Below are 72,089 nucleotides of genomic sequence, written 5' to 3'. Positions count from 1 at the left end.
CTGAGAGACACAAGTCAGTGTACTGGTATCTTCCTGAGAGAGAGAGGACTGAGAGATGCCAGTTCGTGTACAGACAACTCCCTTATGAAGCTTGGCACCATCCAGGACAAAGCAGCTGGGTTGTTCGGCACCTATCCACCACCATTAATATTCAACACATCCACAATGGCAGCAGTGTGTACCATTCACAAGATCAACTGTATCACTTCACCAAGGCTCATTCGACAGCCCCTTCTCAACCCTTGACCCCTACCACATGGATGGACAGGGGCAGCTTCTGTATGGGATCACCATCACCTACAAGTTCCCCCGGTAACTCACTCACCATCCTGAGTTGGAATGACATCACTGTTCCTGCATCATCACTGAGTTAAAATGCTGCAAGTCTCTCCCTAATAGTTTCGACTGCAGCAGTTCAAAAAGACAGATCACCCCACTTTCTCAAGGGCATTTTTGCTTATGAACAATAGTCCAGCTGATGATGCCCACATTCCATGACCAAGCAGTAAAATACAGAGCAATAATCACAAATTGTCTTTCCTGGGATCGAGACAATAGTGTGTTACATTTCTGGGCAATAGGAAAGACCCCTCAGCCCATGCCATTAAAATAATCCCTTTTTGATTTCTGTCAGTTTGTGAGAGGCAGCACTGACTGACTCTGTATCCTCACCACCTTGTTACCCTCTCCAATAACACTGTACTGATATCACTAACAGCACTGAGTGTCTGTATATCACCCTCACCAGTAACACTGTCTGAACTATTAGGGCTGACCTTGTATGAGTGAATCACTCTGTCAATATCTCTGTCTTGTCCTTTCTATGTATTTACTAATGTATATATACATCCATGAATGAATTCACAACATGTGAACTTGTTTATTTCTATCTCAATCAATATATACAATATATGTGTCTTTACTTCGGCTTAATCATGATGGTGAACATTCACAATTTCAGCTTCACAGTTGAATGGCCAATCCTTGTTTATGATTTGCAGAGCTGAGCAGTGGATGAGGCCAGAGCGATCATCTACTTTTTACTGACCACCCCCTCCCCCATACCCCACAACCCCATCCCCAACCCCAACACCTATCCAGCACAGGTCAGTGGGTTGCTCACAGAACTGGCCCACTGCTGCACTCGAGTTAAACAACGGAAATGGCTTTTTAGACGGAGCCCTTATCAACAAGGAGCAGTGTTACACACACCCAAAAGTAACCTCACCCTATCAGCAATGATTGATGGAAACCACACTCTAAATGTTTCACTGACTGTGTCAGATCCACATGCAGCAAATTGTTTCTGAGCTGAGAACGTTGTCCAGCCTTGAATGTCCCCCTCCTGTGTTTTCCCTCCTGTTTTCTCCTTCACTGTTTATCCCTCAGACCTCACTCAGTAAGACCCTGTTGTGGAACCTCACCCAGGGCTCACCAAGGCCACACTGACCTTGACTGACTCAGTCACTGATGGGATTGAAGGAGTTGTTCAGTCACTGATGGGATTGAAGGAGTGTGGGGGAGTTCAGTCACTGATGGGATTGAAGGAGTGTGGGGGAGTTGTTCAGTCACTGATGGGATTGAAGGAGTGTGAGGGAGTTGTTCAGTCACTGATGGGATTGAAGGAGTGTGAGGGAGTTGTTCAGTTACTGATGGGATTGAAGGAGTGTGAGGGAGTTGTTCAGTTGCAGATGGGATTGAAGGAGTGTGGGGGAGTCGTTCAGTCACTGAAGGGATTGAAGGAGTGTAAGGGAGTTGTTCAGTCACTGATGGGATTGAAGGAGTGTGAGGGAGTTGTTCAGTCACTGATGGGATTGAAGGAGTGTGAGGGAGTTGTTCAGTCACTGATGGGATTGAAGGAGTGTGGGGGAGTTGTTCAGTCACTGATGGGATTGAAGGAGTGTGAGGGAGTTGTTCAGTCACTGATGGGATTGAAGGACTGTGAGGGAGTTCAGTCACTGATGGGATTGAAGGAGTGTGGGGGAGTTGTTCAGTCACTGATGGGTTTGACAGAGTGTGGTGGAGTGGTTCAGTGACCACTCTTTCCCAAGTATGTTTCCCAAGAGTTCATCCCTGTTGGACAGTGTCCCTGACAGTGAGACACAGTGATGGAGGTGTTCAGTAACTGCACTCACAATCCAGAATCCTGGATTCACAAATCCCACCAGTTTGAGAACTTGAAATCAATTTCACAACGTCAGCATTTAAAAGTAATCAACCGAGTCAGGAAGGAATCCAGTTGTCCTTTCCTGGTTTGCACATTGGTTCAGAGCAGGTTTTGATTGAGAGAATCAATACTACAGGGGATAGAATGGTAGGGTGGGGGATCCAGGCATAGTCTTGTTGATGGAGATGTGAGCATTGATGAAAATTCAGGAGATTTCTTCACTTGTCTTTCATATCCAGAGAGTATTCCCCAATAGATTTTCCTCAGGAGATTAAATGGTGTTGATAAACTTTTTGGATAAGGGAGTGTGTCCATAAAATGTGGAAGGAGATTAAATGGGTGGTAATCCCAGGACATTGTGGGTTGTAAATGGGCTGTGAATGACCCAGAGTTATTGGTTGTCTGATGATTCAATTGTTCTCCATCACAAGGTTAATTCACTTTGTTGTTCACCAGTTAATCACCATCCCCAATCTGAGACAAACTCTGGTTTATTGGAACATAGAATATAGAACAATACAGCGCAGAACAGGCCCTTCAGCCCTTGACGTTGCGCTGACCTGTGTACTAATCTCAGTCCATCCCCCTCCACTATCCCATCATCATCCATGTGCTTATCCAAGGATTGTTAAATCTCCCTAATGTGGCTGAGTTCACTACATTGGCAGGCAGGGCATTCCATGCCCTTCCCACTCTCTGGTTGAAGAATCTCATTTGGTGTCTTTGTTTAAAATCTTGATCAAGGTCTTCAAGTTTAGGGTGAAGATTATCTACTTTAGAGACAATTTTGTCTGATATGGAAGGTGCTAGCTATGAAGAGAGGTCGAGTAGGTTAAGATTATTTTCATTAGCAAAGTGGAGATTGAGGGGGGACTTGATTGAGGTCTACAAAATCATGAAGGGTATAGACAGGGTAGATAGAGATAAGCTTTTTCCCAGGGTGAGGGATTCAAGAACGAGAGGTCATGCGTTCAAGGTGAGAGGTGAAAAGTTTAAGGGGGATACACGCAGAAAGTACTTTCCACAGAGGGTGGTAGGAGCCTGGAACGCGTTGCCATCAGAGCTCGTAGAGGCAGACATGGTAGATTCATTTAAGATGCAACTGAACAGACACATGAGTATGTGGGGAACAGAGGGATACAGCTGCTTAGGAATCGGGCGATAGGTTTAGACTATGGATTTGGATCGGCTCAGGCTTGGAGGGCTGAAGGGCCTGTTCCTGGGCTGTGAATTATCTTTGTTCTTTGTGCTGTTTCTGTCCAAGGGATAGGTTGTTCTCCACTCATACAGGGAGATTCATTTTTGACCCTCTTTACCCTTCACATTCTCAGACCTCTTTTCAGTAAATATAAGAATGAAGAATTGGTGTCAGTCACTAAATCAGAACCTTATTTCCATATGTAAAACACAGTGCTTATTCTTTTTAGTAACTTTATTCCCTCTGGGAGGGCCCCTGTTCAGTTTCAGTGGTGCTGCCTACTCCTACAGGAAACGTTAAGAGAAGGAAATAGCCCTGAGGTTGTTGCCAAGTTTCACACATCTGACAGCTCTGAATTAAAATATCAAACCTGTTTCTCATAACACGACAGCTGCACACTGTGAGATTCTGTTCAAATACAGAGGAAAATCAGACCTGGAGGAGACCGTTCAGCCCCTCGATGTTGTTCCATTATTCACAGGTAGATCATAGCTGAGGTGTACTGACCTGTCTCAGTTCTAGATCCTTCAATGCTTCTTTCAGAAAATTGCTGTCAGTCTCAATGTTGAATTTTTCACTTGATTCTCCGGCTTCATCAGCTTCTCAGGGGAGAGAGTTTGAGATTTCCCCCACCCTTTGTGTGGAGAAATATTTAATAGCATCCCTGAATGACCTGGTTTGAATTTAAAGATCTGCACCCCCACCACCACTGGAGAAATCATTTCTCTATATTTATCCAATTGAATCTTTAATCAGCTTGAACCTCTCAATTCAATCACTCTTTAATCTCCTAAATTCCACATTTGAGGGAATATAAGTCAAATCAATGTAAATGCCACCTTGTTGTAACCCTGTTAGCTGGTATCATTCTGGTAAATCTCCACAGCTCCCTCTCCAATGTCAATCCATCCTTCCTGAGCTTCATTCCTGATATCAAGTGACATTCTCCTCGAATGATGAAACCAGAACCCTATTAAATTCCAGCATCAATTCCCTGCCTTTGTATTCCAATATTTATCATCAACTGCTGAACATTGAGAGATTCTATAAAAATGTGTTTGACAGATTAATTCAATCTCAAACGTAGCAGTTGTCTGTCACACATGAAGCAAACCTTCTGCCTTTACATTCATATCCTGCAGGATTGGTCATTCCACTTGTAGGATATTTATTTCAATGATCTGTATGATTGATGTAAATGATGAACTCTGTGTCTATGACCACAGTGCACTCTCCCTTCTCATCCCCATCCTGCAGCCTTTCACACACTTGATCACCCAGTGTCCAGTGTCCTTCTCCAGTGTCCAGCAGAGTGGGACTGTCCTCACTGGTTCCACACTTATCTGTCCAGTCATAGCCAGTGAACTTTTAATATTCTTTCAAGGGATGTGAGTGTCATAGGCAAGGGCAGCATTTATTGCCCATCCCTAATTCCTTAAAGTGAGGGCTTGCTGGACCAGTTCAGAGGGCAGTTGTGTGTCAATTATATTGCTGTGGGTTTGGAGTCACAAGGCAAAAACCTTCATACACTTGTGATGCCAAAATATATAGGCTATGGGCCAAGTGATGGAAAATGGGGTTCGAACAGAGAACATTACAGTGCAGTACATCGCAGACATTCGATGTTGCAACAAAATGTGAAACCAAACTGAAGCCCATTTAACCTACACTATTCCATTCTCATCTATATCCAATGACCATTTAAATGCCCTTAAAGTTGGCGAGTCTACTCCGATTGCAGGCAGTGTGTTCCATGCCCCTATCACTCTCTGAATAAAGAAACTATCTCTGATATCTGTCCTATATCTATTTACCCCTTGTGCGAGCCATCGCCGTCCGCCCTACCTAATCCTCTGATTATCTTATACGTCTCAATTAAGTTACCTCCCAACCTTCTTCTCTCCGATGAAAACAGCCTCAAGTCCCTCAGCCTTTCCTCATCAGACCTTCCCTCCATACCAGGCAACATTCTAGTAAATCTCCTCTGAACCCTTTCCAAACCTTCCACATCCTTCCTATAATGCGATGACCACAACTGTGCACAATACTCCAAGTGCGGCTGCACCTGAGTTTTGTCCAGCTGCAGCATGATCTCATTGTTCCAAAACTCAATACCTCCACGAATGAAAGCTAACACACCATATGCCTCCTTCACAACCCTATCAACATGGGTGGCAAGTTTCAAGGATTTATGTACATGGACACCGAGATCCCTCTGCTCATCTGCACTTCCACGAATCTTATCATGAGCCCAGTACTCTGCATTCCTGTTCCTCCTTCCATAGCGAATCACCTTACACTTTTCCGCAATAAACTCCATTTACGACCTCTCCGCCCAGCTCTCCAGCTTATCAATGTCTCTCTGTAACCTACAACATCCTTCATCACTATCCACGACTCTACTGACCTTAGTGTCACCCACAAATTTACTAACCCAACCTTCTGTGCCTCATCCAGGTCATTTATAAAAATGACAAACAGCAGTGGACCCAAAACAGATCCTTGTGGTAGACCATTAGTAACTGAACTCCAGGATGAATATTTCCCATCAACCACCACCTTCTGCCTTCTTTCAGCTCACCAATTTCTGATCTAAACCGCTTAATCACCTTCAATTCCATGCCTCTGTATTTTGTGCAATAGTCTACTGTGGGGAACCTTATCAAACGCTTTACTGAAATCCATATACACCACATCGACCGCTTTAAACTTATCTACCTGTTTGGTCACCTTCTCAAAGAACTCAATAAGGTTTGTGAGGCACAGCCTACCCTTCACAAAACTGTGTTGACTGTCCCTAATCAACTTATTCCTCTCCAGATGATTACAAACTCTGTGTCTTATAACCCTTTCCAACACTTTACCCATAACCGAAGTAAGGCTCACTGGTCTATAATTACCCACGGTTGTCTCTACTCCCCTTCTTGAACAAGGGGACAACATTTGCTATCCTCCAGTCTTCTGGCACTATTCCTGTCGACAATGATGACATAAAGATCAAAGCCAAAGGCTGGGCAATCTCCTCCCGGGCTTTCTAGAGAATCCGAGGATAAATCCCTCCCAGCACAGGGGACTTATCTATTTTTACACTTTCCAGAATTGCTAACACCTCCTCCTTGTGAACCTCAATCCCATCAAGTCTAGTAGCCTGTATCTCAGTATTGTCCTCTACAACATTGTCTTTCTCTCGTGTGAATACTGACGCAGAGTATTCATTTCACTTCCCCTGTTAGGGGTGGTGGAGTGGTGCAGCGGGAGTACACTGGGCCCATAATCCAGAGGTCGATGGATCAATACCATCCTCTGCTATTGCTCAATGTCTCCTTGAGCAGCTTTCCTTTCTAACGGTGTTCTTTTAATGCTGCTGGCTGTGAATCTTATCAGATCGAATGGATTGGTTGGGGAGACAGTTAGAAGCAATGAGGAATTTGCAACAGCAACAGTGTATGATGGATAACAGTTATAGGATGGGGGGAAACTCTCAGATACAGTCACATAGATGGGTTAACTCCAGGAAAGATAAGAGAGGTAGGCAGCTAGTGCAGGAGTCTTTTGTGGGAAAAACCCATTTCAAACAGGTATGCTGTTTTGGAAAATGTCGGGGGTGATGGATTCTCAGGGGAACGTAGCACAAACAGCCAAGTTGCTGGTATTGAGACTGGCTCGAATGCAACGAGGGGTATATCAGGTTCCAAGAGATCAATTATGTTCAGGGATTCTCTAGTTTGAGGTACAGACAGACGTTTCTGTGGCCAGCAGCACAAAAGCAGAATGGTGTGTTACTTCCCTGGTGCCAGGATCAAGGATGTCTCAGAGAGGGTGCAGAATGTTCTCGCGGGGGAGAGGGACCAGCAAGAGGTCATTGTCCACATTGGAACCAATGGCATTGGAAGAGAAAAGGTTGTGATTCTGAAGGGAGATTATGGAGAGTTAGGCAGAAATTTAAAAAGGAGGCCCTCGGGAGTAGGAATATCTGGATTACTCCTGATGCTACGAGCTAGTGAGGGCAGGAATAGGAGGATAGAGTAGATGAATTCATGGCTGAGGAGCTGGTGTATGGGGGAAGGATTCACATTTTTGGATCATTGGAATCCCTTTTGGAGTAGAAGTGACCTGTAGAAGAAGGACAGTTTGCACCTAAATTGGAAGGGGACCAATATACTGGCGGGGAGATTTGCTCGAGCTGCTCGGGAGGATTTAAATTAGTAAGGTGGGGTGGTGGGACCCAGGGAGGTAGTGAGGAAAGAGATCAATCTGAGACTGGTACAGTTGAGAACAGAAGTGACTCAACCAGTCAGAGCAGGCAGGGACAAGGTAGGACTAATAAATTAAACTGCATTTATTTCAATGCAAGGGGCCTAACAGGGAAGGCAGATGAACTCAGGGCATGGTTAGGAACATGGGACTGGGATATCATAGCAATTACAGAAACATGGCTCTGTGATGGGCAGGACTGGCAGCTTAATGTTCCAGGATACAAATGCTACAGGAAGGATAGAAAGGGAGGCGAGAGAGGAGAGGGGGTGACATTTTAGATGAGGGATAGCATTACAGCTGTGCTGAGGGAGGATATTCCCGTAAGTACATCCAGGGAAGTTATTTGAGTGGAACTGAGAAATAAGAAATGGATGATAACCTTATTGGGATTGTATTATAGACCCCCTAATAGTCAGAGGGAAATTGAGAAACAAACTTGTAAGGAGATCTGAGCTATCTGTAAGATTAATAGGGTGGTTATGGTAGGGGATTTTAACTTTCCAAACATAGACTGGGACTGCCATAGTGTCAAAGGTTTAGATGGAGAGGAATTTGTTAAGTGTGTACAAGACAATTTTCTGATTCAGTATGTGGATGTACCTACTAGAGAAGGTGCAAAACTTGACCTACTCTTGGGAAATAAGGCAGGGCAGGTGACTGAGGTGTCAGTGGGGGAGCACTTTGGAGCCAGCGACCATAATTCTATTAGATTTTAAATAATGATGGAAAAGGATAGACCAGATCTAAAAGTTGAAGTTCGAAATTGGAGAAAGACCAATTTTGACGCAAGAACTTTCGAAAGCTGAATGGAGGCAGATGTTCGCAGGTAAAGTGACGGTTGGAAAATAGGAAGCCTTCAGAAATGAGATAACGAGAATCCAGAGAAAGTATATTCCTGTTAGGGTGAAAGGAAAGGTTGGTAGATACAGGGAATGCTGGATGACGAAAGAAATTGAGGGTTTGGTTAAGAAAAAGAAGGAAGCATATGTCAGGTGTAGACAGGATAGATCGAGTGAATCCTTCGAAGAGTATAAAGAAAGTAGGAGTATATTTAAGAAGGAAATCAGGAGGGCAAAAAGGGAACATGAGATAGCTTTGGCAAATAGAATTAAGGAGAATCCAAAGAGTTTTTACGAATACATTAAAGACAAAACAGTAACGAGGGAGAGAATAGAGCCTTTCAAAGACCAGCAAGACTTGCGGCCTTTGTGTGGAGCCGCAGAAAATGGGGGAGATACTAAATGAGTGTTTTGCATCAGTATTTACTGTGGAAAAGGATATGGAAGATATAGACTATAGGGAAATAGATGGTGACATCTTGCAAAATGTCCATAACACAGAGGAGTAAGTGCTGGATGTCTTTAAACGCATAAAAGATAAAAGTCGATAAATCCCCAGGACCTGATCAGGTGTATCCTAGAACTCTGTGGGAAACTGGAGAAGTGATTGCTGGGCCTCTTGCTGAGATATTTGTATCATCGATAGTCACAGGTGAGGTGCCAGAAGACTGGAGGTTGGCTAACGTGTTGCCACTGTTTAAGAAGGGCGGTAAGGACAAGCCAGGGAACTATAGACCAGTGAGTCTGAACTCGGTGGTGGGCAAGTTGTTGGAGGGAATCCTGAGGGACAGGATGTATATGTATTTGGAAAGGCTAGGGCTGATTAGGGATAGTCAACATGACTTTGTGCATGGGAAATCATATCTCACAAACTTGAAGCTCGAGTTTCCCCATTTCATTTTCTTGTTCAAGCTGCTCCATCAGGAACTGAAGCCTTGGTAATTCAGTTGACTCACCTCTTGTATCAGTTTGCTTCTTTTCCAGTTTTAAATGCTCTGCTATTACCCCAATTATGTCGACTTTACTTGTCCCTGCTTTGAATCCTAATTTCCACGTCCTCACCAATTCTAACAGCCTGGCTTTGGTTACTTTTTGTCCATCACTCAGGGATAAAATGTCCCTCTTCAGGAACATTTCTGTAACTGCCAAAGGCATTTATCCTTTTTCCAGTTCTTATTCCCTTACTTCCACTGACATGTTTGGAGCATCAGGTATCCCACAGTGAGCCTCCTGTTTTATGTTGAGATGAGAAAAGTGCACTGTCTTTCTGATCCCACTTCTCCATGGGTCAGGAAGGATGTGGAAGCATTGGAAAAGGTGCAGAGGAGATTTCCCAGGATGTTGCCTGGTCTGGAGGGAAGGTCTTATGAGGAAAGGCTGAGAGACTTGTGTCTGTTCTCATTGGAAAGAAGGAGGTGAAGGGGGGATTTGATAGAGACATACAAGATGATCAGAGGATTAGATAGGATAGACAGCGAAAGACCTTTTCCTTGGGTGATGATGTCAGCTTGTACGAGAGGGCATAACCACTGATTAGCTCCCATATCTCTCCAAATTGTAACATCTTTCCCGTTTCCCCACCCCCCAACTGTTTTTCCTGAGTAAACTTTACCCACAGAGATGAAGTCTTTATAGCGATCAGGCACTAACTCAATAACCAGCCCCTGCCTTGGGGCTGTGCACTCTTCTGCAGCTCCTCAACTTTTCTTGGTATTTCCTTTACGACTGTCATTAATCCCACTGGCTTAGCCTCTTTCACCCACCTTTTCCCACAGTGCCTTTCTTCAATGACCAGCACTGTGATCTTATGTGTCCCACCTTCTGGCAGTGAAAACACTTTTTCCCAGTGCCTTTCTTAAACCCCAGGCACTGTAATTTTATGTATCCCAGTCCATTCCTGTGAAAACACCTTTCATCTCCTTTCCACCCCCTTGGGCTTCTTTTTTAACCTGTGTAAACTATTCCCACTGTGCTCTATTCTTTGTTTTGTAGTAAAGGCTCTCCCCTTCTCCCAATTTCTATCCTGCACAGGATGAAATTCCTTTCGGAAGCTAAATTTCACCTTGTGCACTCTTGTATTCTCATCTGCCATCTCTGCCAGTCTTCTCACTTCTTCAACTTTCTGTTCATCCTCGTGAATTCTTATCATCTCTGGAAGTGAGTTTTTAAACTCCTCAGGCAGTGTAACCTCTCTTAGTGCCTCACATATCTTATCTATTTTTAAGGTCCACACCCATCTAAAATTACTATGTTTAAATCTTTCAAATCAACACAAGTCTGACCTGGTTCCTTCTTTATGTTTCTGAACCACTGTCTATATGCTTCTGGAACCAATTCATAAGCACTCAAACTAGTCTTTTTGACATCTGCATCATATCTTGACCCCTCATCTGACAGCACTGCATACACCTCACTAACTCTGCCTATCAGCTTAGTCTGAATGAGCATTACCCACAAGTTCTCTCACCACTCCATCGGCCTCGCCAATTTTTCAAATTAAATGAAGAAGGCTTCATCATCTTTCTCATCAAAATGTGGCAATGTTTTAACATATTTGTACACATCACTACCTTCTCTCTTCATCTCCATCCTGTTAACATGACTTTCCTGTCTAATTCACAACTTTGGAAGTTCAGATTCTCTCTCCTTTGCTCTTCCTTTTTCTCTTTGCTCAGCTAAGTCCCTTCTCTCCCTTCCTTTTCCCTCTAACATGGCTCTTCATTCCTTTTCTTTATCTTCTAACTCTGTTTGCCTCAGTTTTAATTGAAGTTTTTCTAACTCTACTGCACTTGTCTGTTTCTGAGATACCCCCCAGTGCTTGACCAACTCCATTACAATGTCAGCTTTACTTTTGTCCCTGGTTACACCCAATTCTAACCTGTTTGCGAATTCTAAAAGAATGTCCTTCCTTTGTCTTTCGAAACATTCTTGGCAAATTTTCACATGAAAAGGTCCCTTTGATAGAGTGTTTTCTTAAAGGTACAGTATATGTTTTCAACTTCAGAACACATATATCCTCTCTCATACTCACACTCTCAACCTCTCTCACGCACAGTCACACACTCACTCCATATCTTTTTCACACACACTGACTCACTCTCTCTCACACACTGACTCTATATCTCACATACACACACTCTCAAACACAATCCCACACACTCTCAACACACACACTCACATACACTCAGTCTCACACGCATGTTGGCTGTTGTCTCACTAAATGCCTTAATCATCACAGCAAGACTCCCTCAATGTTGTGCCCTCCTTCCCCAACAATATAGACAAGCTCACCATTGAACAGCCTCATTGTTGGCTGTAAGGGTGAAAGCGAGTGTGTGTGTGTATGTCTGTGTATGCTCTCAGTGTTTTACACAAGCTCAACATTTTTATTTTGTGGTGGTTTCTGTATACAATGACAAAAACCCAATCGAGGGGTTCTGGGTGGTTTACTTACAGGGATGAGTTACAGGCAGAAATCTATTCGAGGGAACTATCGATTCAGTGTTAACTCTGAAACCCACAATTATTTCCAATCTCTTACTGTGCTATCAACATTTTACCCAAAGTTGTGGAAGCAACAGCACGATCATGTGATGCAGCATCACTTCCTTTGATGATGTGTGCTGTGTCTGATTAGCATATTACACTATCAGAAGTGACAAAATATTCTCCAAATCCCAAGCTCAGGTTGTTTCTGTAAATGGTGAACAACAGTGTTCCTAGCACCGTTCCTTGTAGAATATTACTTCCCAGCATTTGTCAATCTGAGTAACATCCTTTAACCACTATTCGTGGTTTGGTTTAGTTGCCAACTTGTTTTCTATTCTGTTGTTGTCCTTTGATTTACACCATTTGGTCTTTGCGATTTTATATCATCTCGCAGGCCTTTTGTAACTCCAAATGTATTACATTGAGTACATTAATCTTGTCGATACTTTCTGGGACTTCTTCAAAGAATGCAATCTGGTTGGTTAAGAGTTTCAGTATTTTATTCCTTGCTGACAGCACTTTGTGATATTTTTAGTTGACATGTTTCTGTTAGATTTCTGAAGGAGTTACAGAAATGATAAGAATACACGACAACAAATATATGTTTATAATTTCAAGCAAAGGGAACAGGCTCAGAGAATGAGCAAAAAGCTGATGTGATTAGTATTTTTAAGACTGGAGATAGATTGAAAGCTTCATAAACCTCTCAAGGAACTGCTCCCGCTTTCGAGCAGCACAATGATTGTTTATGATTAATATGTGACAGATGTCCGAAACTCAGTGATAACATCAAAATCAGTTCCTTCTCCTTCCACTTCCTCTCAGAGATCACAGTCAGGTTTAATCTGAGCAGGGGGATCTCCCAGAGGGACTTGGTTACTAAAAGGAATAAGTACATTGATACTGATATGAAAATCAAATTCTGATTTTATTCTTTGCTCCAACAAACAGGTATATATTTACTGAAAGGTGACAGACCGGCAGAACTGAAACTAATTGCAAAAGACCTCCAACATCATGGCTTTAACCTCACATCAGAATGGTTAGAGCCTGCAATGAACATTCAGATTCTTTTGTGAAACATGTCCACGAGGAAGGTATGAATAGGAAATTGGACTATTGCACAGAGAATTTTATCGTCTGTTAAGTTCAAGATTTTTAGTTTATGTAAAGAAGGCTCTCAGAAAAATGTGTCAGCACAATTAGTGTCTGACTGTACATGGACTGAGGGAACAACACAAACACACATTTATCGTGGGAGACAATACACAGATTGAGGGAACGTTAGGGAACCACGGTGATAGTATGGGAACTGTGCACTAATTGAGGACGCTATGCAGGAGCACAGTTACACAGTGGGACTTTATACAGGTTGAAAGAATGCTCCAGAAATACTTACTATGGGACTGAATGCCGAGTGAGAAAGCTGAACAGAAACACAGTTGCAAGATTGTTCAGTGAGAGCGAAGTACAAATACATGGTTACAGTGCTGACTGTGCACGGAGTAAATGAACTATGGAGAAACATTTACAATGTGGGACTGCACACAGAGTGAGGGATACTTTAGTATATCAGTAACTGCATAATTGTACACAAAGTGAGGGGCTCTACAAAAACACAGTTACAGTGTCAGACCCCAATCGGAATGTGAGAAGTCGACAGAAACACAGTTAGAAGATGGGACTATACTTTCAGGATTCATTCGAGTGTGTAGTGGATATCAAGCCCTCTACTGGAGTTAGCACAAAGTTCCAAATGTTAAAATAACTACACAGAATTTCCTATTTCATCTGATTAACAGATCCAAGTAGATAGAAAGCATGGACCAAGTTTTTGTCCTGAGCAAGAAGTCAGAAAGATTGTAGCTACAGATAAACATCTGTGTATAACACAACAAACTAAAACTCCAATCCCCTTATAAACTCCTCCTTAAACTCACAGTCAGAAAAACAGACAGGGAAAAGTAGGTTTCAGACATAGGAATACCTGTAAACATTTCAGTGGTTCCTATTAACAGGTTGTTGAGGTGATCCTTATGATTATTACACCAGTTAGAATGTTGCTTTTCAATCATATTTCTGCAAACGTTTCCACTGTTTTGCACGAGACACAAAGTGCATGGTTCACTGATAAAAGGGCTGTGACGTCTCAGTTAAAAGTCACAGCTTACAACAACCCCTGAATGAAAGAGGAACAGATTTTCATGTTTAAAATGGGTTGGAACTGGAGAGACCAGAGAATCAACTCCCATGGAGATCAAACGACTTCTCTCTGTGATGTGTTTCCACCCCAAAAGGTTCAGTTCCCAGAAAACTAATGACACAATTGTTGGTAGGCAAAAGGCTTTTGCCACCGATAACTGGTCACTAGTCCATAGACCAATACATAGAAACACAGATATGTGTGGAACTATACACAGAGTAAGGGGATTCTACAGAACATAGTTGTATTGTGGGATTGTACAGATATCGAGGAAACTGTATACAAGCATAACAGAAACCAGTGTGGTGCTTTTCACAGATTGAGGGGATGATACAGAAATACATTTTAGGTCATGACTAGCACAAAAGAAGTTTTCTGTTGCTGTGTGATGTGAATGACTTTGGTTCCAGGACCTCGCAGCTGCAGTTCCTCATAATATTGTTCCAAGTCCAACCATCTTTAAGAATGGCCTTTGCTCCATCGTTAGGAAAGAAGTGGTAATGTTTTCAGTTGATTGCACAATGTATAACAACCATTCATAACTACTCATACATTGCAGCAGTCCATCTCCTTACGGAGCAAGATCTGAACCACATTCTCTCTTGGGTCGTGAAGTAGGAAGGAACTTTCACATGAGTGCCAGGCAATGACCATTTCCAACAAAGGAGACCAGAGCTATCTCCCCCTCACATCCAATCTCATTATCATCATTGAATCCCCCACTATTAATGTCTTGGAGTTACCACTGACCAAAACCGACTGGACCATCCATCTCAATACTGTGTCTCCAAGACAAGATCAGATGATGGGAATTCCCTCACGAGGAGCTGTCATGGAAAATAGCAAATTTCTTTCCCCAAAGGTCATCAGTAAACCAGATAGATTTTCTTCTGAGGATCGACAGTGGTTACATGGTCATCATTAGGTCAGATTTTGATTCCAAATATTTCTTGGGGTTGTCTGCCATGGTATCTGGGATTATATGACCCGAAAACATTACACTGGGTTTCTGCATTGTATCAGGGGAGGTATATTGGTAATGTCACTGGGCCAGTAATCCAGAAATCCATTATTAATGTTCTCAGGATATGGGGTCCAATCCCACAGTGGGACATGGTGAAATTTGAAATGATTAAAAATCTATCATAATAATATACCAATGGCGATCATGTAACCTCTGTCCTTTGTAAAAATCAATGTGGTTCACTAATGGCCTTTCGTGATGGAAATCTGCCATCCTTGACCCCAGGGCAATTAGGAATGAGCAGTAAATGCCAGCCTAGCAAATGATGACCACATCCCACAAACAAATACAAATATAAAAATACAAGTCCGGTGTGATCACCCCCACCTCCTCCCAGTATATGTGACCCCACTATGGTGATCAGCGATTTTAATAATGGGATCAAAAACACCAGATCCAAATATTCTTTGCACAGAAAGATAAGCAGCACTGTAAATAAAACATCAGGAAGCATCAAATTAGCAAGAAATAATAGACCAAACTGTGGCAAATAAACTCCAATGTTGGCAATTGTGTGGTCATCCACTTCAGAACCAGAACGGGTAGATCTGAATACTTTCAAAACAGTGATAAGTTAGGAACACTGATGGGACAAAGACTCATAGGGATTCGTACACATAGATAATTAAAATATCATCATCGGTTACAGAAAATAACAAAACATGTTTAAAAGAATGTTAGGGTTTGCGACTAAATGCTATATTTGAGAAAGCCAGGTGGTGGAGGATAAAACTGGAGCCATATTGTGACACTTACCGCGATGCACATCCTCCCTCATCCCCATCCTCCCTCATCCTTATCCTCCCACATCTCCATCCTTCCTCATCCCCATTCTCCAACATTCCCAACCCATCTCATCCACATCCTCACTCTTCCCTGTCCTTTCTCATTCCCATCCTCCTTCATCCCCATCCTCCCACATTCCCATCCACTCTCATCCCTTTCTTCCCACATCCCCATCCTCCCTCATTCTTCTCCTCTGAGATGCCCATCGTCCGTCATCCCATTTCTCCTGTATCCCCATCCTACCCCATTCCCATCCTCCTATATCCCCATCCTCCCTCATCCCCATCCTCCCTCATCCCCATCCTCCCACATTCCCATCCTCCCACATCCCCTTCCTCCCTCATCCCCATCCTCCCTCATCCTCATCCTCCCACATGACCATCCTCCCTCATCCCCATCCTCCCACATCCCCATCCTCCCTCATCCCCATCCTCCCACATTCCCATCCTCCCACATCCCCTTCCTCCCTCATCCCCATCCTCCTACATTCCCATCCTCCCTCATCCCCATCCTCCCTCATCCCCATCCTCCCTCATCCCCATCCTCCCACATCCCCATCCTCCTACATCCCCATCCTCCCACATTCCCATTTCTCCTGTATCCCCATCCTCCCTCATCCCCATCCTCCCTCATCCCCATCCTCCCACATCCCCATCCTCCCTCATATACTTTCTGTGGAATGTGGACATTGCCAGCCTGGCCTGCATTTCTTGCCTGTCCCTAGTTGCCCCCTTGAGAAGGTGGTGGTGAGCTGTCTTCTTGAACCGCTGCAGTCCACCTGCTGTGGTTGACCCACAATGCCATTCGGGAGTGAATTCCCGGATCTTGACCCAGCGACACTGAAGAAACGGTGATGTATTTCCAAGTCAGGATGGTCAGTGACTTAGAGGGGAACTTGAAGTTGGTGGTGTTCCCACATATCGACCTGAACAGGTGATGGTCTCCATTTCGTCATTAAAACTTCCATTTTAAGATCCTAACATTCTGGGACACACTCAGATCCTGCTTCTGTGTACGCTTTTTGATACAACTGCTTTGTTGTAATTTGACTAACCTCTCTGAACTAAAAATATCCACTTTGTCCTCCACCTGTTTCTGTTTTTTTTCTCAGCCATTCAATCAAACAACGTTTCTGATAATTGAACTTTAATTTCCTTATCTTTATTCTTTGATTTCCCTCCTATTTTAACCTGTGGCTTTGTGACCTTTTTACCACAGAGTCAGGAGAATTCCCAGGATATACTGCCTGTAACATCTTACTGCCTGATTTTCCACTGGCCTTTCAACCACAATAGGTATCACTCCCACCTGTGATCCAGCTGTATCATACCTGAGGATAAACTGGATTAGAGAATCTCACCCTGTTATAAACGATCTGCATTATCTTCAAAGACATCTCATCCTCCTTTACGACCTGAGCATTTCTCTTTTCCCCAGTTTCTATCCCTCACAGATTGGAATTGATGCTCAAAGTCAAACTTTGATTTTATCAACAACCCATAATCATCAGCCATTTCAGCTGCTAATCTTGCTGCGTTAACACTCTGCCCTTCCACCAGTTCTCAAATTCAGGAAGTGTATATTTGAACTCCTCCAAGCTAATGGTCTCTCTCACATGTACTTAATGATCATACTGCTATGAAGGTTTAGATATGTACTGTCCCTTTAAGAGGGACTGGAAGCTGGCATGGGCTGAGAAAGGCACAAAGTGTGCGGAAAGAATCTAAAATGTAAAATTTGACTATGAAACCTATAGTGCAGAGGAGTTGCCATGATACAAAAACAAATTCGATTCGGTCAATTAGTTTAAATTATAGCCAGATACCAAAATTAAATCAAATTTGAATTTAGTGTTTTCATGACAACAAACCAATGAAATGATCCGATGCTTTGAGGTATAAAACCAGATACGTCGAACAGTTAAGGGGAGAACTACCAAAAAAAACCAACAACTGCAGATTGCTAGCTGCATAACAGAGGAAGATATAAAGAGAAGATTGGACAGCTGGCTGGTTTTGAAATTTGAATTTTTTTTTGTAAATCTTAATCGTGTTTTTAATCGCTCAGTATTGTAGAGTGGGGAGGTAAAGGAAACATTTAAGAAAAAGGAGTTGTAAATAGTTGTTGGCTTTAATATTTTCCATTGGACTTAAAAAGTAAATTGTTAATTTTTCCTTCAAATAGTGATCTTTGCCTCTTGAAATTTAACAGATTACGGCACAAGATGAGCTTCTCTGTTTGTCAGGTTTAAATTAGCAGGAGGGGTTTACCCCGTGTTGTAACAGTTTGGGGACTTTCGTCCAGGATTTGAACAGGTTTAGACAGATTCAGTCTGAGATTTGGACAGATTTGTAAACATTTGGAATACGAGAAAAACCCAGTCGATTTAAACATTTGCAGATTAGTGTCCCATTTCTTGAAATAAAACATAGGTGAGACAACTTGTTTAATTTCGGTGACTTGTTGTTGGTGAAATTAAAAGCGAGAGAAATGGCTCTTAAAATTGCTAAAGAGGTTCTGGGGTTTGAAAATGATTCTCAACTTTGCCAGAAAATTTAGAAGGAAAGAAAAAAGCCATACTTTTAGAATTAGCAAAGAAGTTGGATTTGGGTTTAACCAAGGACAAAAGTAAAGCTGAAATTGTAAAGGAATTACTCAAACATTTGTGTCAGAGAAACAGACAAGTGCATTAGAGGTAGAAAAAAACATGAATTACAATTGAGGAAAATGGAGATAAAAGATAAAGAAAGAGAGAGAAGGTTTTTAGCTGAGCAAAGAGAGAGAGAAGAAAGGGAGACAGAAAGAGAGAGAGAAGAGAGACAGAGGAAAAAGAAAGAGAGAGAAGGTTCTTAGCTGAGCAAAAAGTGAGAGAAGTTGCGACTGAGTCAGCAAAGTCGTTAACAGGATGGAGATTAAAAGAGAACATAGTGATATATACAAATATGTCAAAACTCTGCCACGTTTTGATGAGAAAGATGCTGAAGCCTTCTTTATTTCATTTGAAAAAGTGGCGAGACAGATGAAGTGGTCTGAGAATTTATGGGTAATGCCAGTTCAGACCAAACTGGTAGGCAGAGCTAGTGAGGTATTTGTCTCACTGTCAGATGAGGGGTCAACAGATGATGAAGAGTTCAAACAACCTATTTTAAGTTCTTATGGATTGGTACCAAAAGTGTATGGACAGCCATTCAGAAACATAAAGAAGGAACCAGGTCAGGCTTATGTTCAGTTCGTAAAACATTAAACATAGTCATTTTGATAGATGGGTGCTGACTTTCAAAAGAGAGAAGACCTATGAGGGGCTAAGAGCTAATTGTGCTGGAGGAGTTTAAAAACTCACTTCTAGAGATGGTAAGAATTCATGTGGATGAACAGACAGTTCACAAAGTGATAAGAGCAGCAGGATGAGCAGATGAAAACATCTTGGTGCAGAAGACAAACTTCAGGCCAGAATTTCACCCTGTGAGGGATAGAAGTTGGGAGAAGGGGAGATCCTACACTATGAAAGAATGAGTAGAGAACACTGGTCAGAATTTAACACAGGTTAATAGAGAAGCCCAATGTAATGTTAAAAGATTAAATGGGAATATCTCTGTAGACATTCATGTAATATATTAAAGAGTTAGACTGCAAAGCTGAAGATTCTGGAAGTGGGTTGGGGTGACATTCTGTCTCCCAGATAGCATGCAGGAATGTGGATAACTGTCCAGTGTAATTCATGCTTCATTTAGTCATTTACTACTACTCCCCCTCCTATTATCAAATTAAACTCTCATTTAATCTCTTCTGTCCTTTCATAGCCAGGTTTGCTTGCATGATTATCCCCAACACTGAGGCCAGCACACCTCCACTGTCTAAGGAAGAAGCAAAGCCAGAACCCATTTGCAGGGCCACCCTGAAGCTTGGACACATCACACCGACATTGTCTTGGGGAATCACTGAGTCAGGAAATCATCTGCATAATGATTCCCCAGGATGGGAACAATAGCATTTGCATTATCTCCGAGGATGATCTCGTCCTACCATTGGAGCTGGGGTAACATGTGACTGTGAGTGACTGGGGGTTGTCTTGAGTGGCATGTGACTGTGGGGGAGTGGCCAGAGCATCTGTAAGCATTGCCAACTGACCTGGATAAAGGGGATGTAGTTTCTTTGTTCAGGGTCTCTCTTCTGACTTGACTGCACACGCCTGGGAAGAGTATCAGAGGGGTTACCTCGCTTGTACAGGCTTTATTAAAGTTTAACTGTTTTCAGAAGTTGGTGTGAGTAAATTGCATCATGTGTGTGAAACCTCTGGAAAAGAACCGAACATATGGTGGTAGCGGTGGGATTCCAACATACACGGAGCTTCCAGGTGGACTGAATAAGCAAGTGCCTGAATGTTGGTGGTGTGAGATGGATGGGTCCACAAGGTAAACTTCACCTTGATCTCTCTCTCTCTAAACTTCACACCCAGTTGACCCCTTGTCTCCTGGGACTCGATGGTGATGGAATCTTTGAGCTACTCCTGCACTTGGACACTAACAAGTCACTTTGCACGAAGCTGGGGTTTTAAAGGGATTAGAGTCCCCAGGGTTAAATCATGGTCAGTGTTCCCAAGGTTGAATCAGGGTGAGAGTCCCCAGGGTTAAATCGGGGTGAGAGTCCCCCAGGGTTGAATCAGGGTGAGAGTCCCCAGGGTTAAATCAGGGTGAGAGTCCCCCAGGGTTGAATCAGGGTGAGAGTCCCCAGGGTTAAATCAGGGTGAGAGTCCCCGGGGTTAAATCGGGGTTAGAGTCCCCCAGGGTAAATCGGGGTGAGAGTCCCCCAGGGTTAAATCGGGGTGAGAGTCCCCCAGGGTTAAATCAGGGTGAGAGTCCCCCAGGGTTAAATCGGGGTGAGAGTCCCCCAGGGTTAAATCAGGGTGAGAGTCCCCGGGGTTAAATCGGGGTGAGAGCCCCCTAGGGTTAAATCAGGGTTAGAGTCCCCAGGGTTAAATCGGGGTGAGAGTCCCCCTGGGGTTAAATCAGGGTGAGAGTCACCAGGGTTGAATCACGGTGAGAGTCCCCAGGGTTAAATCAGGGTGAGAGACCCCCAGGGTTAAATCAAGGTTAGAGTCCCCCAGGGTTAAATCGGGGTTAGTGTCCCCAGGGTTAAATCAAGGTTAGAGTCCCCCGGGTTAAATCGGGGTGAGAGTCACCAGGGTTAAATCGGGGTTAGAGTCCCCAGGGTTAAATCGGGGTGAGAGTCCCCCTGGGGTTAAATCAGGGTGAGAGTCACCAGGGTTGAATCACGGTGAGAGTCCCCAGGGTTAAATCAGGGTGAGAGACCCCAGGGTTAAATCGGGGTTAGAGTCCCCGGGGTTAAATCAGGGTGAGAGTCCCCAGGGTTAAATCGGGGTTAGAGTCCCCAGGGTTAAGTTGGGTTTAGAGCCCCCCAAGGTTAAATCGGGATGAGAGCCCCCCAGGGTTAAATCGGGGTTAGAGTTCCCAAGGGTTAAATCGGGGTGAGAGTCCCCAGGGTTAAATCAGGGTTAGAGTCCCCCAGGGTTAAATCGGGGTTCGAGTCCCCCGGGGTTAAATCAGGGTTTGAGTCCCTCGGGTTAAATCGGGGTGAGAGTCCCCGGGGTTAAATCGGGGTTCAAGTCCCCGGGGTTAAATCGGGGTTCAAGTCCCCGGGGTTAAATTGGGGTGAGGGCCCCCTAGGGTTAAATCAAGGTTAGAGTCCCCCAGGGTTAAATCGGGGTTAGTGTCCCCAGGGTTAAATCAAGGTTAGAGTCCCCCGGGTTAAATCGGGGTGAGAGTCACCAGGGTTAAATCGGGGTTAGAGTCCCCAGGGTTAAATCGGGGTGAGAGTCCCCCTGGGGTTAAATCAGGGTGAGAGTCACCAGGGTTGAATCACGGTGAGAGTCCCCAGGGTTAAATCAGGGTGAGAGACCCCAGGGTTAAATCGGGGTTAGAGTCCCCGGGGTTAAATCAGGGTGAGAGTCCCCAGGGTTAAATCGGGGTTAGAGTCCCCAGGGTTAAGTTGGGTTTAGAGCCCCCCAAGGTTAAATCGGGATGAGAGCCCCCCAGGGTTAAATCGGGGTTAGAGTTCCCAAGGGTTAAATCGGGGTGAGAGTCCCCAGGGTTAAATCAGGGTTAGAGTCCCCCAGGGTTAAATCGGGGTTCGAGTCCCCCGGGGTTAAATCAGGGTTTGAGTCCCTCGGGTTAAATCGGGGTGAGAGTCCCCAGGGTTAAATCAGGGTGAGAGTCCCCGGGGTTAAATCGGGGTTAGAGTCCCCCAGGGTTAAATCAGGGTTAGAGTCCCCCAGGGTTAAATCGGGATGAGTGCCCCCCAGGGTTAAATCGGGGTGAGAGTTCCCAGGGTTAAATCGGGGTTAGAATCCCCGGGCTTAAATCCAGGTGAGGGCCCCCAGGGTTAAATCGGGGTTAGAGTCCCCAGGGTTAAATCGGGATTACAGTCCCCAGGGTTAAACCAGCCTTAGAGCTCCCCAGGATTAAATCGGGGTTAGAGTCCCCCAGGGTTAAATCAGGGTTAGAGTCCCCAGGGTTAAATCGGGGTGAGAGATCCCGGGGTTAAATCGGGGTTAGAGTCCCCCAGGGTTAAATCAGGGTTAGAGCTCCCCAGGGTTAAATTGAGGTGAGAGTCCCCCAGGGTTAAATCGGGGTGAGAGACCCCGGGGTTAAATCGGGGTTAGAGTTCCCCAGGATTAAATCGGTGTGAGGGCCCCCCCAGGGTTAAATTGGGGTTAGAGTTCCCCAGGGTTAAATCGGGGTGAGAGTCCCCAGGGTTAAATCAGGGTTAGAGTCCCCCATGGTTAAATCGGGGTTCGAGTCCCCCGGGGTTAAATCAGGGTTCGAGTCCCCAGGGTTAAATCAGGGTGAGAGTCCCCGGGGTTAAATCGGGGTTCAAGTCCCCGGGGTTAAATCGGGGTTCAAGTCCCCGGGGTTAAATTGGGGTGAGGGCCCCCTAGGGTTAAATCGGGGTGAGAGTCCCCCAGGGTTAAATCGGGGTGAGAGTCCCCAGGGTTAAATCAGGGTGAGGGCCCCCCAGGGTTAAATCAGGGCGAGAGTCCCCCGGGGTTAAATCAGGGTGAGAGTCCCCCGGGGTTAAATCAGGGTGAGAGTCCCCCAGGGTTAAATCAGGGTGAGTCCCCAGGGAAAGCGGGAGTTCGGAGCCCCGGGATACAGTACACCAGGTAAAGTGGAGTCACTGTGTCTGTCTCAGCACCCTGCCTTAGACCGGTTGTTCAGAGGGGAGATCCCCCACGCGAAGGTCAGGAACCTGAAGTGAGTACAGAGGCTGCCAGGACAGTTCCATAAAGGTCAGCTCGAGAAAGAAATATATACACAATAACATGGGGCAAGTGTTAGATAGGTCAGGGGCTGGAACCCCTTTGTATGGATTATAGCCGAGGTGACCCTCAGAATGAGGAAAGGCTCAGATGTTTAAATAAGAAATTGGGTAATGAAACCTGGCCACTAGGAGGGACGTGGGACAGAGAGAAATGTTTAAAGGGCGAGGAGGCAATCTGGAAGTGCAATGTGGGCACTCGGTGGGAAACTTTAATAACTGTGTGGCGAAAAGCAGCTGAGGAATTAAAAGGCAAATCTCAGCAGAGTAGGTGGGAGAACAGCACACGTCAGACAGGGATTAGATTATGTGATAACGAGGGTAACCCTAAACCTTGGGCAGTGATAAAGACACAGTGCGAGGATCATGATTGAAATGAGAGAAACCAAGAAAAGCTAAAAGGCACTAGACAGACGAACAGACCAGGGTTAAAATGCGAAACCCAGCTACTGGACGAGAGCAAAACGGAGGTACCTCCAGACATGTCTGGTCTGCTGATGTTGTTCCAAATTGGTGACACTGATGAGCAGGAGTGCCCTGCACCCCCCCCACCCCACCCCACCCCTCATATCGGCCGCTCTCCCCTCCTACCCCTACTCGCGCCGTGTCACCCCAACCAAGATCCACTGGCCCGTGACCACCACCCTCACTGTATCCTTCACTGCCGCCTGTCTCCCCACACTCTATCCCTCAGTCACAGGGAAGTTCAGATCCCCCCCAGGTCCTGACCAGAACCAGGCTCCTGAAAGCTTCGCTGACCCAGTTGCTTTCAGGCCGCGATGCAACACTAAAAAAGACAAATAGACAGGTCCTTTTCAGACGCACAGAGAACAGGTCACACCATCCTATAACCCTGTCACAGACAGTGGTAGTGAACATGACGGGCCCCATGATTACAGCCCCAACAGCAACACCTGGCCCAGAGAGGTCGCAAATCAAATGGCTAACCCTGGCCTGCCTAACCCAACCAGAACAGGCAACGCCACCCATAAACATGAACAGAGGCAGTTCCCGACCTGGACAGTCCCTAACCCAAACCCTGGCTCAGCGGGACAGACCACCAGACATTTACACCGCCTGGAAAGCCCAAGAGATGTGCTTGATTATGTCCCACACACTTCCCCCCCGCCGCGCGCCCCCCCCAAAAACCGAAAGACGAGTCCAGAGGATTTCATTGATTATATTACAGGGACAATTCAAATGTATCTAGCCACACCTCAGGACCTCTTCAGTCTGTGCTGCTTGGCTCTGGCCCCAAGCGAGGGTTCGAGATGGAAACCCCAGTTGGGGGTTACAATGATTGGGAGGCCTTTTCCAGAGGCGTTCCCCAGCTCGGGGACCAGATCCTGGTGATTGGGGGGTGCGGGGGCTCTCCAGAGAAGTCTGCAACAACACCAGGTATATATAATGAGGGTATTGGAGTGCAGCCCAAAGCAGGAGGAGGCCAGTTCAGATCGGCTTTGCTCCACATACTCCACCCATGTAGGGGACACCACTTGTCATGTAGGAAATCCCTCGCCCCAGCTTTAATGCACTACTATTACAATGTATCCCAGAGCGGGTAGCTACTGCTGTTCAAACCAATAATATGGATTGGCCGGATAACACCCGCCAACAAATGAGAAGAGCGCTCACTTATTACTGACATAGTCTGAAAGGCCCTAAACAGGCAACAGACAAGCATGAAATTATACAGCACCCTCCCCCCCCCCGCCCACCCCCTCACAAAGATTCTAATGTCCCTGTTACAGGCCCTGACTCCCTCAGGAACCACCCAATGGACCCCCACCCTTGTCCCAGGAGTGGGTCGATGGATATGACCATACACATGCTGTTCACCTGAATGGCCTCAGTGCAATGTTTCATCGTTCCCCTGACACCCCTCCACCCACTTTCCACAACTAGCACGGCTGCCCTTGACCCTGTGGTGGCTACCCCCCCCCACCCCCACCACTTCACGGACAATGACACGGCCAATACAGACCTGTTTTCACTGTGGTGTGGATGGTCATTGGTGGTGAGACTGCCCACTGTTACACCTGCGATACAGAACCCCAGACAGGGGATGAGTTTGCTCTGCTGCCCCCTTCCCAGCCCCTGATTATCCTCCTTTCAGCTCTACCCTGTCCTGTCTAAAGACCCCAAGGATGAAACGGTCGTCTGCTTGACTGTTGAGGATAAGGAAATCCCCTTCCTGATTGATACTGGTACCACTGCCTCAACATTTGAGACTTCCTGTGTGGGCTCACATACAGCTCTATACACCTGAGTGGTCTAACTGGACAGGAAAGGCAGTGTCCCCGAACAGCACCACTCATGATTCAGTTTGGGGCCCCCCGTACTGGTGTAGGCAGAAGTGTGGGGAGTAACATAAAGCTGGGTGGGATGGTGAACTGTGAAGTATAATCCAGGGAATTACAGACCAGTCAGTCTTCTGTTAGTGCTGGGTAAACGATTGGCCAGGATTTATGATTCCTTGGAAAACCACAGTTTGATTAGAGACAGTCAGTATAGCTTTGTGAGGGCCCAGGTCATGCCTCACAAGCCTGACTGATTCCTTTTGAGAATGTGACAAAACACATTGATGAAGGCAGAGCTGTGGATGTGATGCACATGGATCTTAGCAACACATTTGATAGGCTCATTCAGAAAGGAAAGAGCGTGGGATACTGGGAAATTTGGCTGTCTGGATACAGAATTGGCTGGCCGTTAGAAGACAGAGGGTGGTAGCAGATGGAAAGTATTCAGCCTGGAGCTCGGTGACCAGTGGTGTTCTGCAGGGACCTGTTCTGGGACCTCTTCTCTATGATTTTTATAAAGGGCTAGGATAAGGAAGTGGAAGGGTGGGTTAGTAGGTTTGCCGATGACATGAAGCTTGGTGGTGTTGTTGATAGTGTGGAGGGCTGTTGTAGGTTGAAATGAGACACTGACAGGATATAGAACTGGGCTGAGTGTGGCAGGTGGAGTTTAACCTGGAAAAGAGAAGTCATTCACTTTGAAAGGTTGAATTTGAATGCAGAACACAGGGTTAAAAGCAGGATTCTTGTCAGTGTGGAGGAACAGAGGGATCTTGGGGTCCATGTCCATAGATCCCTCAATGTTGCCACCCAAGTTGGTAGGGTTGTGTAGAAGGCGTATGGTGTGTTGCCTTTCATTAGCAGGGGAATTGAGTTCAAGAGCTGTGAGGTTATGCTGCAGCTCGATAGAGCCCTGGTTAGAGCACACTTGGTATATTGTGTTCAGTTATGGTCCCCTCATTACAGGAAGGATGCACAAGCTTTTGAGATGGTATGGAGGAGATGTACCAGGATGCGGCCTGGACTGGAGGGCATGTCTTATAATGAAAGGTTGAGGGAGCTAGGGATTTTCCTCATTGTAGCAAAGGATGAGAGGTGATGTGATAGAGGTGTATAAGACGATTAGAGGCATAGATAAAGTGGATAGCCAGAGGCTTTTTCCCAGGGGAATGTCTATCACAAGAGGGCATAATTTGAAGGTGATTAGAGGAAGGTTTAGGGGAGATGTTAGAGGTAGGCTCTTTACTCAGAGTGGCGGGTGCCAGCAGTGGTAGTCAAGTCAATTACATTAGGGACAGTTAAGTGACTGTTGGCTCGGCAAAAGTGAGGACTGCAGATGCTGGAGATTAGAGGGGTGCTGGAAAAGCACAGCAAGTCAGGCAGCATCCGAGGAGCAGGAACATCAACGTTTCAGGCAGGAGCCCTTCATCCCTTAGTACAAAGGAGGGTATGTAGGTCAGTCTAATCTTAGAGTAGGATAGAAGGCTGGCACAACATTGAGGGCAGAAGGGTCTGTACTCTACTATGTTAACAAACTGAAGGGGGAATAGCTGGAAAAACAAGTGAGATGGAGAAAGGTACAGCAGGATAGGGTGATGGGTGCTTGATGAAGAGAGAATGGAACGAGGCTCAAGTGGTGAAGAACTGTGTTCTCAGACCAATTGAGCCAAATGGCCTGTGCTGTAGCGTTCATGTGACACCATGAGAGATTCAATGAAGGGGACCATCAACTGAACAGGCTGCAACCCAAAGGAACCCAACACAGGAATTCACCAAGTACTTTTTACTTCAGGCCTCCTACCATCAGGGTCACCATGCTAGGAAGCAGGATGAACTCGCTGGTGCCTCAGGAGGTGGGAGGACCGAATGAAGCCCTTCCCACACACGGAGCAAGTGAACGGCCTCTCGTCTGTGTGGACTCGCTGGTGCCTCAGGAGGTAGGACGAGTCTGTAAATCCCTTCCCACACTCCGAGCAGGCGAATGGTCGCACTGCAGCGTGATAGCGCTGGTGTATCACCAGGCTTTTGGTGCTTTTAAAACACTTCCCGCAGGTCGAACAGGGGAACGGTCTCTCGTCGGTGTGGACCTGCTGGTGGGTCAGTAGTTTGGAGGACAGAACGAATCCCTTCCCGCACACAGAGCAGGTGAACGGCCTCTCGCCAGTGTGGATGCGCTGGTGGGTCAGGAGGGCGGAGGATTGAATGAACCCTTTCCCACACACTGAGCAAGTGAACGGCCTCTCCCCGGTGTGGACCCGCTGGTGGGTCAGGAGGGCGGACGACCAAGCGAATCCTTTCCCGCACACTGAGCAGGTAAACGGCTTCTCCCCAGTGTGGACCCGCTGGTGTGTTTCCCGGTTGGAAGCCTGGGCAAACTCCTTCCCACAGTCTCGGCAGGGGAACGGCCTCTCCCCCGTGTGGACCCGCTGGTGGGTCAGCAGGTTGGAGGTGCAGGCAAACTTTCTGCCACACGCGGGGCAGGCGAATGGCCTCTCGCCAACTCCCTGCAGCTGATGTCTCCTCTGCTTCGGGTTGCGTTTATCAGAACTCTGAAACCCTTGTGCATCGATGTGAAACCGCTGGTGCCTCAGGAGGGAAGATGATCGAGTGAACTCTTTCCCACAAGAGGAGCACTCAAGGAGCGGCTGAACAGAGTGGCTCTTCCAGTGCCTCTGCAGGTCAGATAGCTGAGTGAATCCCTTCCCACACACCGAGCAGGAGAAAGGCCTCTGCCCAGTGTGTCGGCATTGGTCTCGCTTTGTCTCCTGCGCGCTCTTGGTGCCCTTGGCACGGTCAGAACATCTCCACGGTGTCTTGTCACAGTGAACCCACTTGTGTGCCTGTAGGTTGGAGGGATAGGACAAACCCTTCCCACATGCACAGTAGGTAAACCCACTCTCCTCAGTGGCAGGACGCTGACCATCTTCCAACACGGAGAGTGAGCTGAATCCTGTCTCGCCGTGCCCACCTTCCCCTGGATCCTCCTCGCTGTGACAGTGCACGTGTCTCTCCAGGTCAGGCGAAAGGATGATGGTGAGACCACACCCGGTACAAGTGTGTGGTTTGTCCACCAGTCGGTCGCTGCTTTCTCCTTCCATGTGCAAACACCGACAATATTGAGACCCCCAATGGAACTAGCTACTGGATCAGATCTTAAAGAGAGGCCTCGTATGTAAAACCCCTGTAAAATGAATGGAGAAACAGAAAGATGGAGCACAATTACTTTGCAGCCAATTTTCCCTCCGAAGAAGAATAAAATGGCTTTCTCTGAGCACGTTGGCAGGAAGCGGAGAGTCGGGGGTGGGGGGGGGGAGGGGGAAGGTTAAGCACAGACAGAGGAGTGGAGATGGAAGCAGACAGTTGTGAAATTGGCAGTGATTGTAAATGAAGACATTCACGATTTCGGAAGCAGATCATGTGACTGCTGCACCAGGTCAAGGGGAGGGGATGGCGCATTGGTAATGGCACTTGACACATCATCTGAAACCCCAGGCTAATGCTCTGAGGACATGGACTCAAATCACTGACTGTGGAGTAGAAAGCCAAATTTACTGATAACACAAAGAAGAAGGGCTTTGAAAGCAATCGAAAAGTACATATGAGTTCGGACCAGACATTGAACTCTTCAAGCCTGTTCTGCCGTTCAATAATATTAATCCACGATCTCATCCATCCATCAATATCCATCCACTTACTGACTTGTTTGTCAAGAATCGATGTAATTCTGCCTTACAATGGTTCAAAGTCTTCTTCCATTACTATTTCCTCTTCCTATTTGTTTTAGATTGTCAACTCTTAATTTTGAAACAGTGGTCCCCCGTTCTAGAACGTCCTTCAAGGGAGAACATCCTTTACAGAAGTAGCAGGAAAAGCTCAGTAGGTCTGACAGCATCTGTGAAGAGAAATCAGAGTTGACGTTTTGCATCCAGAGATCCTTCCTCAGAAAGGACCTGAAATGTTAGCTTTGATTTCTCTTCATAGATGCTGCCAGACCTGCTGAGCTTTCCAGCGACTTCTGTCTTTGTTTCTGACCTACAGGATCTGCAGGGTTTTTTTTCTTTTCACATCTACCCTGACAAGATTTGGAGCAGCTGGTGTTGGGCTGGGGTGGATAAAGTTAAAAATCAACAACACCAGGTTATAGTCCGTCAGGTATTTTTTAAAATCAGATTCTCTCCAGTGTGGAAACAGGCCCTTCAGCCCAACAAGTCCACACCGACCCTCTGAAGAGTAACCCACCCATACACATTTCCCTCTGACTGATGCACCTAACACTATGGACAATTTAGCATGGTCAATTCACCTGACCTGCACATCTTTGGACTGTGGGAGGAAACAGGAGCACCCGGAGAAACCCGCACAGACACGGGAAGAATGTGCAAACTCCACACAGACAGTCACCGAAGGTTGAAATTGAACTTGGGACTCTGGTGCTGTGAGGCAGCAGTGCTGACCACTAAGCCACCATACCGGAATAATTGCTACTATATTCCACTTTGGAAATAGAACTAGTCTGACTCAAGATTGGGATACAGACAGACTTAAATCCCACACCTTTAATGCATTGTCTGAGCTGTGTTGGCACCTTTTGTTATAAAACCTGAAGCTGTCTTGAAAATTTGACTTAAAAGAAGTTCTGGGATTTACATATTGAAGAACCGAAACTAGTAAACCCATTCTAAAAGATGAAAGACTTAATCTCAGTTTGTTCAATCTATCATTTCATCTGCATAACACTGTAATCTTTTGCAATAAATTCTGTGTCTTATCATCCTGCTTCACAACCACTTGATGAGGAAGCAGCGCTTCAAAAGCTAGTGCCTCCAAATAAACCTCTTGTTGTGTGAAGTTTAACCCTAACAAGAGTCCTCAATCAGTTTGACTCTTACCCATCTCAACTACAGTCCTAATCTATTCAATCACAGAAACACCCGCCAATTCCAGGCGTAAACTGTCTCGAGTAGGCTTCCAACGGCGTTTACATCCTTCCCTTGAATAAGGTGACCCATGACCCACAATAGTAGGGCAGGCTCAAGGAAGCTGAACGGCCTTGCTGCTGTTCCTGGTGCTGGCTGGTCTGCAGCATCCCGGGGAGCTCAGCTGAGAAACTTCCCTTGCCGGTCGGGTGGTTGGTCAGCCACTGGCGGGAGATGGGCCCCCACAAGGGCGGCTGGGCCATCCCACAAAGCCCCGCGCGGCAGAAAGGACTGTATTTGTTCCATGGGGGGAGAGACGCGCATGCGCAAGATGGCCCCAGGTCACCACCTCCCCCCCCCCGCCCAGAAGAGCTGATATAACCCTTCCGAGGGGGAGGGGTGTCAACATCGGAGAGAATAGAGCGGGCGGGTGATACAATTAAAAATGAAAGAAAGAAAAGACCAACCGGATCATCCGGGAGCTTTCCCTCCCGGTGGAACCAAACCGGAGCCACCTCGGTGACAGAGCCAAACCACGTGACCGTCCCATCAAGGGGGCGGGACTGTCATCTGATCAACATGTGTTCACACCAATAGGCAGCTCAGATCTCACTTGGAGGACCAATGGTCGACCAACCAATCGGAGCACCGATATGCGGCCACCTCCACCTCGTCCTGGGAGTCTTGAGGTGGAGCTGAGGCCATTCATCCCATCGATTTCGCTCTGCTATGCAACCACTGAACTGGTAGCCCTTGATGTTTTTTTTCTGCCACTGCCCTATCCCTTAATTTCCTTACTGACTCTGGACCATTCGCCTCCAGGTGGGTTAGTCATGGGAAATGCAGGGTTACAAGGATAGGGGAGGGGAAATGGAGCTCTCTCTGGGATGCTCTTCACAGGGTCAGTATGAAACCGTTGGGCCGAATGGCCTGTTTCCACAGTGTAGGGAACCTCTGATTCTATGATGAAGAGTCATCGCGACTTGAAACATTAGCTTGCTCTCTCTCTCCATGGATGCACGTCTGACCCGGTGTGATCTTCAGCTTTTTAAAATTGTTTTCACAAGACAGATCGTCCGTGTGAGAATCTGATAACAACCTCCCAGATCGGGGCTGTGGTTACCACCCAGCCACTGATGGACAAGAAATTCGCCGTCGATGTGGGAATTTGGGAACTGGACCGTAGCCCTGTCTCCTGAATGCTGCCCAGACCTTTGGGGAAGAAACAGACCATTTATACCCTTATCTGTTGGAACAGACTCTGGGAGACTGCCTGCAAAACCTCTTCCTGAGTGGGAGAGAACAATTATACCATCTGTCCTCTACAGCACTCTTGCAAAGTCCCAAAGAGACATTTTGTGTTCTTGTGAATTTGATGATCTGCTATCCAGAACATGGGTCACAGAATCCCTAATGTGCAAGTACAAGATATTTGATCCATCAATTCTGCACCGACCCTCCAAAGGGCATCCTACCCAGGTCCACTTCATTCCATAACCCGCATTTCCTATGGCTAACCCACCTAACCTGCACATCCCTGGATACTATGGACAATTCAGCATGTCCAATCCACCTCGACTGCACATCTTCAGACTGTGGAAGGAAACCAGAGTATCCAGAGGAAACCCAGGCAATCACAGAGAGAAGATGGGTATGCTTTTGTTTGTACGTTCAAAGCCTGGGACATGGTTTAGTAACTATTTGACTAATTCGATGAATAAGGGTAGACCCTGGGTAAAAGACCCTTGTCATTCACCTTATCTATGTCCCTTATGATTTTATAAACCTCAGTAAGGTCACTTTTTAACCTCCTGTGCTCCAGTGAAAAAAAATCCAAGCCTTTCTAGTCTCAAACCTCCATTCTCGGCAAGATTCTGGTAAATCTTTTCTGACCCCTGTCCAGTTTAATGATATCATTCCTACAAATGAACAACCAGAACTGGATACAGTACTCCAGAAGAAGCCTCACCCATGTTCTATGCAAGCTCAACAAAATGTCCCAACACCTATACTCACCTATATAGTCTGAGCAATGAGGACAAAGAGACTAAACACTTTAATCTCCCCGTCTACCTGTGATGCAAACTTCAAAGATTTGTGTACCTGAAGCCTGAAGTCTGTTCTAAATCACTACCTATGGCCCTATCATAGGTAGGGCCTACTTTAGGGCCCTATCAGTCCTTGTCTTCCATATTCATAACCTCCACCATGAAAAGGAGCTAGCCAGCTGATACATGGGAACACTATCACCCGCAAGCTCCCATTCAACCCACACACCATCCTCACTCAGATTTTTTCACTATTGCTGGACCAAAGTCTTAAAATCCCCTCCCCAATGCCATTGTCTATCAATATACACCAAATGGATGACAGCATTTCAATAAGGCAGCTCACTATCACCTTCTCCTGGGAAATTATGTATGGCCACAAATGCAGCAACCCACAGAGGTATTAGGGTTACAGTTTCAGGATTTGAACCCCATCACTATGAAGGAACAGTGATATAATTCCAAATAAGCATGGTCAGTGACAGAGAGTGGACCTTGCAGGTTGTGGTGTTCCTCAGTAGCTGTTGCTCCCTGTTCTTCAGGGTGGTGGAGTTTGTAACATTTGGAAACCACTGTTGAAGAAGTCACGGAGGAAGTCAATGTTTCAGGTGTTGGATTGTATATCAATGAAGTACAGCTGCTTCATCCTGGACGATGTTGACCCTCCCCAGTGCTACTGGAGCTGAATCCATCCAAGCAGGTGTAGAGTATTCCCCCATCACAGTCCAGGTTCGGGACTTGTTTATTGTAGAAAATTATGGAGAGTCAAGATACGACTCACCAATTGCAGTGTTATTGTCCTATGAATTCTGTTGTAGCCGCAATTTTTATGTAGCTGCCCTTTACAGTTACCCTTTGCAGATCAGCAGCTCTTCATTAGAACAATGCTGTGAAAAAGTGGGATTTATGCTGAAGATGCGATGGGGTTAGTGGAAGGGAGAGGTAAGCCGGTCAGTGGACATGTAGACCAGAGAGAGAAAGAGAGAGATATGAAAGGGGTAGACAAACAAGGGGATTATTGACAATAGGCCAAGACAGAAGGGAGCTGAATAAGTGATAAGGAGAGCTGAGAGCAGGAAAGAATGGGTAGGCTGTGCTGAAAACAACCCGTGTCATGACAGGACCAGAGGGTGGAGATGGGTAGAAAGCATGGAAGGACAAAATCAGACTCTAAAGTTATTCAACTCCGTGTTGAGCCCTAGTAGAAAATGACTTGTTGTTTGTTGAGCTGGCACTGAGGGTCACTGGAACACTGCAGCAGGCTTGTGACAGAAATGTTGGTGTGGGAACATGGCATGTCACTGGAGCTCCAACTTTTTTGTCCTTTTTTGCTGATTGCTAAAAGCTACCAATCCTCAGGTTGCTGCTTTTTCTGGTCTTTTTATATGATTCCTCTTTGGATCTTATACTGACCCTCATTTCTTGTGGAAGCTATGGCTGAGTTGTCTTTTCTCTATTATTTTTGTGCCAGACAGGAATGAATGATTATTGTAATTCATTCACAAGTTGTTTACATATTCATCATTAATTCTCCACTATCAAACCTTTCAGTAAAGTTCTTCAATCTGTTCTTGCACGTTTGCAATTTATACCCTTGTATTTCCCTTCAATTTAGAATCAGGACCATAGTTTCAGATTCAACTACTTTATTTTCCACATTAATGAAAAATTGTATTATGGTTCTTAAGAGCAACTTGGGACTGAAAACCTCCTACCAGTTGGGGTTGTGAGCAAAGTGGTGAGTGGATACGTGGTGAGTACATTCATTTCACTGCCCGTAGTTAGAGGGGATAACCGTGTAGTTACTGAGTGTAAGTTATGGGACCAAAGGACTCATAGAATTATAGAATCCTTACAGTACAGAAGTGGGCCATTCGGAATAGCATCTTATTCTATCCCCATTATCATTGCTTATCCAGGTAAACTCTACACCACAGTACAATTTAGCATTGAGCACATTTTCAGAGTGTGGGAGTAAACTTGAGCACTCGGAGGAAACCCAGGCAGGCAGACATGTGGAGAATGTACAAACCTGACAGAGAGAGTCTCCCAAGGCTGCAATTGAACCCGAATCCCTGATACTGTGAGGTTTACCACTATACCACCCTATTCTAGGCTGAGTCGGACGGAGTAGAATGAAATACAAATTTATTTTAATCTAGGGGTGCGGCCTAGTAGAATATCTGGAAACCTCGAAATAAGGGATGAGGATTGGTGGGGTAAACTTAAAGCTGTCTGAAAGTGAATAAGGTATATCAGGAAGCCATACAAAACCCAATGGAACGTCTGAGGCCAACCTGTGAAACCAATCTGAGGCCCATCTAACCTACACGCTTTCATTCTCGTCCATATGCCTATCCACTGCCCATTTAACTGCCCTTAAAGTTGGCATGTCTACATCTGTTGCAGGCAGGATGTTCCACACCCTTACTAGTCTGAGTAAAGAAACTACCTCTGACATCTGTCCTTTATCTCTCACCTCTCAATTTAAAGTGATCTCTCCTATGGTAGCCATCACCATCCAAGGAAAATGGTTCTCACTGTCCACCTTATCTAACCCTCTGATTATCTTATATTTCTAAATTAAGTCACCTCTCAACCTTTTCACGAAAACAGCCTCAGGTCCCTCAGAAGACCTTCCCTCCATAACAGGGAACATCATGGTAAATCTCCTGTGCACCCTTTCCTCGGCTTCCACACCCTTCCAGTAATGGGGTGACCAGAATTGCACGCAATACTCCAAGTGCAGCCGCACCAGAGATTTGTACAGCTGCACCATCGCGCTGATATGTGTAACACCAATGACCCTCAAAAAACCTGACACCATCCAGGACTCAGCAAAACACTTGGTTGACACCACATTGCAGCTCTATCAATGATGTACAGTAACAGCAGTGTGTACCAACTACAAGATGCACTGCAGAAATTCGTCAAATGTTCCTGACACAGCACATTCCACAATCTGTTAAGAGCCTGCTGAACAGTTTTTCAAAAGCTGGTATCGCAATTAAAGATGCAGGTGTATTGGTGGTTGGGGTTTGCTTTCGACCCGACCTGTAAGGAATGTCTGGCAAAATGTAACCACATCATTATGAAATAAAAATGTTTTGTTATTTTAGTTTGCATCTTCACTGGTTATTGGAATTTTGAGTCAGGCGTGAAATATTGTTCCAATACTCACACGGAATGACCACCCAGTGAATGACTGCCCATTCCTTACTGGCTACTATGTGAGATGGTTTCCATTTCGTCATGGTACTTTTTGTTTAAGTCATGACATTCAGACATTGATTTTGATCCTGTTTTGGTGTGGCCTGTTTGATACAGATCTCTCAGTTAGGATCTGCCATTTTGTTGCATTTCAAGAAGGTGATCTAAATAGGTTTAGCTTTACCTTTGACCTTATTGTATAAGTTTTCAAAAATTGCAACTCGGAACATCATTTCCATGACATCTCCCATTTCATTGACTCCTCTTCCTCTCTAAATCTGAGAGACTGAGATCTAATCACAACACAGTCAGAAAGCACAGAATGTTCCTCCTGTAGCATCTCAGTTGCTGTTACTTTTTCTGGTTACTGCACCATCCTCAATGAGACCAATATTTTTGAACCAGACAGGTCGTAGACTAGGATAAAATCAATTCCTCCTCTTCACTGTTGGTACACTATTCCAATTCCAACGTCTCAACATTTGCTCAGTCATTCTTCAATCCAGCTCTCAATAATGGGACCAGTATATCCCTCCAATTTATATTTTCCTTTCACTGATTCCTCTGGAAATCCACTTGCATCATCACCATCCAGCATTGGTGACTGATTCGTTCCAGTCTCTCTCAAAAATCGTAATTCGTTGACATCATTGATTGGAAGAATAAGGAAATACTTCCCTTCTTTGCTCTCCCCCCAAATGAATCCAGGATTTTAAACTGGACTGAACTACAATCTATGGCTTTGGGGGTTATTGAGTTCACTCGATGAGAGCAATTTCTGCATTTCTTCATCTGCATTTTCATCATTTTTCTTTGCAGCTGCTGCTTCTATTTCGTCTTCCAACCTTTCCGTCCTCCACGCTGTATACCCTCTTGGGGGATAGGCGGCGCCACATCCTCCTCCGGGACCCGCCAATCACAGCCTCGCTTTTCCGCCCGCGCTCTGGCCGTTGGGATTTAAACCCCCGATCTCCCGCGCCTCGCCGGAGCCCCTCCCCCGGAGGAGGGTCCGCTAATCACAGAATCGCTTTCCTGGCCGTTGGGATTTAAACCCCCGATCTCCCGCGCCACGCGGCCGCCCCTCTCGCGAGGGCGGAGCGGCCCCGCCAATCACAGCCTCGCGTTTCTGCTCGCGCTCCGGCCGTTGGCGGTTTGAAAAGGCCCGAGCTCGCGCGGGCTGAGGGTGACGCTGCGCGATCTTTCAGTCTCCTGCAGTCAGTCTGTGGAGGGAGGGAGGGCTCAGAGGGAGGTCACTCACCCATACCACACAGGGACAAGGGGGGGGGGGGGGGGGGGGGGGTAAAAAAACACAGGGGAATGAATTTGGGGGGTGGGGTGGGGCATGACATCGTCATTCCTGGTCAAAACTAAAAGGAAAATCCCCAAAGAGCTGGAGGGAAAGATCCCTTAGGGGCACTATCTGCAGGACCTCTGGCTGACGACGTCGTGGCGTTTGGCATCTTCTCCCAATTTTTGTCAACACTGTGTCTGTGGTGCCCAGGTAACCATCGATCCCACCAGATCGTCCAGCACACAGACAAATACTGCTGTTAAAGTTAGTGCCTACTGTGACCATCTATAACTTATGAAGTTTATAATCTATTGTCGTTTCAGACCTCGGGTTGTAAAGTGTATGAGTGATGAATCATTTTAAATTTGATCTGTATGTCTACGTAGTTTTAGTTTCATTTTCCATTTGTTCTGTGAGCGCTACGTGGTTCCCTGGAGGTTGTTTACTAGTTTGTGTAATGCGACTGTTTAATCCTTGAGGTGAACAGTTCAGTACATTAGGAAACAAAGTGATCCATATGGACTTGAAATGTTAACTTTGTTTCTGTCTCCCCAGATGCTGCCAGACCTGCTGAGTTTCTTCAGTATTTACTGCATTTGATCCAAGACATTAGTGTGGGATTCTGGAATACTAATCCAGTGGTGTTACCATAACACCGCAACCTCCCTTTGCTTTACGGCTGACCAACAAGTGCCCAAATGTATGTGTGCAACAAGTAGCCTGAGTTTACAATTTTAGACCTGGAAGCTCTAACCTCTTGCAGTAGTAAAGCTGGAGGGATATATGTACGACGGATGGATTCTCCAGCATTCATTCTCAAGGTCTATTTGGTGTGTTGCTTGCTGCTCCAGATCCTGAACAGTTCATTGACCTCAGTGCTGGTTCCAATCACCTCAATGCACTTGGTAAAAAATCTCAGAGTCATAGAGATGTACAGCATGGAGACAGACACTTCGTTCCAACTCGTCCATGATGACCAGATATCCGAACTTAATCTCATCCCATTTTCCAGCACTTGGCCCATATCCCTCCAAACCCTTCCTATTCATTTCCCCATCTCAATGCCTTTTAAATGCTGTAATTGTCCCAGCCTCCACTGCTTTTCTTGCAGCTCGTTCCATACATGTTCCACCCTCTGTGTGAAAAACTTTCTCGTTAGGTCCCTTTTACACCTTTCCCCTCTCATCCTCAACCTATGCCCTCTAGTTCTGGATTCCCTCACCCCAGGGAAAAGATCCTGTCAGTTTTTCCTATCCATGCCCCTCATGATTTTATAAACCTCTATGAGGTCACCCCTCAGCCTCCGAAGCTCCAAGGAAAACAAACCCAGCCAATTCAGCCTCTCCCTATAGCTCAAATCGTCCAATCCTGGCAACATCTTGTAAAGTTTTTCTGAACCCTTTCAAGTTTCACGACATGGTTCTGATAGGAAGGAGACCAGAATTGCACCCAATATTCCAAAAGTAGTCTAACCATTGTTCGTGCAACCGCAACACGACCTCCCAGCTCTGACACTCAATACTCTGACCAATAAAGGAAATCATACCACATGCTTTCTTCGCTATCCTATCTACTTGTGGCTCTGCTTTTAAGGAAGTATGAACCTGCACTCCAAGGTCTCCTTTTTCAGCAACACTCCCCAGAACTTTACCATGAAGGATGTAAATCCTGTTCTGATTTGCTTTTCCAAAATGCAGCACCTCACATTTATCTAAATTAAATTTCATCTGCCACTCGTCAGCCCATTGGCCCATCTGATCAAGATTCCATTGTACTCTGAGGTGGCCTTCGTCGCTGTCCACTACACCTTCAACTTTGGCGTCATCTGCAAATTTAGTATCTATGCTTCCTGTGTTCACACTCCCATCATTTACATCAATGACGAAAAGCAGTGGACCCAGTACTAATCATTGCGCACACCACTGGTCACAGGTCTCCCGTCTGAAAAGCAATTCTCCACCACCACCCTCTGTCTTCTATCTTCGAGTCAGTTCTGTACCCAAATGGCTAGTTCTTTCAGTATTCCATGAGATCGAACCTTGCTAACCAGTCTCCCATGAGGAACCTTGTTGGATGGCTTACTGAAGTCCATATTGATGACGTCTACCGCTCTGCCCTCATCAATCCTCTTTGCTACTTCTTCAAAAAACTCAATCAAGTTTGTGAGACATGATTTCCCATGCACAAAACCTTGCTGACTCTCCCGAATCATGTCTTGCCTTTCCAAATACATGTAAATTCTGTCCCTCAGGATTTCCTCCAATGTTCCCACCACTGGTGTCAAGTTCACCAGTCTATAGTTCCCTGGCTTTACCACCTTTCTTAAATAGTGGCACCATGTTTGCCAACCTGCAGTCTTTTGACATTGACATGAGGGATATCTTGTTGGACAGATGAGTGGTCACAATGTGGTTTTGTTGCAATGTCAGTGAATATAGTGGTTCCACAGTGAAGATTGAAAGTAATGACCCATTACCCTTGTCCTTGAATGCTTTCAGACATTCCAGCTATCCTTAGATGTTTTTGAACATAGTTTTTAAGTTTCTGTGTTGAGAAATCCCTGTAGGTAGAAGATTTTTGCAGATTGAAATTGATTGCATTTGAATAAGGAAGCCTCAGTTCAGTGGCATGAATTCTGTCTTCTTCACAGTTACCACCACAGAGATGTGAACCCCTTGGCTTGGGGTTTAGGTTATTTCTGGTCATTCTGGATTTTTAAGTCGTTTCTTTATTTGCATTTGGTGTGAACTAGAGGGAACATTCACCAATCAGAGGAGAACTCAAATGGTTTTGAAGCATTAGGTTGAAGACCCAGGGAGGTGGGGGTATGTTCAAAATAAAATAAAGAGGATTGAACTCAGATCAGATGGGTATCACACTTGATCATAGTCAAATGATCAAGTTGCTGCTGTTTATTTAGTGAAGCTCCACTCACATTATAGATCAGGTAGGAGTTCCAGGTCATCGACCTAGCGACACTGAAGGGACTGGTGATATAGTTCCCAGTCAGTGATGTGCTCCTTGGATGGGAATATGCAGGTGATAGTGTACTTGGGAACCTGCTGCCCTTTGTCTAGGTGGTAGCTTTTGCAGGTTTGGGAAGTGCTGCAGAAGCTTCCTTGACAAGGTATTGCAGTGAATTTTATAAATAGGACACATTGCTGCTGCTTTGTATCATTATTTAAGGAACTGACGGGGATGTCAATCAAATGGATTGTAAACTCTTGGATTGTGTGAATCATTTTGAGTGTTGGTGAGCTGCATCGAGCATGTGATTGAAGAGTGTTCTATCATATTCCTGACTTCTGCCTAGAAGATATTGGTCAGGATCTAGGGAGTCAGGATGTGAGTTACTTGTCACAGAATTCCCATGGCCAAGAAAGCTGAGACCATCAAAGCAGCCATATTCCTGTCAAGTGGTGAAGCATTATTATCAGAATCAAAACTCGGGAAAATATAGAAGAGAGCAATCTCTCTACTCACTAACAATACAACTGAATTGTTCCAGATAGTGTGGAACCAGGAAACCATTCCTGTTGAATTTGAAGATGCAACATTTTCTCATTTTTACAAAAGGAAGCAAAGTTATTGAGTTAGTAGCAACCATTGCAGGATTGTGCAATGTTGAGAAAGTATTTGCAAGTGTCCTGCTAAGTAATTTGACACTACATCTTAAGATGCATGAGGAATTGTGAGGGGTGGAAGGGCTTTTGCCCGAAACATCGATTTTGCTGCTCCTTGGATGTTGCCTGGACTGCTGTGCTCTTCCAGCACCACTAATCCAGAACTACATCTTAAACAGAACCTTCGACCAACGAGTGAATGTAATACCAGAAAAAGTCATGGTACAGTTGGCCTTTAGCTTCTCAGCAGCTTCTGGAGAGGTCGTAAGAGCATGATAGCATCTTGTCATCAATATTGTTAATCTGATTAAAGCTATCATCATTGTGGTGAGGTAATTCTGTGATGCCATATATGCTCATGTCCTGATTGGTAGACCAACCTCTGACACCTTCCAATTCACAAAGCGAATGAAGCAGAGCTGTGAGTTGGCTGTCATTCCATTCAGCAGGATTTTCTCTGCCATGCTTTCTGAAGCATTCTGTACCAGTGAAAGTGGCATCAACATCAAATGTTGTACAACATGCAAAGTGTTCAAATTGACAAGACAAAACCAAAATGCATGCAACTTTCTTTTTCTGGATGCACTTCTCCCTATGTCTCATTCAGCAAAAAAAAATCCCTAGTTGCATGGATCATGCAGACTCATGGTGTCATGGACTCTCCATGCCACTTTCTTCCACAGTTTGAAAGCAGGTAGGAGAACACATTGCTATTGCCATAACCATATTTTCTCACAGTTACTTAGATTCAGGAGTTGGACCTCTGGATTAGAAATTTGCTCATGTCACCCTGCTGTTTCAGAATGGTGGCAGAGGGAAACTAGGGTTTTAAGACCAGTTGTCCGAACATCTATGATGCGAAAATTGTTGGAGTTTACAGTCAAAGATAGTGAAACTGATCACCTTGAAAAAGTTTGGTTAATCAGAGAGAGTCAGTGTGGACTAATGAAGGTTGGTCAGAGAGTTTTTGAAAGCTGGTGGAGAAGGGTGAGTCAATGCATGCTGTTTCGATGGATCTTCAGAAGACTTTATCAGAAGTCCCACTGAAGAGACTATTACTGGAAGCCAACAGCATCGAGGACAAATTAATGATTTGCATTGGAAATCGGTTGAGTGACAAGAAACAGAGAGTAATGGGTAAGTACTCAAATTAGTATGACATGACGAGTGTTGTCCTACTGTGATCTGTGTTGGGGTCTCAATTATTCACAATATTCATTAGCAACTTGAATAATAGCAGAAAATGTCAACTATCCAAACCTGCTGATGACACAAAATTGAGCAGCATTGTAGACGGTGTTCATGACAGCGTAGAATTGCAACAGCTTATTGATAGGTTTAATGAAGGGGCAGATGGATTTGAAGTAAGTGTGACATTATCCATTTCGGACTGAAGGAAGATACATCAGGGTATTTTTTAGAAGGTTCCAAGTTACGTACAGTGGAGGTCTAAAGAGATTTGAGGTTCAGGTGCATAGCTCTTTGAAATGCCACAAACAGGTACAGAAAGTATTCAAGAAGGCTAATGGAATGTTGGCCTTCATGTTTAAAGGGCTGGAGTACAGAGATGCATGCTGTGCTAAAGTTATACAAAACCCTAATTCGACCCCACTTCAAGTTCTGGGCATCACACTTAAGGAAAGATGTTTAGCCCTGGAGGGAGTTCAGCACCAGTTTCCAATGATGATACCTAGACCTCAGGGGTTAAGTTATGAGGAGAGATGAGACAAATTATTCTTTATAGTCTAGAATTTAGAAGGTTAATGGGTGACTATTCAAGGCCTTCAGGATGTTAACAGGGAAAGACAGGGTTGATAAAGAAAATCTATTTCCACCGGATAAGATTCTAGAGCAGGGGGCATTGTCTAAAAATTAAATTCAGGCCATTCAGGAGAGATATTACAAAGCACTTCTGCTTGCAAAGGGTAGTGGAGCTTTGGATCTTCCTTCCTCAAACATCGTTGAATGCAAAGTCCATTGTAAACTTTAAATGTGAGGTGGACTAATTTTTATTTAGCAAGAGTTACAAGGGATATAGGCTGAAGACAGTCAAATGGAGTTAGGCCACAGATTAGGTTATTGAAACACTGAACATGTTCAAGGGGCTGAATGGCCTCCTCCTGTTCCTATCTTCCTATAACACTGTATCACCTCTCCGTTTTCTTTGTTTCTCTGATCTTCCTGCTCTGGAATAGTCATGAGATGTTTGACATTCTCTATGTTGATGTTCGAAAGGATGAGCTTGTCTTCTTTACAGTCATTGGCTGAACACTACAATTACTCAGGATAAACTGGCCTGGACAATTGAAGCAGATAATGTGGAGAGCATTTTTAACAGCCCCATCTAGTCATGGTGGTGAGACATGTGATCCTGAAGAGGGTTACTTCATCACTCAGGAGGCAACCTTAGTCCAGCATCACTTCAGTCTGATGGAAGAAGGTCCTGTGGCTTGAGCTGTTGATGTGCTAGATTGTGGTTACAGTATATTATGTCTGCTGTTTCATTGAACACTCATTGCCCCATGAAAGGAGTATGATGAATTAATTGGTTGGTACTGTGGTGACTCGTTTGTGGTGAGGAATCATTCCACAGTGTCACCCTGACTTGCCCTTCCAGGTATGTCTGAGCTCAGTGGTTGGATTAAATTGCGATGTTTAGAGATCATTCTGTAAATAATGGATGATTTTTGGAACTTGTGTACCTGACCACACACCTAATGCTTCAGCTTTACACAGTAGCATGATAGCCATGAATTTGTGTTGAACTATTCCACTCACTTTGGTGATTAAACTTAAAAAGGAGGGTTCGTTGAATCCTAATTCACCAATGGAGAGACATAGCTGTTACTGTCATGTGGATTTGTTCATCTGTCAAGATAGTTTCATGGGGTTTGGCCACTGTTGTGTAGAAGTAGTTTTTTTTTTGAAACTACACCCATTGGGGATCAATGATAAGTAAAAACAATGCAGATGCAGGAAACCAGATTCTGGATTAGTGGTGCTGGAAAAGCACAGCAGTTCAGGCAGCATCCTCCACCCTTCAGACACTCTGTCTGTATTCCTGATGAAGGGTTCTTGCCCGAAACGTCAATTTTACTGCTCCTCGGATGCTGCCTGAACTGCTGTGCATTTCCAGCACCACTAATCCAATATCAATGGTAAGTGACTTACAACAAAGATTTCTCTAAGTCCCCTCTTTAGAAAACTACAACAATAACCCTGTTCTTGAATAGTGTCAAAATAAAACTGAGATCAACCTACAACTGGTCACCCCGACATAAGTTGAAGGAGAGACTCTGAACGATGTTACTGAACTCTGAACTCCCATACCTTGGCAGCTCCCTATCTCAAAAAGGCTGCCATCAATGAGGAGAACAAATCTGACCAGTTCAGCCTTCCACCAAGTAAGGCAACAAATGTTTCACAGCAGGTCATTGACAAGTGAATGAAAACCATGACATATTGCGCAGTTGTCATCACCACACTCACGTGTTCCAGTACTGTGCTGTACTGTGTATCAGTGATACAGAAGAATGCAACAGAAATTCCGTCAGCAATGCTTCCATCCTCTGGATTCAGTGGGAGAACCAATGGAAAAATGCATGTGGCCTTCTTGAAAATGGATCGACAGGTGTTCAGGCACAACTTGTTTAAAATCAACTTTATTGGAATGGCCACTCTGGATGGATGTTCAAAAAACCTATCACCCCCACCAGGTCCTGTTCTTTCAAATGGTCAGCATTCCTTGGGAAGAGAAAGAAAAGCCCTTTCAAGGAAACTGTGTCAGACTGATGCTTGTTTTGTGGTTGAACTGGAACAGCATGGCTCAGGGCACCACGAGAATGAGAGTCTCCAGTATCACAAGTGGAATATTATCAGACCCCATCATTATCATTGTAACCCGTACATTCAGTAATTTCTTCATACTCTGGGAAATGGTTTGAAGTGGCTGAAATATGGTGAGAGGGATTCTGTGAGCACCAGATGAGATTGAGATGGATTATTTGCTTGATCATGGTGGAAGAACATGGCTCGAAAATTTGAGGGAGAAGATGGTGGAGAGTCGTGATTGAATAACTTGATGAGTAATCCACCAGCCCAGGTTTACTTATTTTTAAATTTCAGAATATACTTTATTCATAAATTATTGGAAAATACAAAAGTACAAACATGTCCACACGGATTTTTGTGGGATTTTTCAGTTTCCTCATTAAAGCTTCAAACCCTTTGCAACAAAAATGCAATTCTGAATCATGGAAGCCACTCCGGTTATAATGATATCATGAATTTTAAGACACTTGTTATATTTTGATGGAAATACCTTAGATAATTGGTCTTTACCCATTTCACTTTGGCTTTAGTGCATCCCTCAGCATGTGGTACTGAACTTGGAATGTGCCAGTCTGCAACATTCGGTCAAAGTCAGCTCTTTCAACTGGAGCGAGGTTTTTGGCTGACCTTAATGTCCTGGGGACAGCGGCTCATGTCCCACTATGGCCGCTGGTCAAATTTAAATTTAATTGATAAAATCTGGAATCGAAAGCAAGTCTCAGTCTTTGTGACTGTGAAACGTTTGTTGATTTTTGTGAAAAGCCATCCAGTTCACAGAATTTGTTTAGAGAAGGAAATCTCTCCAGACACAGTTTGTTTTCGTTCTGATTACGTGTCACTGGACTCAAAATGTTAACTGCTTTCTTTCGACAAATGCTGCCAGACCTGTTGAGTTTCACGAACAATTTCTGTTTCTGTTACAGCAAAACTTTTGATGTTCAATGACTTCTGAAATACCTGAGTAAGTCACTCAGTTAAAAGGAAAGTAGACATGGGGCAATGTATGCTGGTCTTGCAGTGACACTGATATTCCATGGAAAAAAAATTAAAAATCACGTCTTTTCCCAGCTGTACTGGACTTCCAGGCTTCAGGGTCGGAAGATTCATTGAACTTTCTCCTCTGAACATATCGAGCAGTTTAGTTGCTTAACTGTTCACCATTATTCAGGACTGGATGTGGCAGGATTACAGACTTGATCTGATCCACTTGTTATGGAACTGCTCAGTATGTCCATTGGTTACTTCTGCTGCAGTTTAGCATGTACTGGGAGAATGGTGAATCTATGAAATTCTTGTCCACAGAGGGTTGAGTCACTATGTGTATCCAAGGCTGAGATGGCCAAATTTTTAATCAGTAAAGAAATCAAGGGGTTTAAGGAAAAGGTAGGAAAGTAGAGTTGAGGATTATAGGATCAACCATGATCTCAGTGAATGGTGAACTGGACTCAAGGGGCTGAATGGCCTCCTTACTTCAACATCTTAGGGTCTTATTTCAACCTGCCTTGTAGCTGAGACTCGGTCAGATCCACCGACGTCAAGCCGGTGTTCTTCTCTGACCACTGCCTCCTGCTGGCCGACTGTCACCTACAGGACGAACAGCGGGCGGGCAAGGGAACGTGGAAACTGAACACTAAGCTGTTGACCCCGGGAAACATCGAAGAGCTCAAGAGGGATTACGCAGGTTGGAGAACCGTGAAGCCCCTCTTTGAGTCTCCAGCGGACTGGTGGGAAACGGTAAAAGGGAACATCAAGAGGTTCTTTATCCTCAAAGGTGTCCAGGAGGCGAGAGAGAGGCGGGGAAAACTGTCCCAGCTCCAGGAAAGTATGCAGAACCTGCTCCTGCTGCAGACGATGGGGGTGGATGTCACGGAGGACCTCAAGGAGGTGAAGGGCCAGCAAGCCTCGCTCTTTGCCTCGGAGGCCTCCAGGATAATCTTCCGGTCCAGGGTCCGCTCGGTGGAGCAGGACGAGACGTGCTCACGTTTCTTCTTCCAGAAGGTGCACAAAGAGAGCTCCGTGCTCAGCAGCCTGAAGAAAGAAGATGGCTCGGTAACGTCATCTCAGGCTGACGTCATGAGGATCAGCAAATCCTTCTACGCCAGCCTGTATGACTCGAAGCCGACCGACAGCGCGGCCTCCCAGTCGTTCCTGTCCTCTATCACGGAGGTCCTAGATGACGGAACACGAGAGAGGCTGGACCAGCCGCTATCTCTGGAGGAACTGACCAAGGCCCTCGAGTCCTTCGAAAAGAATAAAACTCCCGGAAGCGACGGCTTACCGGTCGAGGTTTATTCCGCTCTTTGGGACTTGATCGGCCAGGACCTGCTGGAGGTGTATGTCAGTATGCTCCGGGCAGGTACCATGAGTGAATCCATGAGGAAAGGCATCATCACCCTCGTCTACAAGCGGAAGGGGGAGAGGGAGGAAATTAGAAATTGGAGACCGATCTCACTGTTAAATGCAGACTACAAAATCCTGTCAAAGGTCATCGCCAACCGGGTCAGGTCTGCTCTGGGATCGGTGATCCACCCGGACCAAACCTGTGCTGTACCGGGCAGGAAGATCTCTGAGAGTCTCGCACTCCTCAGGGATACGATCGCCTACGTGCAGGACAGGGGGGTGGACACCTGCCTCATCAGCCTGGACCAGGAGAAAGCCTTTGACAGGATATCGCATACATATATGAGGGATGTCCTCTCCAAAATGGGCTTTGGGGAGGGAATCGGAAATTGGATCAGACTGCTCTACACCAACATTGTCAGTGCAGTCTCAATCAATGGGTGGGAATCAGATAGCTTCCCTGTAAGATCTGGAGTCAGGCAGGGATGCCCCCTCTCACCCGCCTTGTTTGTGTGTTGCATAGAGCCATTTGCCGAATCCATCAGGAAGGATGCGAGCCTGAGAGGGGTGACTATTCCTGGCAGCGGGGGCCTGCAGGTTAAGGCCTCCCTGTACATGGATGACGTCGCTGTTTTCTGCTCGGATCCGCTGTCCGTGCACAGACTCGTGTGCATCTGCGACCAGTTCGAACGGGCCTCGGGGGCCAAGGTAAACCGAGGCAAGAGCGAGGCCATGCTCTTCGGGAACTGGGCCGACCAATCCTCTATCCCCTTCACCGTCAGGACTGACCACCTGAAGGTGCTGGGTATTTGGTTCGGGGGGGCTGGGGCGTGCGCCAAGACCTGGGAGGAGCGGATCAGGAAGATGAGACAGAAACTAGGCAGATGGGGGCAACGGTCGCTCTCCATCGCGGGAAAAAAACCTGGTCATCAGGTGTGAGGTCCTCTCAGTATTGCTATATGTGGCACAGGTCTGGCCTATCCCCAGGACCTGTGCCGCCGCAGTCACCCGGGCCATCTTCCAATTCATTTGGAGATCAAAGATGGACCGGGTCCGAAGAGACTCAATGTACAAAGACCGGTGCAATGGGGGAAAAAACACGCCCAATCCCACCCTCACCCTGATGGCCACCTTTGTGTGTGGCTGCATCAAGCTGTGCGTGGATCCCCGGTACGCAAACACCAAGTGTCACTACGTACTGAGGTTCTACCTGTCCCCGGTGTTGCGAAGGATGGGCCTGGCCTCGCTGCCGCGGAACGCTCCGAGTAGTTGGACCGTTCCGTATCACCTGTCCTTCGTGGAGAAATTTATGAGGAAAAACACCTTTGACCACAAGTCCATCAGGAAGTGGTCAGCACGTAGCGTCCTTGAGACCCTTCGGGAAAAGGAGAGGGCGGATCCTGTTGAGCGGTTCCCTGAGCAGACTGTCAAAGCCATTTGGCAGAATGCCTCATCGCCAGAACTTTCCAACAAGCACCAAGACGTGGCTTGGCTGGTGGTGAGAAGGGCTCTGCCTGTGAGATCCTTTATGCACGCCCGGACTCTCTGCCGCACCGCACGCTGCCCTCGAAGTGGCTGCGGGGGGGACGAGACTGTCACACACCTCCTTCTGGAATGTGCCTATGCAGAGGAAGTCTGGAGAGGAATGCAGTGGTGCTTGTCGAGGTTCGTCCCGAGCAGCGCCGTGACGCGGGACTCCGTGCTCTACGGCCTGTTCCCCGGGACTCACACCGAGACGAACATTAACTGCGCCTGGAGGATCATCAACTCGGTGAAGGACGCTCTCTGGGCGGTCCGAAACCTGTTGATCTTCCAGCTGAAGGAGTTGACCCCGACCGAGTGTTGCAGACTGGCACATTCCAAGGTCCAAGACTACGTGTTGAGGGACGCGCTGAAGCTTGGGGCAGCTGCCGCCAAGGCGCGGTGGGGAAAGACCACCGTGTAAGATCGGCCTGCCGAAAGAAGAACAGGGGGCCCATACAGACGTTTTTTTGGGCTCTGCTGATGCCTCAGCCAAATATATGTACAAGATTGAAAAATGCACAGGATTGTAAATGACATTGATAAATTCGAATCTGTGTTTGGAAATGTGGACATATGTATGGCATGATCAAATGTACAGACCATCAAATCTTTTTATGAATAAAGTATATTTTTGAAATAAACAAGTGATACAAAAAATGTCTAATATAGGAAGATAGATGAATGACAGATGAATGTTTGAGTTCAGTGATTCATTGGGACCCGAATAAAAGGAAATAAATAAAGGCATGGCAGACAAGTGTGAGTGATACAGTGATTGTCCAACAGAGGGAGATAGATGAATGTTTGAGTTTGGTGATTCATGCTGACTCCAAGAAAAGGAGAGTGAATGACAAGTAAGTAGTTAAGTGCAGGTTTGAGTAGAGTGCTTCACAACTCAGATCAGTGGCCAGAACACAACTGTTTTCAGTGGTTGATGGAAGGTAAGAGGTGAATTTGGGGGATACGTTTTTAAGAATTGTGTTGTTACAATCTTGACTACACTGCCTGAGAATGTGTTGGTGATTGATTCAGTTGTGGCTTTCAGTGGGGGATTGGATAATTATTTCAAGAGATTTGCAGCACTGTGGGGAGATGGATGAGCTAAGTTGTTTGCAGGAAAAAAAGACCAAGTCAGAAGTTACTTCACCTGACAAAGGAGCATCACTCTGGAAGTTTGTGATTTTAAATAAACGCGTTGGACTATAACCTGATGGCATGTGACTTCTAACTTTGTCTACTCCAGCCCAACACTGACATCTCCACCTCAAAAAAGGGAGTTTGCTGGACAAATACAGAAGGCCGAGTTGTGACCTTTCTTCACTGGACTTGAGGCGTTCACTCTGTTTCTCCCTCCTTTCATGCTATTAGGTCTGCTGAGTTTACCCTGCAAATTCTGCTTTTGTATTCCTTTGTTGAACTTGCTTATTGCCTCTTCCAAGAATTGTAACATACTTGTCATACTTGACTTCCCTTTGACCAAGCTGTGCAGACTCAGCCCTATTTTACCTTGTACTTCCAAGTCCTCCCCAATCTCATTCTGAGTAATGGATTCTAAAATCTTCCCAATGACTGAGGTCAGGCTAACCGACTTGAACTGTTTTTGTCTTCTGCCTCCCCTGACTTTCTTAAAAATGTGTGTCACATTAGCAATTTTCCTATCCTGAACATGCAGAGAAGATTTACCAGGATGATGCCTGGACTGGAGGATCTGTTTTGTCAAGTAAAGTTGAGAAAGCTCGGGTTTTTCTCAATGGAGTGAAGAAGGCTGAGAGGTGACTTTTTGGATGTGTACAAGATGATGAAAGGAATAGATAGAGTGGATAGCCAGAGACTTTTTCCGAGGATGGAAGTGACGATCACAAGGGGGCATAATTTTAAGGTGATTGGAGGAAGATTAAAGAGAGATGTCAATACACAGAGAGTGATGGGTGCGTGGAATGAGAGTCAGACACATTAGGGTCATATAAGCGACTCTTGGATAGGCACATGGAAGATAGTACAATCAAGGGTTTGGATTTTAATTTGATCTTCGAGTACGATAAAAAGTCGGCAGAAGATGGAGAGCCGAAGTGCCTGTTCTGTGCTGTACTGTTCTCTGTTCTACGTTCTTATCAGGGTTAATCCCAGGAAATTCATAGTGGAGAATTCCAATGATAGGAAGGTCATTAAACATCAAGGAGTTAAGCTTAGTTTCTCTTTTGTTAAAGATGGCTATTGCTTGGCACATGAGTGAACAATACCTACTGTTTTGCATGCTGTTTTTTTTAAGGGGGGGAGACCAACAGGCAACTACCTCAGCGGCCAGGTCTCTAACACTGAGCCTGGCTGTGTGGCTCAGAAGGGAAGGGAGAGAAGAGGAAAGCGATAGTGATAGGAGATTCAATGGTGAGAGGAACAGACAGGAGTTTCTGTGGTTGTGAACGAGACTCTCAGACAGTGTGTTGCCTCCCAGATTCCAGGGACAGGGCTGGTGCAGATCGAATCTACAGGATTCGTAAGGGCACTGGTGAATAGCCAGAGGTCGTGGCACAAATCGGTGTCAATGATGTAGGTAGGAAAGGGGATAGGGACCTGAAAAAAGAAGATCGTGCGTTAGGTTGGAAGCTAAAAGGCATTATGAGCAGAGTAGTAATCTCAGGATTGCTACCGGTGTCACAAGCTAATGAGGCTACGAACAGAGAGTGAGTGCAGATGAACACGTGGCTGCAGGGCTGCTGTAGGAGGGATGGCTTCAGATATGTGGATCATTGGGATACTTTCTGGGGAAGGTGTGACCTGTACAACAAGGATGGGTTGCACCTGAACTGAAGGGGGCATCAATATCCAGAGCTGGAGGTTTGCTGGAGCTCTTTGGGAGAGTTTAATCTGGTTTGGCAGTGGGGTGGGAACTGGAGCTACATATCTGAGGATGGTGTAGATTAGATTACTTACAGTGTGGAAACAGGCCCTTCGGCCCAACAAGTCCACACCGCCCCGCCGAAGCGTAACCCACCCATACCCCTACATCTACATTTACCCCTTACCTAACACTATGGGCAATTTAGCATGGCCAATTCACCTGTAGTTAGTGAACAGCCAGATACAGCGTGCAGACAGTCTGTGAGGAGGGATGGACAGTTGTTAGGGCAAAGTTGCAGTCAGTGTGATGGTTTGAAGTATCAGGAATAATGATGATGAACTTAGAGCATGGAGCAGTACTTGGAACTATGATGTTGTGGCTATTACAGAGACTTGGATATTACAGGGACAGCAATTCCAGGATTCAGATGTTTCAAGAGGAATAGGGGGGAGGGAAAAGAGAAGGAGGAGTGGTATTGCTAATGAGGGATATTATTACAGCTGCAGAAAGGGAGTTTGTCTACAAGGGCAGTAAAGGGGGAAGTCAGAAACAGGAAAAGAGCAGTCACTTTATTGGGAGTTTTCTACAGACCCCCAGTAGCAACAGAGACAGAGAGGAGCAGATGGGAATGGTGTAGAAGTAACAGGGTTACTGCCATTTAACTTCCCGAACATTGATTGGAACTTCCTTAATTCACATAGTCTGGATGGAGCAGTTTTTGTCAGGTTTGTCCAGAAAGGATTCTGAACTCAAAATTTAGATGGGCCAACTGGAGGGGAGACAATATTGGATTTCTGTGTGTCAGATCTCTGGGTGGGAGAGCATTTCGGTGATCGGGATCATAACTCCCTGATCTTTACTATAGCCACGGAGAGAAATAGGAGCAGACGCTATGGGAAAGTATTTAATTGGTGGAGGGGGAATTACAATGCTATTAGGCAGGAATTGGGGCACCTATATTGAGAACAGATTTACTCAGGAAAATGCACAACAGAAATGTGGAGCTTGTTTATGGAGCACTTGCTGATAGTGCTGGATAGGTTTGTCCCACTGAGGCAGGGATGGGATATTAGGGTGAAGGAACCTCGGGTAACAAGGGATGTGGGTCATCTCATCAGAGGAAGAAGGATGCTTAATTAAAGTTGAGGAGGCAAGGACCAGACAGGGTTTGACAGAGTTACAAGGTAACCAAGAAGGAACTGGATAATGGACTTAGGAGACCTAGAAGGAGTCATGAAAAAGCTTTATGAGTATGATTAAGGAAAATCCCAAGGCGTTACATACTTCTGTGAGGGTCAAGGGGATGGTCAGAGTGAGGGTAGGGCCAATCAGGGATATTGGAATGGACATGTGCCTGGAGTTTGAGGAGGTAGGGGAAGTAATTAATTAATATTTTGCTTCAGTATTCACTATTGAGTGGGACCTGACATTTGTGAGGACAGCATGAAACAGACTGGTATGCCGAAGGAGGATGCTGAACATTTTGAAAAACAAGAGGATCGATAGATAAGTCCCCTGTGCCAGATAGGATATTCTCAAGGTTACTACAGGAAGCAAGGGAAGAGATTGCTGTGCCTTTGGTGATGATCTCCACTGTTTATTGGAATAGTGTCAAACGATTGGAGGGTGGCAAACATATTCCCTTGGTCAAGAAAGGCATAATAGGGATAATCCAGGGAATTACAGACCAGCCAGTCTTACGTTGTGGTGGGCAAACTATTGTTGAGGATTCTGAGAGACAAGATTTATGATTACTTGGAAAGCCATAGTTTGATTAGAGATAGTCACCATGGCTTTGCGAGGAGCAGGTCTTATTGAATTATTTGTGGATGTGAGAAAACACAGAGATGAAGGTAGAGCAGTGAATGAGGTGTACATGGAGGAAGAGGAGTGTACATAGATTTTTGCAAGGCATTGGATAAGGTTCCACATGATAGGCTCATTCAGAAAGTAAGGAGGTATGGGGCACAGGGAAATTTGTCTGGATTCAGAATTGTCTGACCCATAGAAGACAGATGGTGGTAGAAGGTGGAAAGTTTTCAGCGTGGAGCTATATAACCTGTGATGTTCTGTACGGACCTGTTCTGGGAACTCTTCTCATTATGATTTTTATAAATGACTAGGATAAGGAAGTGGAAGGGTGGCTCAGTCAGTTTGCCGATGACACTAAGGTTGATGGAGTTGTATAGTGTGGAGGGCTGTTGTAGGTTACAAGGAGACATTGACAAATGTATTAATCACCTAATTCAAATTATGGGAACGTCATTAAAGTCAGAAGCGTTATATTGTGGAACTGGGAAAAAAAAATTGTTATGCACATAAGGGCTATAAAATATGCTGCCTTTTTATTAAACATCAGAGATTACATGATTAATACATTCAGGGATATCTTGATTGATATTCTGGATTATAGACTATTGATCTCTCACCAGCTTTGTTCCAAAAAAGTGTGTTTAATTTGTAACTTACATGTGCTCTGAGAATATCTGAGCCAACACCCAGGTACTAATCCAAGCCCTCAGTACATCTGCCTTATCTACTGCACTACTTGCATTAAAATAAGTGCACTTCAGACCACCTGTCACTTTGTGTTCATCATCTGCTCCCTGCTTATTCGTCCTCTTAGTCTTGCTGACTTCATTAGCTAGTTCCTTACAGGCTTTAGTTACTACCTCCTTCCTGTCCACTAACCTCCTCATTTGGTTCCCATCCCTCTGTCACATTAGTTTAAGCCCTTCCCGAGAACGTTAGCAAAAGCACCCCCAAGGACATTGCCCAGGTGTAGACTGTGATTTGTAATAGTCCCACCTCCCCCAGAACCGGTCCCAATCTCCCAAAGATTTGAATCCCTCTCTCCTGCACCATCTCTCGAGCCACTCATTCATTCTTCCATTTCGATTCTGATTAGCATGTGATACTGGTAGCAATCCTAAGATTACTCCCTCTGAGCTCCTATTTTTTAACTTGGCTCCTAATTCCCTAACTTCTGCTTGGAAGACCTCATCCATTTATTACCGATATCATTCGTGCCGACATGCAACATGACAGCTGGCTGTTCACCCTCCCCCTTCAGAATGTCCTGCAGCCGATCTGACACATTCCTGACACGTGACTTGGGAGGCAACATACCATTCAGGAGTCTTGTTTTCAACCACAGAACCACCTAGCTGCTCCCTTTAGAATTGAAGCCCCTCTGACTATAACTCATCCACTCATTTTCCTGCCCTTCTGTACAACAGAGCCAGCTATGTTGCCGTGAACCTGGCTACTGCTGCCTTTCCCTGGTGAGCCATCTCCCCCAACAGTATCTAAAATGGTATCCCTGTTTTGGAGGGTGACGACTGCAGGGTATACCTGCACTGCCTTCCTGCTCTTCCTCTGCCTTTTCTCTTTTACCCTCAGTAATCCTAATCTGCGGTGTGACCAATTCAGTAAATGTGCTATCCATGACCTCCTTAGCACCTCCAGAGCCATCAATGTGGTCTCACAAGAGCTGCAGCTGGACACACTTGCTGTACGTGAAGGAGTCAGGGATATCAGCCGTGTCCCAGAGCAAGAGGAGCACAACACAGGTCTGGGATCTCCTGCCATTTTTATGATTGAGCTTAATTTAGCCCAACTATAATATCAAATAATAGATAAATTAAATAAAATAAATAAATCACCGTACTTACCAGCATATGGTAAAAGAAAAAAAGAAAACCCTTCCCTGTCCATACACCAGAGTCTTTTATTTTCTGTTAGAGGAGGAGGGTGGGTGAGAGACACTACATGTGTAGTGTCTCAGGGTTTCACCACTGCCCAAATATATCAGTTCACTCACCTTCCCAGAGTGCAGTTTGACCACTCCCACTCAGCCCCACTGCCAAAATGAAAGCCCAATGTCAGAGGTTGGTTCTTTGCACAGAAAGTGGAATGCACTGCCAGCAGTGTTCATAGAGTCAGAGACATTATGGAGACTTAAGTGACTCTTGGATAGGCATATGGATGATCGTAAAATGTAGGTGTGTTTGATCTCAGAGTGGGCGAAACGATCGGCACAACATCGAGGTCCAAAGGGCCTATACTGTGGTGTACTGTTCTATGTACTGTGTACCCAAAACTGAATTTTTGTTCAGGTCTTGCTGCAAATGAACACAGGCTGTATCTGAGATGCTGTGAATGCTGCTGAACATCATGCAATGATTAGAGAACATTCCTACCACTGGCCTTATGATGGAGGACAGTTCTTCAATGAAGCAGTTGAAGATTGTAGGCCGAGGGGATTAGTGTCCATTCCTCGAAGGCAAGGCACCTGAGTTCAAGTGTCACCTACTCAGAGATGTGTAATAACATCTCCCAACAGGTTTATTATACATTATCTACTCTGAGAAACTTCAATAATTAAGTCCTCGGAATGTGGTGACTGGCTTCCAACAACCATTTATCCATCTTCCTTTGTGCTAATGATGACTCCAACTCGTGGAAGAGATTGCTTACTTTGAATCCCTTTGACTGTAGGTTTGACACCAATGCGTGATATCACATTCAGTAAAATGCAGGATTGATGTCAAGGGCAGACCCCATCAGTTTCCCCTCTTCTTTTCAACTGTTTTGTGAATGTTTGAGCCAAGGCTGCAATGAGATCAGAGCTGAGTGGGTCCAAATTGAAGACAAATTGAGCAGGGGTGAGGCTGTTAGTGCTGAGTCAGTGTGACTTGGTAGAACTATTGACCACACCTTCTGTCACCTTGGTGATGATTGAGAGTATATTGATAGGGCTTTATTTGTGAGTTGGATTTGTTGTGCTTTTTGTGATCAGGATATACCCATGCAACTTTCCACATTGCCAGGGGATGGCAGTACTGTAACTGTGCTCGAAAAGCTTGGTTAGGGGCAGATTAGTACTGGAGCACAAGTCTTCAGGTACAACTGAATGTCTTGCTTGGTCATTTCAGAGGGCATTGAAAACTCAAGGACAATTCTATGAATCTGTAATGACATACCAGTCATTACAGAGGATCATAGATATTCATTCCCAAATGGTCATTTGTGAACCAGATGAATTTGTATGATAATTATCAATCTATGGTCACTATTAGCCGAGCTTATCATTATTAGATTAGGTTATTTACAGTGTGGAAACAGGTCCTGCGGCCTAACAAGTCCACACCGACCCGCCGAAGCGCAACCAACCCAGACCCATTCGCCTACACTTACCCCTTCACCTAACACTACGGGCAATTTAGCGTGGCCAATTCACCTAATCTGCACATTTTTTGGATTGTGGGTGGAAACCGGAGCACCCGGAGGAAACCCACGCAGACATGGGGAGAACGTGCAAACTCCACACAGTCGCCTGAGGCAGGAATTGAACCTGGGTCTCATACTAAACACACTTCACGAAAATGATGATATTTGAACTTGTCTCCTAGAATATTAAACTGGGTTGTTGAATGATTGAGTGGCAACCCCACTACCTCAACATGATATCAAAGAGGTTAGAATGAGGAATCACAGGTTAAGCTTCAGGAGCTGTTTATTTACAACTGAGGTGAGGTGAAATGTTGGTGAAATTCTGGTGAGGTGAGGTGAGGTGAAATTCTGACCTTTTCAGTTGTCTTCCTGAGAGTACTGTGCATTCTGAGTTATTGAATAAATTCATGATTGCCTCAATAGGTTTACGGGTATGAAGGGATGTGCTGATAGTGTGAGAAACTGAGATTTGGGAGAAAGCAAACAAGTTTTTGTTGCAACATGAGACAAGCTCTCAGGAGTCAATGGCTGACTCCTTACAATATTTCATACTTTCTTAGGTTTGAATATTTTTTCTCCCTGTTTCCGTCTGTCTGCCACTTAATCTGACACACAATCTGGCTGCACTGTATACAAACAGACTGCCATTTCTCCCACTTTCTCCCTCCTCTCTCTCCATGCTGCACAGAAACTGAAGCTGGCACTTCCAGGTTGTCTGCCCATTGTTTAAGCTGACAGCCTTTACAATTGACTGAGAGGAGAGAAACAAGCAGCTCAAACAGGAAGCAGAGGACCAGCCTGTTCCTTATGAGCAATTGTGTGTGCAAGGTAACTCTATTAAGTGAATTTACAGATGGGTGACCTCAGGGGTGGGAGGAGCTTCTGTTGGTTAGTAGCAGATTCTGTTTTCTGGTAGAAATTCTGCAGCTGCATGGTACACAGACTGCTGTGATAAACAGGAGAATATGGGAGAGAGAGAGAGAGAGAGAGAAAAGAAACAGGGGCAGAGTATGTTCTGGAGTGGGAGAGATACCGGGGTAATTGGAAAAGGGATCAAATGGAACTGCATGTGGAGAGCAAGAGAGGAAATATTGGGTAAAAGTGTGTTTTGAAATGGGACAGAGAAAGAACAGGAATTGTAGTGACATTCTGTAATAAGTGGAAAGGAGATAGAAGGAGAAATGAATTAAACAGGAAAAGAGTAAGTGTCGGAGAGAGACAGATTCAGTGATGACATTAGGAGTTGGAAAGTGTTGAGTTGTGCATTTTCCAGAGTGGTTTGGGGGTGTTCTTTCTCATGTGATGTGGAATCTCTGGTCTGTGATTTATGCCTCAATTTCTTAATTCATACTTCAGTCTTAAATGACAGGAAAAATCCCCTAATAACTGGTCTCATAATTGTGTTCCCCCAGGTATCTACTTGTGTTCCTGGGACGTACTCACATAATGTCTTGTCCTAGGATGCATGTCTTCAGTGTCCAGTTCTGACATATTTCCAAAAACTTACATTCAGGATGTTGCCCCAACTGTAGAACCAGTTCCCTAATAACCTGGCAGAAGAAATCTCTTCAATTATCTGTTCATATTCCCTCAATATCTAGTCCTGGGGTGTATATTCTTACAGAAAATTTACTGGTGTTGTAGCTGTCAGTAACCAGGGAACACACCATTTACCCACACCCTGGGTATGCTCTCCAGTATGAAGCTCTCAGGCACTTGGAAACAGAAATTGCTGGACAAACTTGGCAGGTCTGGCAGCATGTCTCGAGAAAGAGCAGAGTTAATCTTTGAAGTCCATTGATCCTCCTTCAGAACTGATAGCTAGGGAAAACTGACTTTTATGCTGATCGTGGGGAGTTAAGGAGGGGTGGGAAGGTGGAGGAGGGAGTGAATACGTGGAGAGGGAGGGCAGACAGAGAAAAACAGTGGATAAAGGCAAAAAAAGGGGAGTCGATGGCCTCGTGGTCTCATCTCCCCACATCTGATCCTCAATACTCTGCCCCTTTCCCACTCTATCTACCTGTTCCCCTTTCTCTCTCCTTTCCTTATTCCGCTTTCTCCCTTCTCCCTCCTGTCCCAGCTGACCCTGCACAGGGTAGAAGCTGTCTCTCAGATGCTGGCTGCACTTTGTGCAAACAGGCTGCCTGGACAATGACTGATGGGAGAGAAGCGAACAGTCTCAAAACAGGAAACAGAGGCCCAGGCCGTTATTTGCAGTCATTGAGTGTGAAAATTATACTGAGGACAGAGGGTTTCAGCATTCGCTCACTGAAGGAGAGTTAAAGAAAAAGAACTGTCCATGCCTGGGAGCTGACTCAAATATACTGCAGTGACACAGTAAGGGAATCATTTATTCCTCTTGGAGAGTGGGTTTGTTGATGGGCGAATTGTGGGAGCAGTGGGCGGGGTATTGTTTCTCACTTGGGAACATTGCTGAAGCTGCGTGTTTGCACGCAGTACAATGAGGTGGAGGAGAATAGTGTGTTATAAAGCAGGAATAAGGGCAGGAATGTGATAGATTGGGAGAGATCACAAGAGGAAGTGAATTGAATGTGGTGTTACAGAGTAGAAGAGGTGGTGATTGAGAGAAGGGAGATATATGTGCCTGGATTGCACTGCCATGAATTTACACAGTATATTATATCTGATTTATTATTTCATAGGATGTGGGCATCACTGCCATGGACAGCATTTGCTGCCCCCTTCCTCATTGCTCATGACCTGAGTGGCTTGTTATCCACTTCACATCAGAATCAGTCACATTGCTGTGGGTGTGGAGTCACATGTCGACAAGAGCAGGTAAAGAGAGCAGATTCCCTTCCCTGAAGGGAAGTTGTGAACAAGATGGGGTTTTACAACTGTATAACAATACCGTAACCAGCTTTTAATTCCAGATTTAACTCACTGAATTTGAGTTCCATCAGGTGCTGCAGTGCAATTTGGAGTCCATGTCCCCAGAGAATTAAAAACAGAAAATGCTGGAGAGACTCTGTATCTCAGATTTTAGATGTAAACTCTGTTCATCTTCCACAGATGCTGCCAGACCTACTGAGTTTCTTCACCACTTGCTGTTTTATTTCAGATTCCTGACATCTGTATTATTTTACTTTTCCTGCCCCAGCGAATTAGTCTGGACATCTAGATTACTAGTCAAGTGACATTATCACTCTGCCACTCTACCGGATGAGTTCAGGTGCTAGGGATCTCTCCTGGCTCCCCAAGGCCTGTCCACAATCGACATTGTTGATAAAGCGTGGTGCTAGAAAAGGCACAGCAGCTCAGGCAGCGTCCGAGGAGCAAGAGAGTCGACATTTTAAGCAGGACCCTTCTTCAGGACATAGCATAAGAAGAAAGAACAGTGCAGCACAGGAACAGCCCCTTTGGCCCTCTAAGCCTGCTCTGACACACTTTGCCCTTTCACATTGAAACTATTTTCCCTTACAGGATCCATATTGCTCTACTCCCTTCCTATTCATGTATTTGTCCAGGTATTTCTTGAACGCTGCTGTTGTGTCTGCTTCCACCTCCTCCACTGGCAGTGCATGCCAAGCACTCACCACATTTTGTGTGAAAAATGTGCTTCACACATCTCTTTGAACCTTTCCCCACCCCCCCTGCCCCCAGCACCTTGAACCTTGTGATTGATCCCTCCACCTGGGAAAACGCCTCATGCTTTCCACTCTATCCGTGCCATTCACAATCTTATAAACTTCTTTAAGGTCGCCTCTGAACCTCCTGCATTCCAGTGAAAACAAACCTTGTCATCCTTTCTTCATAGCTAAAATCCTCCATATGAGGCGACATCCTGTTAAGTCTTTTCTGTACCCTCTCTAAAGCATCCACATTCTTCTGGTAGTGCGGTGACCAGAACTGCACACAATATTCCAATTGTGTCCCAACTAAAGTTCGATAAAGCTACAGCCTGACTTGTTTATCCTGATACTCGATGCCCCTTCCAATGAAGGCACGAATGCCAATGGTCTTTTTAGCTACCTTGTCTACCTGCACTGCCACCTTTAGTGATTTGTGGACCTGTACACCCAGATCTCTCTGCATATCAATACTTCAAAGGGTTCTGCCATTCACTGTATAATTTCTACCTGTACTTGACCTTCCAAAATGTATCACCTCACATTTGTCTGGATTAAACTCCACCTGCCATTTTCTGCCCATGCCTCCAACTGATCTGTGTCCTGCTGTATCCTCTGACATATAAGAATGTGATAGAATACTTCCCATTGTCTGATAAGTGCAACTCTAGTGGCACTGAAAAAGCTCAACATCATCCAGGACAAAGTAAAGCACTTAGCTGACACCACATTGCACCCTCTGCCTATGATGCACAATCGCAGCATCGACTACTGACAGGATGTACTGCAGAAATTCACCAAATGCTCTCTACACAGCACATTCCAGATTCCATTTACCATCCTGGCTTAGGATTATATCCATTTTCCTTCAGTGTTGCTGGGTCGGAATCCTAGTATTCCCTCATTAACACCATTATGGCTGCTGTATACCCAGAAATATCACCCTCAGAACTTGCCACTCCCCTAGCCAGGTTCTTCCAGTACAATTACATCACAAGAAGCTAGGTCAAAGCCAACCCAGCCCCAGCCTAATACTGCCCCATTAGTCTCACCAATCATCAGTAAAATGATCGAAGTGTCACCAGTAGTGCTATCAAACAGTACCTTTGGAGCAATAACCTGCTCAGTGATGTCCAGTTTGGGTTTTGCCAGGGCCACTCAGCTCCTATCCTCGTTCATGTCTTGGCTCAAACACGGACAAAGGAACTGAATTCCAGAGGTGAGGTGAGAGTGACAGCTGTTACCATCAAGGCTGCATTTGACAGAGTGTGGCATCTAGGAGCCCGAGCAAAATTGGTATTAATGGGAATGAGGGGGTTAAATTCTCCACTGGTTGGAGTCATACTTGGCAGGTAAGAAGATGGTTGTGGTTGTTGGAGATCAATCATCTCAGCTCCAGGACATGTCAGCAGGACTTCCTCAAGATCGTGTCCTAACTCCAACCATCTTCAACTGCTTTATCAATGACTTCCCTCCATCATAAGGTCAGAAGTGAGGATGTTTGCCGATAATTGTACAATGTTCATTATCCCTCATAACGTCTCAGGCCCGCACCCCCCAGCAGCCCACACCCCACTCCTGGCACCTTTCCCTACCACCAGAGGAAGTACAAAATCTGTGCCCACACCACTCGCCTCACCTCCTTCCAAGGCCCCACGCTATCCTTCCACATCTATCAGAAATTTATCTGTACCTCTACAATGTCATTTACTGCATCCGTTGCACCCGGTGTGGTCTTCTTTCTACTGGGGAGACAGGATGCTTTCTTGTAGATCGTTTCAGATACCCACACCCACCAACCCCACTGCCCTGTGGTTGAACACTTCAACACCCCCTCCCACTCCATCAAGGACATGCAGTTCCTGGGTCTCCTCCACCACCAAACCGTTACCACCCGACGCCTCATATTCCATCTTGGGACCCTGCAACCACACAGGGATAAATGTGGATTTCATCACCTTCGTCATTTCCCCTCCCCCCACATTATCCCAGTCCTAAGCTTCCAACTCAGCTCCGCCCTCCAGACTTGTCCATCACTCCCCCCTCTGACCTATCACCTTCTCCCTCACCTTCATCCACCTATCACTTTTTCAGCTACCTTCCCCCAAACCCCATTTTCTCCCATTTATCTCTCAGCCCTTACCCACAAGCCTCTTTCCTGATGAAGGGCTTCTGACCAAAACGCAATTCTCCTGCTCCTCGGATGCTGCCTGACCTGCTGGGCTTTTCCAGTACTCCACTCTTGACTCTGATCTCCAACATCTGCAGTCCTCACTTCCCTCTTGTTTAACAGCTCCAGACAGGGAACTGATATACTATGAGTTCCAGCTGACTGACCTCATTTTAAATCACAACATCCCTCCCCTTCTGAGTGCGAGGACATAAGTCAGTCTTTTTTTTTTGTCGTGCCTCCTTCGGTGTTTGAGCACCGGGTTCGGTTCTCCCAACTCTGTATCAGATCTGAGTGCAGTGTGTAATGTTCAGGAACTCGCCTTTTTGCCCAGAGCACCTCGAGAGAATTCACTCTCTTCTTCTGACAGCAAAAGTGTTGATGGGGTGAGATCCACCGTGTCCATCTCAGATTCAGAGGTCCCTTCAACATTTGATGGAGAGGGAGAATCTAAGGTTTCTGACAGTCTTCCTAACTGTTCTGAGGAGTTCGTGGCTCAGATCCGTAACTCCTGCCTGAACTTTCGACATCATTGGTCCTGACCTTGTGGTTCCTACACTGAACTTCATCTCCTGTGGTAAACTGTCTCTCTCACTTATTGGAGTCTGGCCCAGGATACTGGCATTCCTCCTGCTGCTTCACCATCCCCTACTAGTCCGGGAAGATCAGATTTAACCTGTTGTGGAGTCTTCTCCCTATTAGCAACTTTGCTGGTGTTATCCCTGTAGCTGCATGAGGGATGGTCCAGTAATAGGAACGGGGACAGTTTGGTATCCAGTGAAGCTGTAGGCTGTTTACTTAAGCCTGTATTCAAAGCTTGGACTGCTCTGTCCACCAGACCATTGGATGATCGAAGGTAGAGAGCTGTATGCCGAATGCCTTTCAACTTGAGGAAATACTTGAATTCCCTGCTGGTGAATGACAGCCCATTGTCTGTGACCAATACTTCGGGGAGCCTGTATATTGCAAATGCTGCTTGCGACATTTCAATCATCTTCCCCATGGTTGACGAATGAACTCTGTTCACATCCAATCACTTTGAATGGGGCATTCACAATGATGAAGAACGTTGAGCCCATGAAAGGCATTGTTGACATGTAACTGAATCCAGAGTTTACCCGGCCATTCACATGAATGTGGGGGAGCTTCTGGGTGTAAACTTTTGTCCTTGTTGGCATTCAAGGCACTGCCCACCAATTCAGCTATGTCTGCATCCACTCCTGGCCAGCAGATTCACCAACATCTTCATTGTAGACACCTCTGGAAGACCTTAGGGTTCAGCCAGCATTTGATGTTCCCTTTGCTCAGGACAATCACTGATGCTATCCATAATACAATGCTGTTCCCCATTATGATCTGGTCTCACCCCATATCTTGAAAGGTTTCAATGTTCGTTGTGTTTCCCCCATTTTCATCAGAAGTTTTAGCTTTGCCAGGAATGAATCTGTTTGAATCTACAGTCTAATATTGTCAGCGTTGACCAGACTGATATCCAGAAAGTAGGGGGCTCAAGGCATCTGTATTTGCTACTTGGCCTCCCAGTTGGTGTTCCAAATTTTAACTGTATACATTTAGAATGAAAACCCAGTACTGAATTCAACCTGAAGCAATGGGGAGCACAGCCTGGTCCCCACAAAAGTGAACCGATCCATTGGGCTTCATAATCGATATGACCGGTGCTGCCCATTCCACAAACTGGACTGGTTTGATGATTCCTTCGCTTTCCAACCTCCTGATTGTTGCACGTAAGGCAAATGGCACTGGCTAGGCCTTGCAAGTTTATGGGATTGCTTTTTGGTCAATATGCAAGGTGGCCTTGGCTCCTTTCATAGTCCCTAGACATTCCTGAAAAACCTCTGGGTATTAGTAGGGTTTCACGCAGGCAGCCATATTCTAATCAAAAAATATTGAATCAATCTGGGTGAATCTTTCTCAACCAATTTCACCCCATCAAGCTTGGGGACTGAGCTTTTTACTACAATCATCAGGAACTGAAGCAGCTGCTTCTCATAAGACACCGGAATGTAAGATGTCCCCTTAATGTATAACGGTTCCCTTCTGCAGGTTCTCTGTATCACCGAGGTCATACATAACCTTAAGGGATGGAGGAGAGAGTGAATTTTGTTAAAGACTGCTTCTGCAATCACTGACACGGCTGTGCCAGTATCAACCTGCATTAGAACTGGGTGACCACTTCACTAGATGTTCATTTTGGTGAATCCTGATTTGGATGTTCCGAAGCAATTTAACTGCTCCAAGCCAGATGTAGGTGGACTTTCCAGGGTGTGCACTCTCCCAGGGATCATACAATGATTTCTGTTATTCAGTTCAGGCCGCGTGGGACTCTTTTGCTGTCTTGAGTCTGTATGTTGGCAGCAAGTACAATAGCTTGCTAGCCCAGAATCTGAAGAAATCCACTTTCCAGTAAATATATTACTCAAGCAGCAAATTGTACTTGCTTAAACAGGTCCTTGACCTGCCTCACATGTATCACTTTATACCACAATATCATTTAAGGATGGCACGGTGACTCAGTGGTCCCCATCCTCCGACATCCCCATCCTCCTACATCCCCATCCTCCCTCATTCCCATCCTCCCTCATCCCCATCCTCCCACATCCCCATCCTCCCTCATCCCCATCCTCCCACATCCCCATCCTCCCTCATTCCCATCCTCCCTCATCCCCATCCTCCCTCATATACTTTCTGTGGAATGTGGACATTGCCAGGCTGGCCTGCATTTCTTGCCTGTCCCTAGTTCTCCCCTTGAGAAGGTGGTGGTGAGCTGTCTTCTTGAACCGCTGAAGTCCACCTGCTGTGGTTGACCCACAATGCCATTTGGGAGTGAATTCCCGGATCTTGACCCAGCGACACTGAAGAAACGGTGATATATTTCCAAGTCAGGATGGTCAGTGGCTTAGAGGGGAACTTGAAGTTGGTGGTGTTCCCACATATCGACCTGAACACGTGATGGTCTCCATTTCGTCATTAAAACTTCCATTTTAAGATCCTAACATTCTGGGACACACTCAGATTCTGCTTCTGTGTACGCTTTTTGATACAACTGCTTTGTTGTAATTTGACTAACCTCTCTGAACTAAAAATATCCACTTTGTCCTCCACCTGTTTCTGTTTTTTTTTCTCAGCCATTCAATCAAACAACGTTTCTGATAATTGAACTTTAATTTCCTTATCTTTATTCTTTGATTTCCCTCCTATTTTAACCTGTGGCTTTGTGACCTTTTTACCACAGAGTCAGGAGAATTCCCAGGATATACTGCCTGTAACATCTTACTGCCTGATTTTCCACAGGCCTTTCAACCACAATAGGTATCACTCCCACCTGTGATCCAGCTGTATCATACCTGAGGATAAACTGGATTAGAGAATCTCACCCTGTTATAAACGATCTGCATTATCTTCAAAGACATCTCATCCTCCTTTACGACCTGAGCATTTCTCTTTTCCCCAGTTTCTATCCCTCACAGATTGGAATTGATGCTCAAAGTGAAACTTTGATTTTATCAACAACCCATAATCATCAGCCATTTCAGCTGCTAATCTTGCTGCTTTAACACTCTGCCCTTCCACCAGTTCTCAAATTCAGGAAGTGAATATTTGAACTCCTCCAAGCTAATGGTCTCTCTCACATGTACTTAATGATCATACTGCTATGAAGGTTTAGGTATGTACTGTCCCTTTAAGAGGGACTGGAAGCTGGCATGGGCTTAGAAAGGCACAAAGTGTGCGGAAAGAATCTAAAATGTAACATTTGACTATGAAACCTATAGTGCAGAGGAGTTACCATGATACAAAAACAAATTCGATTCGGTCAATCAGTTTAAATTATAGCCAGATACCAAAATTCAATCAAATTTGAATTTAGTGTTTTCATGACAACAAACCAATGAAATGATCCGATGCTTTGAGGTATAAAACCAGATATGTCGAACAGTTAAGGTGAGAACTACCAAAAAAACCAACAACTGCAGATTGCCAGCTGCATAACAGAGGAAGATATAAAGAGAAGATTGGACAGCTGGCTGGTTTTGAAATTTGAATTTTTTTTGTAAATCTTAATCGAGTTTTTAATCGCTCAGTATTATAGAGTGGGGAGGTAAAGGAAACATTTAAGAAAAAGGAGTTGTAAATAGTTGTTGGCTTTAATATTTTCCACCGGACTTAAAAAGTAAATTGTTAATTTTTCCTTCAAATAGTGATCTTTGCCTCTTGAAATTTAACAGATTACAGCACAAGATGAGCTTCTCTGTTTGTCAGGTTTAAATTAGCAGGAGGGGTTTACCTCGTGTTGTAACAGTTTGGGGACTTTCGTCCAGGATTTGAACAGGTTTAGACAGATTCAGTCTGAGATTTGGAATACGAGAAAAACCCAGTCGATTTAAACATTTGCAGATTAGTGTCCCATTTCTTGAAATAAAACATAGGTGAGACAACTTGTTTAATTTCGGTGACTTGTTGTTGGTGAAATTAAAAGTGAGAGAAATGGCTCTTAAAATTGCTAAAGAGGTTCTGGGGTTTGAAAATGATTCTCAACTTTGCAAGAAAATTTAGAAGGAAAGAAAAAAGCCATACTTTTAGAATTAGCAAAGAAGTTGGATTTGGGTTTAACCAAGGACAAAAGTAAAGCTGAAATTGTAAAGGAATTACTCAAACATTTGTGTGTCAGAGAAACAGACAAGTGCATTAGAGGTAGAAAAAAACATGAATTACAATTGAGGAAAATGGAGATAAAAGATAAAGTAAGAGAGAGAAGGTTTTTAGCTGAGCAAAGAGAGAGAGAAGAAAGGGAGACAGAAAGAGAGAGAGAAGAGAGACAGAGGAAAAAGAAAGAGAGAGAAGGTTCTTAGCTGAGCAAAAAGTGAGAGAAGTTGCGACTGAGTCAGCAAAGTCGTTAACAGGATGGAGATTAAAAGAGAAGATAGTGATATATACAAATATGTCAAAACTCTGCCACGTTTTGATGAGAAAGATGCTGAAGCCGTCTTTATTTCATTTGAAAAAGTGGCGAGACAGATGAAGTGGTCTGAGAATTTATGGGTAATGCCAGTTCAGACCAAACTGGTAGGCAGAGCTAGTGAGGTATTTGTCTCACTGTCAGATGAGGGGTCAACAGATGATGAAGAGTTCAAACAACCTATTTTAAGTTCTTATGGATTGGTACCAAAAGTGTATAGACAGCCATTCAGAAACATAAAGAAGGAACCAGGTCAGTTTTTAAAACATTAAGCATAGTCATTTTGATAGATGGGTGCTGACTTTCAAAAGAGAGAAGACCTATGAGGGGCTAAGAGCTAATTGTGCTGGAGGAGTTTAAAAACCCACTTCTAGAGATGGTAAGAATTCATGTGGATGAACAGACAGTTCACAAAGTGAGAAGAGCAGCAGGATGAGCAGATGAAAACATCTTGGTGCAGAAGACAAACTTCAGGCCAGAATTTCACCCTGTGAGGGATAGAAGTTGGGAGAAGGGGAGATCCTACACTATGAAAGAATGAGAAAGACTGGTCAGAATTTAACACAGGTTAAAAGAGAAGCCCAATGTAATGTTAAAAGATTAAATGGGAATATCTCTGTAGACATTCATGTAATATTAAAGAGTTAGACTGCAATGCTGAACATTCTGGAAGTGGGTTGGGGTGACATTCTGTCTCCCAGATAGCATGCAGGAATGTGGATAACTGTCCAGTGTAATTCATGCTTCATTTAGTCATTTACTACTACTCCCCCTCCTATTATCAAATTAAACTCTCATTTAATCTCTTCCATCCTTTCATAGCCAGGTTTGCTTGCATGATTATCCCCAACACTGAGGCCAGCACACCTCCACTGTCTGAGGAAGAAGCAAAGCCAGAACCCATTTGCAGGGCCACCCTGAAGCTAGTTCACATCACACCGACATTGTCTTGGGGAATGACTGAGTCAGGAAATCATCTGCATAATGATTCCCAGGATGGGAACAATAGCATTTGCATTATCTCCGAGGATGATCTCATACTCCCATTGGAGCTGGGGTAACATGTGACTGTGAGTGACTGGGGGTTGTCTTGAGTGGCATGTGACTGTGGGGGAGTGGCCAGAGCATCTGTAAGCATTGCCAACTGACCTGGATAAAGGGGATGTAGTTTCTTTGTTCAGGGTCTCTCTTCTGACTTGACTGCACACGCCTGGGAAGAGTATCAGAGGGGTTACCTCGCTTGTACAGGCTTTATTAAAGTTTAACTGTTTTCAGAAGTTGGTGTGAGCAAATTACATCATGTGTGTGAAACCTCTGGAAAAGAACCGAACATATGGTGGTAGCGGTGGGATTCCAACATACACGGAGCTTCCAGGTGGACTGAATAAGCAAGTGCCTGAATGTTGGTGGTGTGAGATGGATGGGTCCACAAGGTAAACTTCACCTTGATCTCTCTCTCTCTAAACTTCACACCCAGTTGACCCCTTGTCTCCTGGGACTCAATGGTGATGGAATCTTTGAGCTACTCCTGCACTTGGATACCAACAAGTCACTATGCATGAAGCTGGGGTTTTAAAGGGATTAGAGTCCCCAGGGTTAAATCATGGTCAGTGTTCCCAAGGTTGAATCAGGGTGAGAGTCCCCCAGGGTTAAATCAGGGTGAGAGTCCCCGGGGTTAAATCGGGGTTAGAGTCCCACAGGGTTAAATCAGGGTGAGAGTCCCCGGGGTTAGAGTCCCCAGGGTTAAATCAAGGTTAGAGCTCCCCAGGGTTAAATCGGGGTGAGAGTCCCCAGAGTTAAATCAGAGTGAGAGTCCCCAGGGTTAAATCGGGGTGAGAGTCCCCAGGGTTAAATCGGGGTGAGAGTCCCCAGGGTTAAATCGGGGTGAGAGTCCCCAGGGTTAAATCGGGGTGAGAGTCCCCAGGGTTAAATCGGGGTTAGAGCTCCCCAGGGTTAAATCGGGGTGAGAGTCCCCCTGGGGTTAAATCAGGGTGAGTGCCCCCCAGGGTTAAATCGGGGTTAGAGTCCCCCAGGGTTAAATCGGGGTGAGAGTCCCCCTGGGGTTGAATCAGGGTGAGAGACCCCCAGGGTTAAATCAAGGTTAGAGTCCCCAGGCTTAAATCAGGGTTAGAGTCCCCGGGCTTAAATCGGGGTGAGAGTCCCCAGGGTTAAATCGGGGTGAGAGCCCCCCAGGGTTAAATCGGGGTGAGAGTCCCCAGGGTTAAATCGGGGTGAGAGTCCCCAGGGTGAAATCGGGGTGAGAGTCCCCAGGGTGAAATCGGGGTGAGAGTCCCCAGGGTGAAATCGGGGTTAGAGTCCCCAGGGTGAAATCGGGGTTAGAGTCCCCAGGGTGAAATCGGGGTTAGAGTCCCCAGGGTGAAATCGGGGTTAGAGTCCCCAGGGTGAAATCGGGGTTAGAGTCCCCAGGGTGAAATCGGGGTTAGAGTCCGCCCGGGGTTAAATCAGTGTTAGAGTCCCCCAGGGTTAAATCGGGATGAGAGCCCCCCAGGGTTAAATCGGGGTGAGAGTTCCCAGGGTTAAATCGGGGTTAGAGTCCCCGGGGTTAAATCGGGATTACAGTCCCCCAGGGTTAAACCAGCCTTAGAGCTCCCCAGGATTAAATCGGGGTTAGAGTCCCCCAGGGTAAAATCAGGGTTAGAGCTCCCCAGGGTTAAATCGGGGTGAGAGACCCCGGGGTTAAATCGGGGTTAGAGTTCCCCAGGGTTAAATCGGGGTGAGAGTCCCCAGGTTTAAATCAGGGTTCGAGTCCCCCAGGGTTAAATCAGGGTTCGAGTCCCTCGGGTTAAATCGGGGTGAGAGCCCCCCAGGGTTAAATCAGGGTGAGAGCCCCCCAGGGTTAAATCGGGGTGAGAGTCCCCAGGGTTAAATCAGGGTTAGAGTCCCCCGGGGTTAAATCGGGGTTCGAGTCCCCCGGGGTTAAATCAGGGTGAGAGTCCCTCGGGTTAAATCGGGGTGAGAGTCCCCAGGGTTAAATCAGGTTTCGAGTCCCCAGGGTTAAATCAAGGTTCGAGTCCCCAGGGTTAAATCAGGGTGAGTCCCCAGGGAAAGCGGGAGTTCGGAGCCCTGGGATACAGTACACCAGGTAAAGTGGAGTCACTGTGTCTGTCTCAGCACCCTGCCTTAGACCAGTTGTTCAGAGGGGAGATCCCCCACGCGAAGGTCAGGAACCTGAAGTGAGTACAGAGGCTGCCAGGACAGTTCCATAAAGGTCAGCTCGAGAAAGAAATATATACACAATAACATGGGGCAAGTGTTAGATAGGTCAGGGGCTGGAACCCCTTTGTATGGATTATACCCGAGGTGACCCTCAGAATGAGGAAAGGCTCAGATGTTTAAATAAGAAATTGGGTAATGAAACCTGGCCACTAGGAGGGACGTGGGACAGAGAGAAATGTTTAAAGGGCGAGGAGGCAATCTGGAAGTGCAATGTGGGCACTCGGTGGGAAACTTTAATAACTGTGTGGCGAAAAGCAGCTGAGGAATTAAAAGGCAAATCTCAGCAGAGTAGGTGGGAGAACAGCACACGTCAGACAGGGATTAGATTATGTGATAACGAGGGTAACCCTAAACCTTGGGCAGTGATAAAGACACAGTGCGAGGATCATGATCGAAATGAGAGAAACCAAGAAAAGCTAAAAGGCACTAGACAGACTAACAGACCGGGGTTAAAATGCAAAACCCAGCTACTGGACGAGAGCAAAACGGAGGTACCTCCAGACATGTCTGGTCTGCTGATGTTGTTCGAAATTGGTGACACTGATGAGCAGGAGTGCCCTGCATCCCCCCCCCCCCCCACCCCACCCCTCATATCGGCCGCTCTCCCCTCCTACCCCTACTCGTGCCGTGACACCCCAACCAAGATCCACTGGCCCGTGACCACCACCCTCACTGTATCCTTCACTGCCGCCTGTCTGCCCACACTCTATCCCTCAGTCACAGGGAAGTTCAGATCCCCCCCCCCCCCAGGTCCTGACCAGAACCAGACTCCTGAAAGCTTCACTGACCCAGTTGCTTTCAGGCCGCGATGCAACACTAAAAAAGACAAATAGACAGGTCCTTTTCAGACGCACAGAGAACAGGTCACACCATCCTATAACCCTGTCACAGACAGTGGTAGTGAACATGACGGGCCCCACGATTACAGCCCCGACAGCAACACCTGGCCCAGAGAGGTCGCAAATCAAATGGCTAACCCTGGCCTGCCTAACCCAAACAGAACAGGCAACACCACCCATAAACATGAACAGAGGCAGTTCCCTACCTGGACAGTCCCTAACCCAAACCCTGGCTCAGCGGGACAGACCACCAGACATTTACACCCCCTGGAAAGCCCAAGAGATGTGCTTGATTATGTCCCACACACTTCCCCCCCCCCCCCGCAAAAACCGAAAGACGAGTCCAGAGGATTTCATTGATTATATTACAGGGACAATTCAAATGTATCGAGCCACACCTCAGGACCTCTTCGGTCTGTGCTGCTTGGCTCTGGCCCCAAGTGAGGGTTCGAGATGGAAACCCCAGTTGGGGGTTACAATGATTGGGAGGCCTTTTCCAGAGGCGTTCCCCAGCTCAGGGACCAGATCCTGGTGATTGGGGGTGGGGGGGCTCTCCAGAGAAGTCTGCAACAACACCAGGTATATATAATTAGGGTATTGGAGTGCAGCCCAAAGCAGGAGGAGGCCAGTTCAGATCGGCTTTGCTCCACATACTCCACCCATGTAGGGGACACCACTTGTCATGTAGGAAATCCCTCGCCCCAGCTTTAATGCACTACTATTACAATGTATCCCAGAGCGGGTAGCTACTGCTGTTCAAACCAATAATATGGATTGGCCGGATAACACCCGCCAACAAATGAGAAGAGCGCTCACTTATTACTGA

General features: G+C 45.6%; 1 protein-coding gene and 1 long non-coding RNA gene across 3 annotated transcripts; one reads left to right on the top strand and one right to left on the bottom strand.

Moving 5' to 3' along the window:
- Window positions 1-12,857: 12,857 nt before the first annotated feature.
- Window positions 12,858-20,219, top strand: LOC140460180 (uncharacterized). The gene is made up of 2 exons (XR_011953897.1): window positions 12,858-13,047; window positions 19,764-20,219. It is a non-coding gene; the product is annotated as an uncharacterized lncRNA (long non-coding RNA).
- Window positions 20,220-25,236: 5,017 nt separating this feature from the next.
- On the bottom strand, window positions 25,237-31,067 carry LOC140460173 (uncharacterized). Of its 2 annotated transcripts, XM_072554564.1 has the most exons (3): window positions 30,979-31,053; window positions 29,291-29,487; window positions 25,237-28,776 (listed from the first exon to the last, which is right to left on the bottom strand). In XM_072554564.1, the coding sequence occupies exon 3, from the start codon at window positions 28,691-28,693 to the stop codon at window positions 27,413-27,415; it is 1,281 nt and encodes a 426-aa protein (XP_072410665.1). In that variant the 5' UTR covers window positions 28,694-28,776; window positions 29,291-29,487; window positions 30,979-31,053; the 3' UTR covers window positions 25,237-27,412. The 2 variants fall into 2 exon arrangements, with proteins under 2 accessions (XP_072410665.1, XP_072410664.1); XM_072554563.1 differs by lacking the exon at window positions 29,291-29,487 and having other exon boundaries at window positions 25,238-28,776; window positions 30,979-31,067.
- Between the last annotated feature and the right edge of the window lie 41,022 nt (window positions 31,068-72,089).

Source organism: Chiloscyllium punctatum, chromosome 36, assembly GCF_047496795.1.
Source record: "Chiloscyllium punctatum isolate Juve2018m chromosome 36, sChiPun1.3, whole genome shotgun sequence".
Lineage (NCBI taxonomy): Eukaryota > Metazoa > Chordata > Chondrichthyes > Orectolobiformes > Hemiscylliidae > Chiloscyllium > Chiloscyllium punctatum.
Note: the sequence above shows the minus strand (reverse complement) of the source record. Positions and strands in the feature narration are given on the sequence as shown.

Bases quoted from the DNA above. Each gene is read 5' to 3' on its own strand.
- LOC140460173 (XM_072554563.1), bottom strand. From the start codon at position 28,693: ATGGAAGGAGAAAGCAGCGACCGACTGGTGGACAAACCACACACTTGT.